Below are 70,477 nucleotides of genomic sequence, written 5' to 3' on the forward strand. Positions count from 1 at the left end.
CAATCACTACCATTTTTTTTTTTAAACAAATACATACCTTTGAGCCTTAGCCTTTCAGAAGGACTTAAGGTGGTCCAATTCTCCTTCCTCTGTGCAAAGAGAAATACTCAGAATAGCACTGGGATTTGCATTCCTTTGCAATTGTGCTGTGTGGAGTGCAGGGTTACCTTTGTTTATTAGTCATCGTGGAGTGGCCATTCAGAACTAATATTTAAAAAAAAACCCAAAAACAACACACAAAAAAATCAGGAATACCTATGTTCTAATACACCGGCAGCACTTATCTCCAAGCATGACAGCCAAGCCACCGTTAGTTTTCTTTAGAGAAACGATGATATAATTTTTAGTTTGACTAATACGTGCTGAAAAAGCTCATTGTGCTTTAAATGTTAATTCCAAAAGCTTTTAAAAATTCCCATAAGCTCTCTTCTTTGTGCTGCTCAGCCATTGTCCACAGCCCCTAGCAAGAGTTCACATTGTGCGTCTGCATTGTGTGCTCTGTGCGGAGTCAGCAGAAAGTGCTCCTGCTCAGGATGGATGGAGATGACTGTTCACCAGTTAATTTTGTTTTAATTACTATACAAAAGTCGAAGTAGATAATTGCTCATCATGGGCTTTGTTTTAGACCCCGTTACTCCAGCTTCTAAAACAAAGCAGTCGCTTAGTTTACAGAATGACTTTACTGAAAGCTGAGGTCTATAAAAGGGTTAACAGCACAAAATACTTTTCTTCATAAATAACAACCAAAGAATATATTTTAAAAATAAAACAAAAGGGGCTGATGCTGTATCATATAAAATTCCTGGAGCTTCACGCTCTGAGCAGCAGAAGTGCTGACTGTGACACGCCGGGGAGGCTTCCTATTGATCAGAAAATCAAAGCCAAGCAGCGCCTGGCGCTGGGTGCGCGGGCAGCTCGGAACTCATCCCGGTGACATGCTGCTGCCGAATTTGTTCGGCCTACCACAAAACACAGTAACCGCTGGGCGAGGCTTGTTCAGCCACTGCGTGTTAATGAAGCTTGCGTTAATTAGCCACTGCGGATTGATTTCCATGATTTGTCTGTCTGGGCCTTTCAAAGGGGTCTGGAGGAATCCGGCGTTGCCCTTCGCTGCTGCTCGGTGCGACGAGGGAGCTCCCAGCTCCGCGGCGCTGGGCATGGCTGGGTGTCAGCTCCTGCGGCCCCGGGCACCTCCCGTGGTCCCCAGGCTGCTGCTGGGCACGCTGCTCGCCCTCGCTGGCTTTCTCAGCAATTTAGAGGCTGGGAGCTACTTCTGTTCTAGTGACTGCTGCTGTGGTGTGGGGAAAACAAAGCGGCTAGGTGAGGCACCAAGGTGAAGGAGAGCAATGGCACGTTAACAAGCCAGAGTATTTTTGCAGTGCACTTTAATGGGAAAAATGGCAGAAAACTGACTTTAAAGAGAATTCTGAGCTGTTTCCGCGAGACCCAGCCTGCTCCTGCACCCCCTTCTGCCCTGCCACCCAGAAAGCTTTTCAAGTGGAACAGCCTGCAGCTATTACAATAAACACCTCAGCCGCAACCTGTCTCTCATTTGCATATTAGCAGCCTTAATTTTGATGAAATATGCAAATGTATGCAAAATGAAATTCATCTCATAATGACACAAGGCGATTAAACAATTTTTATGCTTAAATATTCTGTTTAATGAAATCAAACAGACCCATGCGTGTGACAAATTTGCCTCAGCATGGAGAAATTAGTGGATATCAAAAAACTAACGCAGAATCCCAAACACAGGACGTACTGCACTGGGCATTGAAATCACCTCTTCAGCGTGAAAATAATCAGTGTTTTTGATAACCAAATGAACTGGAAATTATGTTAGTGAGAACTGGTAAAATAAGTTAGTTGCAAGGTACTTTGTTTTCTGCTCTCCAAAGAAATCCCTCTCTCTGGCCATCTTTTATTTATGTTCCAGATGTTAAATTGAGTAAACACGCTTGCAGATTCTTCTTGGATATTTATGTATTTCAAACAAAAAGGTGGTGATATAATCTCGTTCAGCTGCAAGCAAGACATCCTGCGTGGCTCTGGCTGCTCCGACCCTGGCGGTGCTCCTGCTCCGCAGCCCCTTCCCGCTGCCAGCCGCCGTGAGCTGCTGTTTGCTTTAATTACGCTCCCGTTCGCTCGCGCTGCATACATTTCTTTTACAAGATGCAGGAGCAGAGAGCCTGGACACGCATCCCCCCACACTTCAGCACGCTGTTTAAAGCTTATGCCAGACTCATTAAACGTTTCCTCTGCCTCTCTCTGCAGCACGATGATCCTGTCCAGCCCCGCTGCCCACACGCGCCCCCAGCCCCACGCCCACGGGGCTGAGGCTGCCTGGGCAGGCGCTGACAGCCGCCGAGGTGCGGGGCTGCCGGGGCTGTCGCGGGTGTGCTGTGGCCCCAGCAGGCTCAGCACCCGTGCATGGACCTGCTGGGGGTCTCCTTGGGGTAGGTGCGACTCTGCAGGGTCCCCTGGGCACAGTGGGGAGATACGGGAGCGTGGTCCGGTTCTGTGGGGTTCACAGCATCAAGCGGGGGATCAGAGCTGCTGATGAACGCGATGGAGTTGCATGGCTGGGGCATCTTGGGCTGCTCTGGATGTGAGGAATTGGCCCTGGGATCACACCATCACCCCACAGACCCCTTTGTCCTCCTGGGGGTGGGAACACCTGGCTCCTGTGCAGAGAATGGAAAGAGGCTTTTTTTTTCTGAGCAGCTGCTATGGAAAGTGTTTGTTTTCATCAACGTGAATTACAGTTGATTTTCCTCATTCCTTTCCTCATTCTCAAATAAAAGCCTTCCCCCAGGTCCCAGGGCATCCTTTCCCCTCCAGCACTGAGGAGAGCTGAGCAGGGTTTGCTGCAGCGGCGTGGCCTCGTGTGGGTCCCTCCTGTGCCAGCAGCGCTGATGCTGCCGCGTCCCCGAGGCTGCTCCTGGGGCGGTGCAGGGAGCTGCTGGGTCTGCAGGCTTTACAAAGCCACCAGCCCAGGTCCGGGGACAGGGGGAGAAGTGCATGAGGCCATTATCTCCCAGCATTTCATTTCAGTTTTACTCTACATCCATCAGCCTGTGGATTTCTAAGGCACATAAAAGGTGACAGTGAAGTTAGCCATGGGGAAGTAACCTACTTTTCGAGGAGAAGAAACTAGTTAGGAATTATTTCCAGCTTGGTGGCCTGCTCCTCCTCCTCTCCCCATGCAGCATGTTCGGCCAAAAGCATCCCTTCCTCCGGAGGTCAAAACCCCGGCTCTGGGGGAAATGCAATCCCTGTGCTCAGCCCCGCACCGGCTCTGGTTGCTGTGCTGGAAGGACTGCGGTGACCCTCGGCTATAATGCTGAGCCTGTTACTGCTAATGATTTGTCCAGATGTCACTGCATTCCCCTTCCAGTTCAGATATGATAAAACTGAGGTAATATAATATTAGTCCCATGCATACTCCTGCTTTGTTTTTCTGTGGACTATATTTATTACGAATAAGTTCTTTAAAGACATTGCTGCTGATGATTTTCCCATGTTCCAATTAACTTTGTTTTGCTGAATAATAGGTAAATTCACCACTAGTCTCACTGTTTTCTAGAGCCAGAGGTGCTGAAGAACTGTTAAGTCACCTCTTGAGACTGCACTCTAGGATATATTTCCAAATACTCAGTCAATGTTTTTATTTGTTTCTGTTTTGTTTTTCACTCAACAGCATGCACAATGAAAGTTTCTACTGCTTCCCTTGGGTATCTCATACATCATTCTGCCAGGAAAAGAGAAAATCAGGAATACTGTGTCTATGCTCAGGTCCAACTCTTTATACCTCCTTTTGAGAATCTGTGTGGCCGGCTGCCCGTACGCCTGTCCCAGCTCCTCCTGCCGTTGTGTGGTGGAGCTGGAGGGCGGCCGTGAGCCCATCCGATAGCGCGGGGTCCGACGGCTCTTGCGTTCCTCAGGTGCCCTTTGTGCCTTGGAGGAGCCCAGCCTGGCGCTCGGCATCTGGCTCTGCTCCAGTCACCGACAGAATGGCTGTGTGCATGGCCTGAAGTGATACCACTGCTGGAAACAATCTTTGCTTTCATCCTTCATTGCAGACTCATCCCAGTTTTTGTCTGAAATCTTTTTTTGCCTCTTCCATCCTAACTGTCTCCAGATTTTCCTGTTTCCTCCCTCATGTCTCAGCTGTATCAGCTGCACTGGTCCCAGCCGCGTTTCTCTTGGTCATATTCTGCATTTTCCTGATTCTTCCAAGTCCTGCTTCTTGTGCTGGTGGTGGTATTTGTGATTTATCCCAGCTGAGTCTCGTCTGTAAACTTTATTGATAGGGTGTTTATTCTCTCTTTCAAAGTACTAGTGGTACTTATAAGCAATACTTGTCCTAGCGCCTGCCGCCCACCCTCTCCCTCCCCAGGATGCCCGTGCTGCTGCTCCAGGGGCTCCCGGAGCTGCTGCAGGCCCGGGGCTCGGCCCGAGCTGTGCCCTGGTGCTCCTTGGAGCCTGAGGTGCGGCGCAGCTCGGCTGGGCAGCGGGGGAAGCCTCACGGCCCCTCCAGGGCTCCTGCATCTGGAAACGCAATTGCTGCCTCCTGACTCGCAGCCTTGCTTTTGAGCACTGCGCTCTAATTCTGGCCTCATACTCCCCTGAGCAGCGCGTCCCTGACTTCCCCTTCTTCCTTCAGGGCTGTCACGGTGTAATTGATGATTTTAGGGAGTAGTTGACTCCGACTGCTTGGTTTTGCTCTGTAAGTTCATTCCCATGATCTGGACCCATGGCAACTCGCGTCTCGCTGTCAGGGCACTGCAGGAATGTCCCTGACGTGACGTGATGCTTGCCCACGCAGACCAGTGACATCCTGCAGAGCGCCCGGTGCTGTGCCATGCCGTGCCACGCTGCTCCGCATGGCGCTGCCGTGCTGCGCAGGCTGAATCTCCCCAGCCTGCAGCCTGATCAATGACGGGGAGCTGCAGGAGGATCTCTGTCACCTTCCCCCCGGGGGTGCGAGACCCCAGGTGCCGGGCTCTGGGTGAGCCCCCACAGCCCCCAGCAAGGGGAAGGGCACGCACGCGGTGCCTCTGCCCCATCCCCACGCCCCGGCAGCCCCACACAAGTCTCCTTCCCCGCCTGCCAAGAATTACAGAGCGCTCGGGGCCGAGCTGCAGTGCTGAAGCGCGGACCCCTGCCAGGCCTCATAGCACAGCCATGATGTAAGAGCAAGAAGTCAGCAAAACCCCCACCGCTCGCTGCACGGGAACGTTAACCCTTGCGGCAGGGGCGGCCGCGCCAGGCGCGGGTGGCTGGGAGCCGGCGGAGGGGAGAGGGGGGACCTGGGGACCCCCCCAGTGGCTGTCGTGCACCCGGGAGCCCCCCGCAGCCCCCGTGTCCGGCAGCGCTCAGAGCAGAGCCCCAGCCTCGTGCTCTGCCTTTCCTCAGCACGTAAATCATTCATCAGGCAACAGGTTACTGGCTGAAAAGTCTCTAAATTATCCGAGAAAGTTTATGAACTTTCACAGGATGAAATGAATGTGACATTCCCCACTATATTAAGTGTTCATCAGAAATGACTTGGTCCAAACAACCTTGTGCTACAAAGCCATCGGTCCACAAAAAAACTGTGACAAAACATTCGGCTTTAAACATGGCTTTGCTGGAATTAGGGCTGGTTACAATCCTATAGCCTAGTATTTTGACCTTGTTATATTCCCATTATTTTGACAATCCACCGAATATTTGTAATATTTCACTCTGGATGAACATTCTCAGAAAGTGAGGTGCGTACATACAACTGCCACGTCCATTTATCTGTGTGGATCAAGCTGATCAAGGAGAGCTGATGTGCTGTATTCTTTCCTAGCTGCACTTTTAAAATATGCTATTTTGGACTTCTTTTTTTTCAAAAAAAAGGGGTGCAGAAAGATGTTGTTCGTCCAGAGGCTGTCTAGCAGACACGCGCCCCATTGTGTCCCGCTCCGGGCTCGAGGTGTGCTGAGCGGTGCTCGCAGCCACGGCAGCTCTGCGGGCTGGGGGCTGGGGGCAGCGAGAAGCAGTCCTGGCCCTGTCCACGCGCTGCTCCTGCACCAGGAGGCTTTTCTTCAGGGACCAGACAAGCAATGCCTAAATAAATAGGCAAAGTGGATGCAATTCCAAGCTCATATCATGTTACAGTAATCAGAGGATAAAATTGTTTTTCTCTGTGACCTTGTTACAACCATTTGCGAAGTCTGTGGAGAGAACTGCATGTCTAAATCAATCCTCCCCTTAGAAAGCATCACTGTTCCTCTCTGAAGTCAATTAAAAGGGAGCCGTAGATGGGGAAGGGGACGAGGGACTGGGCGGTGCTGCTGGGGTTCGCGGCAAAAGCTGGGCTGGGTGCTGGGGGGGCCCAGCCCCGGGATGGGACAGGACGGGGCTCCCGGCAGCGCTCGTCCGGCGGGGGGGCTGATTGTGCCTGCTAATTGATTTGCTTTTGATAATGTGAGCTCGAGTTTATTGTAAAAACTCGCGGCACGATTGGAAGGCTGCCTGTTATTATCAGTCTAAATAAATATGGGTTAGCAACAAATTTGAAACATCTGCTCGGGATGAAACTGTCTCTCAGTTCAGACTTTCCCAGTAAAGCGCCTTGCCTTAGTGAGATGGTCTGCGAGCCCAGGGCTGAGGAATGCGCTCCGAGGCAGGGTGTCCCGGGTCCCAGCCTCGCGCACAGCAGTGCTGGGAACGGTGCTGGACCCAAGAGGTGATAGAGCCCCCTATGCCTGCGAGGCTGGATTGCCTCAGCCCCACGTGGATATTAAAGCAGAAATCATATCTGCAGTGTCTCACGTTCTAAAATCACAGCCAGGCTCTCTGCACAAAGACCAGTCGTAAACAAGAGCCGAAATCAGAAGGAAAAGCTGCCCAGGAGAGCAGAGGAGCCACCTGAGTGGCGGCTGAGGCACTGGGGAGCAGCCGCCAGGACAGGGATGGGGACGGGGACGGGGATGGTGCTGACGGGTGGCTGGTTGGCCAGGGTGTGGGGACGGGCCCTGGGGCTCCCCGGTGTGCAGGGGTTGAGGCGCTGAGCTCAGCAGGGCTTGGAGATAAGATAACCACGGGCGGAGGGAGGGAGGGCTTTCTCACAGGAACCTTGTGGGAAAAGCAAAACCTCATGTCGTGGTTCACTAACTGCCCGCCTAATGATATCCCCGAGGGAGCCGGTCAGGCATCATAAAATCAGGCAATTTGCCCCGGAAATAGGTGAAGAGATGTAAATGTGCCACCCTGCAGGAGCCAGCATCCCGCCGGGCAGCTGGCGCGGCGCAGGGGCAGGTTTGGTGCTGTGCTTGGGACAGGGGCTGGCTGCCAGGCTGCCGGGGGACCCGGGGGCCGTGCTGCCTGGTCCCCGTCCCCACACATCACGGCAGCACACCAGGGCTGGCACCGTGCCCTCGAGACCCCGGAGGCGTGCACGCTGCAGGGCCCCCAGTGGTTGCCAGCACACGTCCTCCCGCGTCCCGCGTGGGGCATCCCTGCCGTGTGCCGGGACAGCCAGCACCGGCCGCGAGCCTGGGAACTCGGCTCAGACAAGCAGCCGGGCTCGGAGGCGTGTTCAGTGCTTGTTGGACATGAATGAGGCTGGAAATCTGAGTATGTTTCAGTGTCAGTGCAGCTCTGGGTGGGGCCTCAGGCTGCTGATGCAACAAACAGTTTTGTTTATTTTTGGATGCACGGGATGCTTGGTACTGAATAAATAATAACGCCTGCATCAGCGGAGACAGCGTGGTGCACGGGCTGCGAGCGCACGCTCGGGGTGCGCTGTAAATTAAGCGCTGGAGGATGTCGTGGAGACGAACTCCGCGTTAACCTCATGCACCAGGAATTCAAGAAAGCCACCTTGGCCACCCTTATCGTTCCTCCCTCCGCGTCTGAAACAGGCCAGATCCTGTCAGCTGGTCATCTGCGTGGATCCTCCTAAATCAATGCTCTGCTCTTGCTTTTCACTGAGCACAGTCCTATCTCCCCACTGTTGGACAGCGGCCAAACAAAATCAGTTCTTTGAAAGACTTGCTAAATATGTTCAGCAAAAGAATTTAATTAGCCTCTTTCTCTTCCACATGAAGCTTTAAGAAAAGAAGGGGGAAGAAAAGGGAAGGAAGAAAGCTCCCTGTCTTCTAAGTCCATCTTCTCAGCTCCTTGTTGTAGTCTTGGTACTTTATATAAGATTTTAACGCGTCTCTCCTGGGGAAAGCCATGCCCAGATGATCAGAGCAGGTCCTGCCCGTGTAAAGTGATCGTCCTGAGCGTGGCACTGGAAAGAGCTGCGCATCCCTCTGCCTCCTGCTCAAGGAGTTGATTTACTGGATATTTGGAGTTTAAAGGATTGTTTGGTTGGGATTTTTGTTTTTAGCCTGAACTCCTGTGAGGGATGAATCATAGCTGCATGAGTTTGGCTGAGCATGCAGAGTTTTGCTGGAACACATAAATGCTAGGGAACACAGGGACTGGCACGTGTCCCTCGTCAGAAGAGCGCTGACAACGAGTACCGTATATCCCTGCGTAGGGGCTTCCTCTGAGCCGCCGCCGAGCATTGCACCCACGTGGCCCTGGTGCAAAGGGGAAAACCTCCTGGCGCAGGGGCCGCGGCGGGCTGCAGGCTGCAGGCATCGTGGCAGGAGGCAGAGGGGCCGCTGGCAGCACGCGGTGCCCCACGGGAGCCGCCCTCGTGCCGGGCTGCGGTGGAAGCTTTGGGTGCTGGGGAGCGGAGCGCTGCTCGGTGAGCTGGGCACGCGGGAGAGCCGCGGGGTACCTGGCTTCCCAGCTTGCTGGAGGAGCTGGACGTGGACCCTGCTGAGCTGACGCTGAAAGCTGTTTTTGCAGCTGATGTCTAGACCTGGATAAACTGTGCTTGTTTCCACTGTGGTGCCAAAAACCATACCAAGAAATCTGTTCCCCCCACCCCTGCACTGGCAAGGGCAGGCGAGAGCATTAGCCTGGCGGTTGTTGCCAGCCCCCGCGCTGGCCGCGCTTGCTGCAGGCGCGGGTGGGTGCCCGGCACGGCCCTGCGGCTCTGCCCGCCCGGGGCTCGTGGCACGGGCAGCGCCGAGCTGCCGCAGGGCCGGCCGGGGCGGCGGCTGTCGGGCTGACGAGCGGGGAGCCGACCTGTTAGGAAATTTATGAAATGTTATGTAACTGCGAGAAACCAAAAGACAGGCTCTCTTAAAATGATATCCTTGGTAATAATCTCCTCCATCCATCACTGCTGCTCGAGGATCCTCTTGCTTTTATGCAGAGCTCATGCTCTGGGGGCTCCGTGACCGGTGGGGGTTACGAGCAGCCGGCTGACCCAAACTGCACAGCCGGCACCCGCAGCCGGCCGGTGCGTGGGGACCGAGCCTCCCAGGACACACTGAGGCTGACACCACCTATTAGCACCTGAATTTCTTTCCTGCAGATTCCTGGCAAGGCTGTTATGTGTAGCCACAACTGCAGAAGTCCGTGTCCAGTGTGGTGAAGCTTCGGAAGTGTTTGGTTTGTATCACAAGCAGCCCCCGAAGGGACCTGTGTGCACAGGATTCATGTGGCTGCCGTGGCAGCTCAGCCCTGCTGCCTGTGCTTATGAGCACAGCACATTATTTTAGCTCTGCAGATGCAGGATCCGTATCCTTATTGTATCCAGGTCATGCCCTCATCACCCTGTGCTCGCGAGGACGCCAGTGCCAGTGCCCTGGGGTTTAACGCACAGACCCCAAACCTGACTTGGGACGTTCAGAGCCTCAGAGTGTGGTGCCCAGCTCCCCACCCTGAGCTCTGATTCCCAGAGGGACAGACTCAGCGTTTCCAGAGCCCTCCCTGGGTTTCTCGAGTAGTTACCCAGAATCACTCATCACTTCTGCAAATCTTGGCCATTGCTGCTATTTCACAGCATCTGTGCACTGCTGATGTTGGCTTTCATGTGAAGCTAAGGGTTAAGGGGAAGGAATCAAACCGCAGAATATATAGTGAATGCAGCTTTTCTTGTTCATGCTGCATTGTGATATATTTAAACTTTCATTTAGCATAAATACTGTAGGTCAAACACCAGACAGATTCACCAATTATATTTTCCCCTATTAGATGAAATATGTTTCTAATTTGGCTATAGTTTTGTTTTATTAGACCTGTGGCAGCAAGGGTGACCCTGCTTCAAAATAACCTTTTCAGATCATTTAGCCCTAGTCTTTTGCAAATAGAGTTTGATAAAGCAAAAATGTGCCAGTCTATTTTTTAAGTGAGGGTTATGTGAACCCAATTCCTTCCCTTAGTCAAACAGGGGCCCCGCTGGAGCTTCAGAGTCCTTAGGAAAGCATTTTGTTACAGGCAGCCTATCTGCACAGCAGAGTCAATGTTAAACCCGACGCCCATAGTTCAGAACTGAAATGTTGTTTATTTTTTCATAGATTTTTCCACGGATTTTTGTCTCTTTAAAATGTAATAAAATATAATATTAGCATTTCCTGGGTTTAAATGCTTTCAAGTCTGACAGCCTTTGAATACCAGTTAAAAGTACTGCGCAGTCTGATTCACTGGCCCCAGTTACAGATCTCCATGTTTTTCTTAAAAGTAAGAAAGAAACCTCTGAACCAATGAGCACACATCCAGCAGGTATCTTCTCGGATCAGCTCTTGCTTTTTGTATGTGGTAAAAACCAGATAGATTAGTTATTTTTACTTTATGCAATTCCATTTTTTTTCCTGGCTTATCTGATCCGCTTATTTTACCAAGGGCTTTATTTCCTTCAGGCTCTGAGGCTCTGAAGCTCAAAGCTTCTCGGAGACCGGGGCCCTGCTCAGCCCCTGTGCCAGATAGGCATCAGCTCTGATGGCTGCGCGCTATCGCTGCCGTTATCGCGCTTGCTGACAAATCCGCGGAGAAGCTGAGCAGGGAGCGGTGCACGGCGACGGGTGCTCTGCGCAGCAGCGGGCCAGGAGGCAGGGACCGTCCTCAGCGGCACCCAGCACCCTGCCCTTACCTTGCTGTAACTCCCGATAATGGTGACTGCAAAGTTTTTAACTTTGAAATTAAAATCAGATAGAAGACAGGATGGATCTTACGCAGAAAATGATGTTTAATAAACATTTTGAATTGGGGAAGTCATGCCTTAAAATCGTCTGAAATTTGGTATTCTTAGCAAATATTAAATATTTGATGAAACAGAATAATAAAACCCAAATGAATAGTATCAGTAGCTGCAGAACAAAATTCCTGTAAAAATGTTCTCAGAATCAACGTATTCCTGGGAAATGCTCTCATGTCACTGAAATTGCAGTTTCTGATGGAAATGCTCAGTCGGAGAACTGAGCACTCCACTTCAGGCCTGAAAGCCCAGAGCTATACTATTTCAGACACCACTCAAAGCTATTTTGTTAAGTCTTTAAGACCCTTTAAGTCTTTACGGAGAGAAAATCCCCCCCTGCGCTGCCCCGACTTCAGCGGGCGCCATGCACCAGGCCGGGGCGGCTGTCCCTCTGCGGGGCCGGGCACCCCTGCGCCTCCTCCCGCGGCTCCTGGAGGAGGAAGCCTCGGCGCCTGCTAACTGGAAGCAGCACGGCGAGCTTGTTGCTGAGCTTCAGGTTTTAAAGCAGCGAGTTGCTTCACCTCCGAAGCCACCCCCGGCCCGAGCTGAGCATGCCGCCTGCCCTGCCTTGCGCTCTGCTCCCAGCCCTGCTGGCAGAGCCGGGGTGCTGACGAGACCACGCAGGCTCTCGTGTGGCCACGAGAGTTTCCACTTGCTCTTAGGGCCGCTGCCAATGCAGAAGACCTCCTAGACTGGGGCCAAGCTCTTGCACCACCGCAAAAAGGTGGAACTTGTTCTAAGCAAAGCAGAACGCTAGCCGAGGGTTTCAACGGAGAAACCAAAGCTGGGAGGAGCAGCGCGTGCAGAGCCCCTGCCCAGGCGGGCAGCCCGGGCTCGGGTGGCGGGCTGCCGTACCTGTGCCATGCCCTCGCTGCGGGGGAGTGGCGGGAGACTGCCTGGGAATCTGGAACCCTTCAGCACCGTCATGTATGGTCACCCATTGCCATCCTTTTTTTTTTTTTGCTTTTATTTTTGCACATTTTCACCCAGCTGCATTGTCCACTTGTATAAAAGTTGTGTTCTGGATCACAGAACTTGCACGCAGACACACGACTGAGAGAACAAAGGGAATTTGTTTCTAGGTGGAAACCTAACTTGGCCATATTAGCACTGGGAGGTACAGCCTTGGTCCAACACAGCACATACGATGAAAATGGAATATATACTTCTATCCTGTGAAAAGGTTTTTTTTTTTTTTAAACTGAGGATGCAGAACAACAACACATGGTGCAGGAAAGAAAAACAGGTGCAGGTTACTAAAATGCTGCTCATCTTTTCAACTCTGTTCATAGACATTTCCATATCCCAAAAACTGAAAGGGGATAAAGTTTCCCAGATGGTGAAATCGCTAAACAACAACAAAAAATTAAATAAAAAAATGCACAAGCGTTTTAAAAACCATCCTGTGGCCTGAATGCTTTAAGTTACAGCAGCCATAAATTTTCTTTACAGTCCTATTAAAGCACATTCTATTTACAATGTCTGCTAACTGTCCCAGAACCTGACAGAAGATATCAGCGACTGAAAAAAAATAGTCATATATTTTATTCAGATGACTGGGAGGAGAAGTACAATGTTCTTGAAAGAGCTTCAAGCCTCCAAGAGCTGTGTATCTGCTGGTTGCTTCAGCCCTACATTGAGTGCAAGGTCTTTGAGTAGCTTTTATGTGAAAATGTTTCTTATGAAAGTAATACTTCACATACGAGATAGGATGGCTATCTTTTCTGAATAACATTCCTGAACATGCTGGTGTCCCTTACCAGATAGGAGTGGATCATGCAGAAATAAAACAATGAAGATTGGACTCCTTTCATTCATTATTTATAAGCACATCAGAGAGCAAGCATTTGTATGGCTGAAAAACACATAAACAGTGCTTTGAGTAAAACTTCATGTGCCTCTGCCCTTTCCTGGTCTGTTACTGAAAATTGCCGCAGTGTGAGAGGAGGGAGTTGCCAGCAGCAGCACGAAGGCAGTGAGCAGAGTTTGCCGGGGATGCCCCGACCAGCTGGGACAAGAGTCGTGCTTTGTTTTCCTCGTTGGAGAAGCCGGTGTGCTCCTCACCAAGCTGCTCAGGTCTGTCAGTATTATTGATATTAATGAAATGTTGCTAGGTATAAATTCTGGTTTAATCTTCCAGAAATAAAGGACATGGCTTCTCCCGATACTTGGATACTTGCCCATGCTATACATGCTGTGTTGTCCTACCCAGTGCTGTGGTCTACTCTGAGATTTTTAGGTATTTGGTTTGCAATATTTTAATTTTAAGAAGCCGTTCTACATTTCTGAATTAATCTTTTCCTGTGGCATATTGCCTAAGAAACAGCCATATTAAAGGCCAAATTAATGTAAATAGGAGGGCCTGGTGTTTGCCTTTCGCTGTGTGGTTGCGAGCGCTCCAGCAGGGCAATGTGAGCCTGCAGCACAGTGCCACGGCTCCGGACTGTGCCGGGAGAGGAACCCGGCTGCATCGATTGCCAGCCCCAAGCTGCAGCGTGCGCACCCTGCTGCTCACCAGGCCAGAAGCCCGTGTTAAATGAATTGACAGAGGCCAAGAGAGAGGAATTTTCATCTGAATATGACAAATTGTGAAAAAAAAAAACATGGGGACCCCTGTCCTCTCACCACAGATCAGGGAGATGTTTTGGCACTGTCCATGCGAGGCCAGAGCAGCAGAGGGGTTCAGCACCCAGGGGCCCAGCGCTGACTTTATTACTTGTATGTGCTGTCTCAGGCATTTATCAGCAGATCACCAGCTGCATTTGCACGGCACAAGCAAGGACTGTGTAGGAACCCAAAGCCAGGACCAGGCTGGTGGCAAGACGCTGCACGAAAGCCGCAGTGCGGAGATGAAGCTGCCCAGCTTTCTCAGCAGCACCTGGCTTTGGTTGGAGCTAAACCAGGGTTCTGCCAGAGCATGGTAAGAGCAGCCCAATGCCAGGGGTGGCAGCAGAGCCCTGAGCACTGCTTGAAGGCAGCTCAGGCTTTGAGTGAAGGGTGACTGCTGTGGCCGGGCGGGATGCTCCTCGGCTCCCGGGGAGTGTGATGGGCGGAGGCACGGGATGACAGCGGGTGCTCTGTGGGGGCTGCTCGCTGTCCCCGTCCCTGCTCCGGACACCTCTTGGTTCAGAGAGGATGGCACCCATGGGCACTGCCACGGCGCTTAAAAAGGCATGAAGGAATGGTATTTGGTGCGAAGTGCCTCTCCTCTGGAAAGGCTTCTGCTGCATGCGGCGTAACTGAAGACGTTTGTCAGTAATGTAGAAGTTATTTTCCTAAATGGACATTAATGTTTTTCCCATTAATTGGAAGAAATTCTGAGGCTGTGGAAAACCTCAAAGTGATATCACTGTGAAAAGTTTCAAAAAATTCACACTGAAAAGGGCTTATGAAATCCAGACTTCTCCCAACCCAAAGTGACTTTAAAATGACCCCTCTTACTGCCCCCCCAGCAGGTAACCAGCGTAAGGACTGGGGAGCGCAGAGCCCCTGCCCATGGAGGGGCAGCTTCAGCCGGCACCAGGAGGGCACCCTGCTGCTGGCCACCCTGCAGAGCCAGGAGCCACCAAGAAACAAGGGCAAATCCCAGCTCAGCTGCCTGACTGCAGGTGCTGCCAGGAGCTGGGTGCTTCTCCCTTCAGGTCTCGTACCAAGTGCCCGCAGTGGAAAGAAGGCGGCTGAACCAGAGCAGCTGAGCCGTCCCTGATGCCCCTTGGTGCTGAGTGGGCACGAAAAGCCCCCAGTGGAGCAGCTGGTCCTGCAGAGCTCTGCACTCCGGAGCTGGCATGGCCCTGGCAAGGGTCTGTCCTGTCCCCTGGGGTCTGTCCTGACCGCTGGGAGCCCGCTGGCACCTTGTCCTGTGCACCTGGCGAGGCTGGAACCATGGCATTATGTGCTCTGCCCCAGCACCTCTCCCTTGGCTCAGCTTGACCCAAAGGATTGCTGTCAGGGTTGCTGTTGTTGCCTGGCTACCTGTGGGCTTGAAACACAGGGACAACCAGAACAGCAGGTCTGAAAAAATGATGTTTCCCTGTGCCACATCTCCTCTCCTCTCTGGGCGTTGGGGCCAGCTGGGCGTTGGGGCCAGGCCCTAATGCTCCAGGGACGCTGCTCCACTTTCGCTCCATCTGCCCCTGCGGGACGCTGAGCCTGCAGTCGGGGATCTGGCATCGCTGTCATCATTGTACCCCCCCATGTACCCACACCCACCCGTGTCCCTGCTCCCACCCGCGTCCCCACGCCGCTCCGCGCGGTGCAGCCGGGGCAGCAGCGCCGTGAGCAGTGGTGCTGCAGGCAGCTATGGAATGGGCATCCCGCCCGCACGTCAATTAGCCACGTGCTTAATTGTTTGCAGAATGGGAACCTAAATTTGCTTTTAGTGCTTCCCAACTCCCTTAGTCCCCCAATATTTCCCTGCTTGTCAGACATGCTCTGTTCCAACAGAAATAGAGATTTTTCTGGAAATGTGATTTATTTCCCCTAATTTTGATCTCTTGTTGCATTCTTCAGTTTTAGAAGCAGAACCCATGAAGAGTTTGGCTGACATGAGTGTTTGTGGAAAGGTTTCCTTTTTTCCCCTTTTCCATATTTTTCTCAAAAACAGCTACCTAAATCCAAATAAGATTAAGAGAAAAAAACTCTAAAATGAGTTACATTAATTTAGTAAGTAGATCCTTTGTAACGATGAAAGAAGCACAATATTCTTATGTAATAAGTCCTGCTTTATAAATGCATTAATTCTTAAATTATATTGTTTTAATAAACAAGGCTCTAGACATGCCCAAGGGCACTGTTATTCTCAGAAGAGTTTTCCAAGAAGGCTTGTGTTGTTGGATTATTATTCCATGACTTCCAAGTTCACTGACTAGAACTATTTTTTTTATACTCATATTGCAGTAAAAACAACAACTTTCAAATACTTTTTCAAGAAGATTGGGAATCAAAATGGAAACTATTTGTGTAGGATGAGAACTGCTGAAAACCTCTTGTTTCATGCAATTAGATTTGGAATCTGGAGCCTGGCTCACATTTAAAAAAAAAAAAAAAAAGTGTTTTCAGAAGGCTACACTAATAAGGGGTGGAGGTGTAGGAAATTCAGGTCATTGCAGCATTTCGTGGGCTAATCCTGCTCAGGGGGATGTGTTCAGGGCCACGGCTGGGCCCGAGGGAGGCGAGGGCCATCGGCGGGCTGTGGGCAGGAGCAGCCCGGTGGGGATGGCACCACGACGCTTCCCGGCTCCTCCCGGCACCCAGTGCCGCTCCTGCTGCAGAAAACACGAGTCAGAGGCAGCACAAATGGCAGAGGGCTCCGGGGAGGGAAACAGCGGCAGAGCAGTGGGCGCTCGCCCAGCCGCACCGCCCCGAGGTTGCAGCAAGCCCACGGGTCCGTTCTGGGGCCGTGTCTTCGGGAAGCCGGCAGGAAGGGCAGCGCCAGGAGCAGGACAGGTCCCGGGCTGTCCCTCGAGGACAGGATCCGTTGCTCCGTGTGTCCCCTCCACGGGGCTGCTGCCGGCACGGGGTGAATGGGCGCTGCCTGCCTGTGTTGCTCCAGCCAGAGAAAGCCAAAAAGGCCCAGAAAAGCTCATGTGCCAGGGCAGCTTGTGCCATCTTCAAAGCAAGACAACTCAGGATGTATTCATGCCACTTAATCTCTGTCGATGTCCTGTGTATGGCTCCGTGCTCTCCTCCAGCCGTTATACCTACCGGCAGGGAACAGGAGCTCCCACCGAGCCTGTCAACAGGGAGCTGCTCTCCTGTCTCACGTTTCTGGCTTCGCTGGCCATTCTTTCAAAACCGGATACAAATGAAGGGAAATCTCACCAGTTTGTGCCTCTGTCAAGTATCTTCTGCCTTATTTCCTTGAATTATTAGCTCTCTTTTATTGGGTTTGGCTTGCAGGAGGATGACTATTTCATCCATCAAATCAGAATCTTTTTAACACTAATACTGAATTTATAGAAGTGGTTAAACGAAGTGTTGACAATATGGACAATGTGTTTCTGATTAACGCTGCAATTTAAAGTGAAACTGCCAACTGCCTAGAGTTACTAAAACAGCGCAGCATTTTTCCAGACCCAGCGGGCTGGAGCTCCGCGTCGCAGCACTAGCAGATGTCAGACACCGCGCACGCTGCACTTGCGAAGGACGGACTCCGGAGCCAGGGCTCCCCTCCAGAAGCTTTGCTTTTCCCTCCAGCGATCATATTTGTCCTTTGCTCTTCCCTTTTTATTGCCCTGTTTGGGTGCGTTCTCCAGCTCAAGTTATTAACAGTGAGACGTGTTCCTGCCTTTCCCGGGGAAGGGCAGGGCACCGTTCCCAGCCCTTCGGAGCAGCACGCCCTCATCGGTATGTTTGGTGCACCAGGGAGGGCACCCATGGGCTCCACGCTGGCTCCTGGTGCTCAGCATCACCCCGTGGCACGTGCACTCAGCGCAGTGTGCGTGCAGTGGGTGGAGGAGCAGGGATGGGACGGAGCACAACAGCCGGTCCTTTCTCTTTGAAGGACAGGAAAGCAGATTAAAATATCCTTTTTTTTTTTTTTTAAATATGTGACACAGAAAAGGAGGAGTTAAACCAATGAAATGGCAACAGGAACAAAAGGGAGAGGGAGAATGGGGAGTGCAAGCAGAGCCGAGCCATCACTGCAGTATCTAACAGAAGCGGTATGATCACAGCCGACTTAAGAAGTATCACTTCCACCTGAAATCTCCTTTGAGAGCACTCACAGGACCAGGAGCTTTGATTCCCTCCTTTCCTTTGCTCGTTAATCGCCTTCAGTTGCAATACTGAACTTCTGAAATTCAACAGCTACTAAAATCTAAAGTATTTAGGGCTGGGAAAACCTTGTGTAGTTGGAGGTTTTGCAAAATGTTTTGGCTTCCCCAAGTTCAGAGCTGCAGCTTGAGTTCCGGAGTTTTCTTCCTGTAGTTTTAAATCTACTGGGTTTGCTTCTTGTTCAAGGGTGGTTAAGTTTAGGCAAAAATAGCATCTCTCCCTGATGCACGGTGTAGGATTAGCAGAGCACGCACATTTCCAGGGGCGAAGAGGAGCGCCCAGGTGTGCACGGCGTTACCTGCACACTGCCAGACCCATAGCCCTGTACATCTGCACTGCTCAAAGCCCCTCCTTTGTGAGGCATTGCTCAGGGGAATGCACTCCAAATTAATCATGACTGAACTATGCTGGAGTTAGTCCCGCTGTTTATCCCCCTGCTGATGTTTGCAAGGGCATTCAGCTGGTGTCCCTCTCACCGGTATAAATTCCACCTGTGGGGGGGAGCTCTGGTTGCTGCAGCACTGAATCTCTGGTGCTTGGGCTGCTCAGGACTTGTTGAGACCAGGCTCATCTCAAGGTAACAACTGTGGGGGGGATGATTTCCAGGCTGGATATATGTTTGAGATAAAAGAAAATCACTTTTAAACCTTCACTCAAAGCTTGAACTAAAGCCAGGCTGACCCTTTGCTAAGCTCCTCTTTCCTTCCTTCCCCCAGCCTTTTGCAGTCCTCTTCCCCTACCCGTCCCCAAAATGTTTCAGCCCCTATCTGGCCTTGTTTAAGAGTCAGCTTCAATAGTACCTTTGTTAAGGGAGAAATCTCATTAAATGTGAGGTAAGAGGAAATGAAAAAGTGTAAAGCATCCAGATTTATTACCTGTTGTCTTCTGAGTATTTGAAAGTAAGGAGCTGGGGGCAAGAGGGTGAATGGTATCGAAGTTGTAAGCCTCTGAGCCTTAATGTTGCTGCATGTGCTGCCTTCAGCTCTACGGGCGCTGCTTGCTCATAACACTGTTTTATCAGAAGGAAAATATTTGAGTTTTGTGCTTCTTGAGATAAAGAAGTGAATTGGTCCTAACACATAAGCCTACTGTCTCTGAGCCCCATTACCCCATGCGCATGCAGGTAAACATTTTTTGTTGTTGAATTCAGAATTTTTTTTCTCTGTTCAAAGGGAAAGATTTTCCAGGATAGGTACTGTCTACATTTTCCTGTTCTTCAGCTGGAAAAAAAAAAAAAAAGCACAAACCACTGAATTAGTGTTGGGCTTAATAGCACTGCTAATGAGGGAGCAGGCTGCAGCCCGGGGTGAGCGAGCCCCTGTTCTTGGGCATCGTACCTGGGGTGCCCTGAGCCACTCATCCTCTTGCAGGAAGAAGGGTGCAGTGGTAAGGTGTTTCTAGACAAAAGAGCTGGATTAGGAAAACCATAAAACCTGATAAAATAACTCTACTGAACAACCATAGAGAGCTCTGTGTGCTGGGTGCACCAGCACAGCTGCAAGAGCTGAGTTACTGCCTGTTGGCTGAGTCCCGGTGCGGGGGCTCTGCACTTGCCCTCCGCTGGAGAAGCATGTTTTATCAGGGTGGTGAAATGCTCAAATGTCCGATGTGAGGCACATGGGACCTGAGGTCTGCTCGTGTAGCACCTTCTGTGTGTATAGCTGGCCCGCACACATCTGTGAGCGTTCATCTCTGACATGGTGTAAATCCCGGAAACCTCTTGCTGGGTGCTCAGCAGACGGGGATGTGGAGGGAGCAGGCAGCTGCGAGAGCTCTGTGTTGTAAATAACTCTGCCTACCATCACACGAGCGCCAAAACGGAGGCGAGAGCAGCCCGTGCCTGTAGGACAGCACTGTCCATGCACGGCTGTCCCCACCAGCATCCTTTGCTTGCCCCAGGAAGTGGGAGCGAGGCAGGGGCTGCAGGAGGCGCTGCCTCCATCCCTGCCTTCATCCAGCCCCGGGCTGCTGGTGGCCCTGCACCCACAGGAGCACAGCTGGCTGCTGGGTTATCCCCAGTGGGACGCGAGGGACACGAGGTGGCAAAGTGGAGCTGCGTTGGTCACCTCTCTCCCCGCGCGCTCCATTTTGCTTCACGCCCGGTGCTCTTCCAACGTGGCTTCTGGTATGTAATGTGTGCCTGGCTATAGCTCTGCCTCTCACCTTCACTGTACTTGCTGGACTGATGTGCTGCTTGGTTTGGTCCTTTAAATGAATTAGTTGTTGGGGAGTAATGAGATAATTTGTCCTCTCTCCACGTGATGTACGGGAGGGTGGTGTCGCCTGTGACAAACGTGCCTGCCACCCAGCAGGCTGGGAGAGGCAGCGAGGAGGCTGAGCGCCGCCGTGTTTTCCAGCCAAGTTGCTGTTCCCGGGCTTGTTGGGCCGGTTACCATGGAAAATAATGCTCGGCAGCCCGGGGAGCCGCTCGGCAGCGCCGGCTGCCGTCACCCCGGCCTCCCTCTGCGCTTCTCCCCGATCGCTGTTCCTGCCGCAACGCGCCGCGGGGGCGCGGGCACGCCGCGGGTGCTGGCTCGGCCGCGGCCCGGGAGCGGGGGCCGGGTCCCGCCGTGCCGGGGGCTGCGGGGCGGCGGCGGCCGCAGCTCGGTGTGTGCACGCCCTCCAGAGCACGGCCAAGGGCGCAGCAGCGCCTTTGTCCCCGGCCGGCCGAGCCGAGACAAAAGGCTCGCTCCTGCTCCGCGTGGCAGCGGGCGAGGCCGCCGGGAAATGGAGCGGGAAGGGAAGCCCTCGGCGCTGCCCTCCCCGCGGTCTGCGGGGTGCCGGGCGCCTGCTGCCGGTCCCCCCGGGCAGGGAGAGGTTTCTGCTCTCCTTGCCCCAGAGATCGTGGCCTGGGGCACCAGGACAGAGCGGGGAGCAGAGGAAGGTCACACGCTGACCTGCAGGGCCGGCCGCCTCCCTCCTCCTCGGTGGGTGGCATCTGAGGCCCCCGCTCACGGCTCCGGGCTCTGTGCATGCTTGGTGTGCTCCTGGTCAGAAAACAAAAGGGCTTTCTCCAGCACAGGACATCACAACGCTGCTTTCCTTTATCCTGAGCACCCAGGAGATTCATGTTTATTGCAACTTTTTTTTTGTACTTGTGCCTCTCAGATAGCAAGAATCAATAGGTAATAGTTCTCGCTAAGTAAGCGTTGCTGTGGAACAGAAGTGTGGCCCCACAGGGCTTGTGAGCTTCGCAGGCGCATGATGAGCAGTGTTAAGAATCGTAGAATCATCTAGGTTGGAAGAGACCTCAAAGATCAAGTACAACTGTTAACCATTTAACCGAGGATTGACAATTCAGGGCTGAATTGCCCAGCTCTTCATCTTCCAGCTTAACAGTTCCTGAACTTGGCCTGTGGTGCCTCTGAAACATCACAAGTGACCACAGGAGGTGGTTTGCACCTTCTGTGGTCTGAAGCTGAGATAATAAGCAACGCCTTGCTCAAGAGCACGGGGTATCGATATCCTGTGATAGCCCCAAGCAACCATCCAGCCTGATAGATGTGTTGAAGGCAGAGGAATGTGATCTTCTGTTTTAGTTTTTCTAAGAACAGTGATGTAGGATGACCCACCATCGCTAAGAAGGGCTGGTCAGTGCACAGGTTTGGTGGCATCCCCACCAGTCTTGGTAGCAGCCAGAAACCTCAGAAGCCGCATCTCTGTGGTAACACACAGGTAACATGCATCTGCCTTCGTTTGGGAGCACCAGCTGCTGCGGTGCAGCCACCAGCCTTGGTGTCAGCAGGCCAAAGCAGACTGGGTTGGTGAGTTCAGTGTTTTATTTTATTTTTTTGCTGCCTGCAGAATCTGGAGCCAGGTGGTGCTCTGGGCATCAGAGCCAGCCTGGCTGCACACCGTGTCTCTGGGGACTTGCTCCCATTTGTGCTCTTACCCTGGTGCAGAGGAGACCACCAACCCCGACTGCCCTGGGGAGGTGCTGTGCCCCAGCACACAAGGGGCCAGGCCCCTGCTTCATCCACGTGGCTCTAAACCATCATACCTGCATGCTCACAAGCAAATCATCAGTTGGCTACTGCCATGGCAACTGTGTACCCCCAGTCTTTGCTGGGGTGGGGGCCATTTCCTAGAACAATGTCCACCCCACCCGGCCTCCTGTTTGCTGTGCACCCTAAGGCCCATCCTGGTGCATGACACCAAGCGATGCCAAGTGCTGGGGCTCGGTGGCACAATGCAGGGTTTGAGGCAGCAGAAGCAGGGAGCAAATTCACCTTGTCTGCGCTGAGGCAGCTTTAAATCAGGGCATGAGCGAGTGGCAGGGCTCTGGGTGCCTGCTGGTTCTCCCTCCATCCACTCTGTATTCTAACCCTAATTGTCTGCAGCAACCTGTTATTACCGCGCCTTTAACATGATAGACACAAATAGGACGCACTAATCCACTACTCTTTGGTTTAAGAGTCATTACAAAGTGCTTAATTAAGTAAGCCTCACTTAATCACAAAATGTTTGCATGCTAAACGAGTTCTTGTGAAGCACGACACTTGACATATTCTGTACAAAAATAATTACAAGCGGGAGGCCTGGTACATTGAGCCTCCGAACATTTCATTTCAGGCCTTGCCCATTCATCACCAGGCTGGAATTAAAAGGCTTTCAGTGCCGAGCGGTGCCAAACTCCCACATTCCTGCCGGCTGAGTCACTGCGGCCCCGAGCTGCTGCGGGCGGCCATGGCACGGGTGCTGCCGGCATCAGCTGGCGCTGGTGCTGTGGCTCAGGAGCTGTAGGTGCCCTCGGTGGGAGGCTCACGTCTGGCATCGCGAGCGAGGCAGCGGTCTTCTCTGTGCAAAGGACAGGGTCCCCCGAGTGTGTGTTTGCAGCCCTTGCAGCAGAAGCAGCATGATGGCAGGGACTTCGTTAGCATCAGAGTTTCAAAAGACAGACAGCGTTGTGGTCGCTCAGGGTGCAATGGGAAGGGGTGGAGGCGAAATCCTCAGTGCCTCCAGAGCCTTGCAATGATCCCTCCCTTGGGAGGCAACGCCACCCCAGCTACATCCACATCCCCTGCCCGGAGGCACAGCGGCGTTCCCAACCCTGCTCCCTCCCAGCCTCACAAAAGCTGCTGAATGGGATTTTGTCAGGACCAGCATGCAGACCTTTGTTGCAAGTGCTGGTGCCCATTAAAATCTGTATCCCTGTCGGGATAATTGGGAACCTTACCCAAGCCTCCCTTTTGATGGAAACCCTTTAATTAGTGTTCTGTATGTGCTATAATGCCCTCAGCACCCTGGTTGTTTTCTCACACGTAACTGCTCAGGTTGGAGCATTCTGAGCTCCGCAGCACGCTGCACAAAGTGCGTGAGGGCGTCCTTCAGCACCCAGGGTGCGTGGTGCAGCCGGCACGTAGGCGCTCCTCATCCTGCCTGGGGTGCCTGCCTCTTTCTGGCCGCATTTTGTGGCCTCTGCAGCTCAGCACATGGAAGTGAGTAGAGCTGACCCCCTCACAATCAGGACCCCCCACTCAGGAAATTGTCCTGCAGGTGGCTGCACTCCCCTGACATGGTCAGCTTGGTGGGCACGGCCGGTCTCCTCTCCTGATGTCCTCTGCTGCACGGCGCTGTATGACTGCAGTGCACAAAGTGAAGGACACGTTTGCCATGTGTAGGCTGTGCTGAGCATGGGGGCTGCCCTGTGGCTGTGCTGGAGGCTGTTACCCGCGGAGCTGCCCTATCTGGCGCTGGGGGAGCACAGGCTGGTGTCCCCTAAGCCACTGATGCTCCTTGTCCTCAGCTGGACGAGGGGGGCTCTGCAGCCCTGGGGGGCCCAGCTGCAGTCAGTAGGGTGGGAGGTGCTGCCCATGCTCTGCCGAGGGGGGCCGGGTCCCATATTGTGTGGGGTCAGCAGCAGAGTGGCTGGACTGGCCCCGTGCCCTGTGGGCTTGCTGGAGCCAGCATCGGGCACTGCCCGCTGGGCTGGTGGGGAGGGAGCTGCTGGTGTGGGGCCATTGTCCGTCTTTATCAAGACTCATGTCTTCAGTGTTTATCAGGGGAAAACAAACAATTTATGAGTTAGGAGGGTGTTTGCAACTGGACTATTATTACAGTGTCACATAAGGCGTTTATTGCATAGGATAGATCACGGTATGACTTGTTGTGGTGGAAAGACACCTCGTTTCCAAGCAGTGTGAAAGGAACGCAGGCTTTGACATTAGGATCAGTCTTTCTGCAGTGTTAAAGCCACCTATGGCACAGCTGGGGCTCACCATCCGTTGCTGGTAAAGACCTCCAGCTTTCTCCTCTGGACCCCATTTCAGAAAAGGGTCCCTTTGAGTGCTCCTTGGTGTCCCCTTGTTTGATGTCAGTGTCTGGTGAATCCTGGCATCTCATGGTGGGCTCCTGCCCCCGCTGGGCTTCTGCTCCCCCCTTCTCTCTCACCCTCTCCAGGGCTGTTGTGCTGGGCAGGAAGCAGCAGCGACCCGCAGCTGCTGGGCTCGCCTGTGAGGAGCATTTGGCCTTTTCTCGGGGATTACGGAGATGATAAATATGTGGATGACAACCCTGCTAAAATATGCAGCTTTGAGGGGGGAGTTACCAATCCGTGTTTCTTTAGGAGGGGCACGGGATATTTTTTCCTCCTTTCCTGATGGCCCGGTCCCAGTCCTTCTGAGCCGTGGTGTCGTCATCGTCGTCTGAAGGCAGGGACGAGCCCCGGGGGCTCCGCGGGGCGCAGGCCGGTGGCTGAGGGCTGGGCGGCCACGGGGCAGGACGGGACCCCCGCCCAGCGGGGAGGGGGGGGCCGGGCCCGTGCTCCAGCCTGGCCCCCCGCCAGCAGCCCGCAGCGAGGGCCTGCGGTCTGTTGTGTTCCGTAGCCATGGCGATCGCTGCTCCTTCACACGTTCCGCACGGCTGCTTGACATCACCGCGGGAGCAGGGGCCGGAGGGCACAGAGCCCCTCACGGGGCCGAGGGGAGCCCCCACGGCCCCCGGCAGCACGGAGCTGCCGAGGAGCCCCCCAGCACCGCGGTGCTTTGCGGAGCTGGCCGGGCTGCAGCGGAGTTTTGTTTTGGAGGAAAGCTGGAAAAACATTCAAGCACGCTACGGCATCCTGTGTGACATTTTCGTATCAAGTCATTTCAATTTTTAATTCAGAAACAGCTTGTATTTCAATATTTTCATTATTTATCATATTACATTGTGTTTTGCATCGTAACTGTTGTCTCCTATATTAATTTTACATGATAGATTATTTTGCTTGAAGTCAAAATTGAAATAAAATCCAAGCGCTTTTGTCAAAACCGAACCGTTTTAGTTAAGCTGCAGCACTGCTTTCCAGCATATTCCTTCACAGACAATTTAAAAACGTTTGTTTCTGCTCTCATTCCAAAAGAGTTTTTTTTTTTTAAGCTTGAAATTCACGCAGCAGGTCCGCTGAGGCGCTCGGACTTCCAGCTCCTGTGGATGCCTTTTGGCCCACCCGAAGCACGGCGCGGGGCCGTGCAGGAGGAAAGAGGAGGTCTGGAGCGCCGGGCAATGCTCGGGCTGGGGCTGCTGCAGCAGCGGAGCCCCCTCTAACCTGGGGGAGCCGTGTTTTTGGACACAGGCACTGACAAAGGACCAGGAAACACATATGGTAAAAATTAGTTAGCAACATTTCCAAACTTGGTCATCTTCTCTCCTGTACAAGCGCAGGTTGCCAAGCGTTGGGCTGTGCCGTGCCGGGGATGCTGCCCGGCCCCGGCTGGTGCTGAGCGGTGCTGAGCCAGCCGTGGGGCAGGGCGAGGGGCGGCCGTTGGCCGGGGAGGAACCGGGGCTGTTTATAAACCTGAGCTTGAGTTTGACTAATGCTTTGGCCCGAAAAAGGAGGAATGATCTTTTTTTTTCTTTTTCCAAAACCTCAAAGCGTATCAGATTGCCATTTTCAAAATGAGATTTTTCATTTCAATGTGGCATTTAACAGTTAAGGATGGATTTGGGTTTTTGCCTTTGTGTTTGGAGGGAAGGCTCTAGGAAAGGGGTACAACAACTCGAAACAAAATATTTCAGTTCAGCTTCGACAATATGTTCAGTGTTTTAATTATTTGTTGCCCTAAAATTCCAAGCGCTTATTTTTGGGTTCATTTTCCGCCACTGAAGTAAAAGAAAGTCTGTGATTTGTCTGGCTTGCCTCAGGACCTGCTGGGTGCCACTTGGAAAATGGAGCCGGGGGCTGGCTCGCGCCTGCGAGCACTTTCACCAAAGCCCGCTCGGCGCGGGGCCTGGCAGGGGAACAGAGGCAGCGCGCTCGGCTTGGCGCGGGGAGCGCGGCGCGGTTTCGCAAAGAGCATGCGTTTCCAATGTGTTTATTTTGTGCTCTGGGAACAGCTGTTGATATTTTGACACTTGCCAACTCTGCAGGATCTTCAGGGAGTCTCCTTCCCTCCCCTCCGCTCGCCGAGGCTCCCCCTTCTGCTTTTTGCTTTCTTTCCTTTTTTTTCCAGGCGACCTTCTCCTTTTTGCATTTCTTTTGTTCGCGGCCGGGGCGAGCGGGGCCGGCGGCGGGCAGGGAGCCCCTGCGCCGGGCTGCAGGTGGCCGGGCACCACTGGCCCCGCATCGCCTCCTGCCCCGCGCCTCCTCCGGGCTCCAGCCGCGGGGTTTTTGCCCCACCGGGGGGCAGAGGGGCCCCCACCGCCGTGCCCCATCCTGCCCTCGCTCGGCCGGCGCGCGTCAGCCCGTGTCGGCTGCGCGCCAGATTAGCTGGGTTAAACTGCTAATGCTCCTGCTACGTGGAAGGCTGCTTTCAGTAAGTGGCTCCCCGTAGCTTATTTGACTCCAGGCCCAAATCTAATGTCTCAGTGGGCCTGTTACATTAAGCAGGCCCAAGTGGTAGGAGATTTAAAGCATCAAAATGAAGTGCTTTATCACTCCGTACTGTGTTCTTGGCTGCTTTCGTTGGCCTCACTTCACAGGCTTTGCAGCCTGCAAGCAGAGCCCTCTCGGCAGGCCCATTACAAATTCCACTTGTTGACGGTTGCCTTGTTGCAGGATTTAATGGTAGAATAATATTTACACAGTAAACTCCTCTGGAGGTGTTATAAACACCATAAAAAGGATTTTAGAAGCTTAATGAGCGTTAGTGAAGTCGAGACAGGATAATGTGGCAACTGTGCACTGTAATCTGATTTGGCACCTTCTGCACAGCAGGAGTTAGTGGGTGGAAGAGCTTTTTAGTTTTTTTGTTTGTTTGTTTTTAGTGTGTAATATTGCTTGTTTAGCATGGTGCTAAGCATGGGATTTGGGGGGAGCCCTGTGCAGAACGGGCCGACCTGAGCGTGCAGCCGGACGCAGGGCTCAGGTGCTTCTGGGATTTGCGGTCACGATGCTGCGGGGACTTTTTCTCAGGTGTGAGAGGTATCAACACCTGGGCCAATGTCATGCTCAGTGTCACTGCCCCAAATCTCTCGTAGAGGTCACGGCAGTAACTTACACCCCAGCGCTGTGTCCACTGCCATCCCCGTGCCGCAGGGCTGTAGCCTTGGGAGCACTGCCAGGCACCCTGTGCTCCTCCCCAGGGCGAGGAAGTCCTCTTGTAGATTGTATTGTACTTCATATTTTCAAGGGAAAAGGAAAAGCCCAAAACAGAATAACTTCCTGCTGCTGAAGCGCCAGTGAATGGACAGGTTGGGAAGCAACTGGGGAAACCCCTGGGTCTGCTGTGGGAGGAGCATGGCCACGACCCCGAACCGCGGCTCCTGTGCTGTGGGCAGCGGGACCCCCGGTGCGCGTGGGTGCGGGAGGGGTGGGATGGCCCCAGGAAAACCCTGCACCGAGTCCGCGTTAGACCCTGGTGCTCACGACTAGCATGCTGTAGCCACACATTCTCCTGTATCTTTTTAGCATTATAATTCATGTTTCCTCCTTTATCTGAGCTGCAAATGCCTCCTTCTCTATTTGTATGTATGCTTACATGTACACATGCACAGATGCACACACGTATCTGGGCTATTCTGGGATTGCTTTGCAAACCAGCCCAGAGCATTTGGTTATTCATGTGCGGATATTTTAGGTTCCCTCTTGGGAGGGCAAAGAGGGTGCAGAGTTCTCGGCACCTCCTGCACTTCTCAGAGGCACTGGGCACCTCTCCAGGGACGAACCAGAGCTGGTCCTGTGCTCAGGCACCTGCGCGCTGCCCTTCTGTCACCAGTGTCAGCTTCTGCCACTGGAAAGGCCACTTTCTGAAAGGAGAACATTTCTGTTTCAGCAGTGCTGGTTAGCAAAGGGTATCTTGTGTTTTGCTAAAATATTTTTTTCAGAATTTTAGATTCTTTTTCAGTTTGAATTTTGTACAGTTTTGTATATATATTTATTTGGCTGTTATACAAATATATATGACTTCTAAAAAAAATCTATTCCATGCACACTGTTGAAAACCTGTATTTTCTTCCACTTTAGAACAGAAACCCAAGTACACCCGTAGCATTTCAGCAATGAAGCAAATGGCTGCTCTCTGTGCAGCTCCTCTCCCTCAGTCTTGGCTCAGGCTCAGCCCTCTTTGATGGGGTTTTGTGCTGCAGCACAAGACCTTCTGTCCGTTTGCTCAGTGGAAGCACCCGTCCCTTTCTACCATGCAAGTTTGTGGTTTTGTGAACTTTGAGGACTTTGATTTTGACACTCAAGGAGCTACCCTCAGCCTATCCAATTTCTGAGGGACATGAGGAGCTGTGAATCTTGAGGCTGACTTGCCAGGAGCAAAAAGCTACCTTTTGTAAATAAGCCAATATTTTCTTTCTTTCAAGGGGAAGCTGACAAAGATCAATACCAGCCTGCAAAAGACATTGCCCTCTTAAGAATTAGCCCTTTGCAGAATCATTAATCCAGGAAGCTGTTACAGGGTGACAAGAGCATGGAGGCTCTGCCAGGTCTTGGAGGGATCGCAGGAACATTGCCTTATGCACAGAAAAACAAACCGAATGAAATCACCAAGAAAATAGCTGCTATGCTCTGGGCTTGTTCTGCCCGAGGAGGTGATCTGACTTTAATTAGGAAAGGCTGGTTGTACTCCTGATAAGTGTCATTAAAGGAACCTGGTATTTTGCTTCCGTTTCTCTCCAGTTGGTCTGTGCGGGGCTGGGTCCTCGGGCACCGGCTCGTGCCCCCGCAGCAGGCGAAGAGGCAGAACATGCCCCAGAGCAGACTGGGCACAGCTGCAGCTGCCCATCCTGCTGATAAGGATGGGGTGCCAAGAAAATCAGTAAGAGTATATTGTTGGATAAAACAAAAATGCTCGTTTCCTGTTTGGCTGCTTTTACCCATTACCACATCTTTCCCAAGTGCTCCAGGACTTTTTCCCTTCTGACCATGCTGGCACAGGGAGAGTGACAAGGGATGTGCTCGAACCTGCTGGCGAGGCCAAAGCACTGAGCCAGGGTGAAGGGGACCCCGACAGTGCGATTTATTGCACTCACCAGTTTCCTGGAGGAGAAGTGAGATGCCCCATCCCTCGAAATATTTAATGGCTTAATTCTGCACGAAGAACTTACACATATGCTGTGATGATTAGGCACTCAAAAACAAATGGTGAGTGCAGTATAGGAACCTACAGACAAAAGAAGATGTTAAAAGGAAACAAACGAAGAAGGAAAAATGTTATCAGGTGGATGCTTTCCCTGTCCCAGTCCTGTTAGTGATGTTCTGATGTGGCTGGGCTGGGAGGTGCTCCTCTTCCCAGGGAAGAGAGGTGACTGGTCGAGTCTGGTGGGGTTGGAGCTTGCTCAGCTTGAGCCATGTGAAAGTATTTTAATAAAATGTGGAGTACTTCCATTTTTTCTGACCGTTGGTTCACACCATCAATGGATGCATGAAGGGTACCCAGCCCTTGGGGGCTGCAGTGTGTGCCTCAGTTTCCCCTGAGCTGCGGGCCAACGGTGGTCAGGGGTACGCAGCACAGCGAGTGGCACATGCACATAGTAAGCAGTGGGCTTGGGGGTGTGAGATAACACACAATCTTAGTTAACTAAGAAAATCACAGCAGAAAATGCCAAAAGCTGAAGCGGTGACATGTCTGGTTAACAGCTAGAAATGAAAAAATAATTCCAAACAACGTGTTTGTCACAACATTGAAGGGTCACCCGCTAAGCAAAGGAAGCCAAAGAGGGAAACAGTTCTTAGGTGTAATTACAGTTCCTAAGAAGTTTTTCACTTGCTCTGTAATTGTCGGAGGGTGGTGATTGGCGCTGCAGCAGTGGTGGGAAAGCACCACAATAGAGCTGTAATTTACGGGGCTGGAACCGTGAAGTCAGAAATGGTTTGGGAATTATTACTAATCTTCACAGATTCAGCTGCTCGTATGCTGGCCAAGGCAATTCGGATTATAGTCTCAGGAGGAGCCGTTCGCAGCGATCTCATGTGCGCTCCTGTGCTGCCCGGGTGCAGGAGCTCTACCTGAGCATCTCCTGCCTGAGACCAGCGCGGACCCAACGTTGCTGGGTGAACCGCAGCAAATCTTGTCACAGAGGCGGCGGGCAGGCTCAGCGCATCATTTCAAGAATTGTGTAGTTTTTTTCTTCTGTTTCTGGCCCAAATGTGGGAGCTTCAGTATGGGTGTTGGATGTTGCTTTGTTTCTGCCTTGGTGAAGAGCTCTCCACTACCAGAAGGCCCCCATAGGCAACAGTTACAGAGTGGGAAAGTTGTCTATCACTTTTCCTTAATAAACTCAGTTGTTAGAAGTGCTCCGAAGCCAGGAGCAGCAGGCACAAGGCTGTGAGCTGGGGGCCGCCTGCACCACCCTGGAATTGGGAGCACGTGCCCGGGATGCGGCAGGGCGAGCACCCCGGGGGGACGCGGCGTGGGGGCACCGGGGCTGCGCTGAGCAGCTCCTGAGCGTGTCCCCTCTGTCAGGACAGGCCCTCTGCCTGTGGGGCTTGTGGCTAGAGCTCCCCGTGCCTGGCAGTGTGATTTGGGGCAGGATTGCTTATTTTTAACTAGTTATTTTCCCAGCCTTTTCCCTCCCCTTGCCTGTGTACTGCTGAGCTGAGGGCAGCGCAGGTTACGAGATGTGAATTTCTGAGATAAAAGCTGCTCTCTGCAATGCCATCCTCTGCCAGCGTGGAAATGCGCAGCTCTTTCACGTCAGGCAGCTGCCTGTGTTCGGGAGAATTAAAAAAAAAAAAATCACACTTTTTTCATTTGCGCTGATTTGCATATTAATAGTTTGCATATTAAACAACTACTTCAGAGGGTGGGCGGGCTAATGAATGCAGCAGTCTCCTCTATTTTAACTCAATTTGCCTCATCCATATTCCAATGACTTTGGGGATTGGTATTCAGTTTTCATTGAAATTATCCAAGCCAGACCTAATTTGTGCTGCCCTTCCATTAATCCAATTAATTAGCACCATTGATGTGTACTGCCTTTGTAATGCAGCTTTGTTCAGCGCTGCTGCCGCTAATGACAGCCTAGTATCAGAGCAAATAATGAGCAAACCAAAGGAGCATTTGACCCTTGATGTACCCTCAGACAATGCAGCAGTTTTTAGTCTGGAGGCCCTAATTTAGGTTCGATAGCCCAAATTATAGACAATAATTCAATATTCTTTGTGGGGAGCTGAGCAAGTGTCACCCTGCTATTTGTTTAGCTTATCATTTTTTCCTGCCTCTCTATTTATGTATTTTTTTTTTCCCTTTTCATTATTTTCCAACCTGGCCTCACTGCTCCACCTCCAGCATTGATTTCTGACCTTGTTTCCACCGAGGGGTCTGAAGATCTCTTTGCTCTGAAGGAATTCATTAACCTTTCCCCCTTCCCAGAACTAGAGAGAAAATCTTTATATTTTTAAGTAAGGCAAATAAACACTGTTAGTGATTATCGGAGTCCCCTCACTAGCTGCTCCTGGAGAACTCGATTGCTGGCTCAGGAACCACGCAGCGTTTCTATCTTTTGTGCAATCTTCTCCCCTCACACTCTGAAATCATTGTTTAACGCCTCCTGGTTGTAGCAGGGGCCGGGGCTGCCCTCTCTGCGCCCCGTGCTCTGCCCAGGCACCGCTCGCGCTCCCAACCCGGCGCAGAGCTCGCGGCACGAGCCCAGCGCGGAGCCAGCGCTGCTCTGTGGTGCCGCACGTTAAAGGCAGAGTTTGGCTGTGGTTATCCACAGGCAGGCCACTGAACTCATTAAGGTTGTTAATTACATGCAGCACAGCCACCGTGTCTGCGAGGGTGTGAAGTGGAAGCAGGAAGGCGCTGTCAGAGCTGGAGGGGGACAGAAAGCGCACCCTGCAAAGGGATGCGGGGATTTTGGTGCTCAGCTTCCTTTTTAACTGTCGTGAAACCTGGTTATTTAGATTGTCCCTTTAGGAAAATTCTCAGGATGGCAGAAAAAATGTATTTCAGGAAGACTGATAGATAATTGGCACAAGTACTGTTTCAGATACAATAAATCAGTTAAACTTTTTATATATCGCAAAGGACAATTGAAAAAGTTGTTACAGGAGGACAGGTTGAATGTTGTTACCGCTCTTCTTTGTTTCTCCTCCTCAACAAAACTTCATTTTGAGGAAATAGCCGTGGTTTTGTGAGGTGCCTGCACTGCACGAGAGCGATGCTCTCCGGGGGTGCCTGTGAGTGCCTGGCACCGCTCCCCGCGGGTGGTTTGGGTGCTGCACCCTCCTGAGGGGTCTGCAGGGACCATCCTGCTCCTGCTGGGCCCAGGGGTGGCAGGGGTGTCCCCCGCTACCTGCGCGGGGTCGGGGTGGGCAGACAGACAGACAACCCCCGTGGGAGCACAGCTCAGTGAGGGGTGCCTCTGCTGGGTGCTGCAGAGCTGTGCTGGTGCCTGCATGCTTCCGAGTGGGGAGTCAAAGCAAACACCTTCTCTGCCTCTCCACGCCGCTTCCAATCACTTCTCCTCAGTGTTATAAATCATGCTATATGAATAGAAGCTTATACAGTTAGTTGCCTGAAAGATTTTACTGATTAACCTTAAAATATGCTATAAATCTTATTCTCTTACTCGTGGAGCACTGAGAAAGCAAACAGATTCCTGGGCCGCTTGAGTCTGGCACGCGTGGCAGTGCCAGCTCCCTCGGCCCGGGTGAGGAGCTCCAGGGCAGCAGGGACCGGCGGTGTGGGGCTGTTGGGTGCCGCAGGCTGCAGTCAGCATCGTGGAAAAAAAGGTGTTTTTATGCTGTTCTGTCCTCCTGTCGAGGTATACAGCCAAAGCTGCACCACCAAGTGTCTGAGGTCTTCTGCTGGCCTGGTGGTGGTGGAAGAGAACTGCTAGCTGGTGGAGAGGTAATTCCAGTCTCCTTGCCTGTGCTTTGCCTGCAACTCCAGGATGAAGATATAGAAGATTATTTTGAAAACGCATTAAAACCGTAGTCACTGAGGTGTGGCGTGTCTTGCCAGGCAATTGCAGAAGAGCTGCTGTCATCCCCAGACATCTCCGTTACCAGTCCGGGTGAACCAATGTGCTCATACAACAACCCACCAGGCAGCCACCAGCCAGGCCTTCAGAAACACAACGTACACATTGGGCCTGTGATCTTCTTATGCTGGGCTTCAAGGAGAACTTGCACCTGAAGATGAGATGCACAGGTACTAAATATTGTAGCTAGGATTTGGATTGGACAGCACAGCAAGCTATTCCTGCTAAACTGTATTTCCTGTGTGTATGCGGGGTGGCTTCTACTGTGTTGGTGCTATTCTGCTCCTGGTGAAGTGTTAGTGAGGGTGGTTTGACCAGCACTGTGGTGGCTTAGTGCCTCTTCCCTTGTGTTCTGCTGTGTGGCAGAGCCTTGCTGGTTCCTCCTAGTGATACACCTGAATTTCTGAGCTGCGAAGCTAACAAGTTCAAGAAAAATAAGTAGTATGAAACACGTAGCACAAAAATATTTAGCTCGTGTATTCCACACCATGCCAGTGTTTTATGCTGCATCATAATGCACTAAATAACATAGACCACGTGGTTTTAAATATAATACTAAAAACATCCCCCTGTTCAGTGCTGGTGCCCCCCTGAGAACCAGGGACACGCAGGAGTTTTCTCTAGCTGGTTACCTGCTGCATCGCCTACAGCTTCCAGCTCTGCCCGGCTGCATGGTCGTCTCAGGCTCCTGGTAATCCCTCTTAATAACCTTGTTGGTGGCAAGAAAACCAAGTGAGATATCCAAAGCAAGCTGGTATTAAATGAATATTTCTTTGTCTGTTACTGAGACGGGGGCATTGGTACCAACCTGAAAGATATTGTTGTCTGTCTGGCACTGATGCAGCAAGATCCCATTTAGTGGCATCACTCAGGACTTGTCATATTACGGTATGTCACAACATGTCAGCCTGTGACAGGCTGGATACCTGCTATTAGCTTGCAGACTAGCAGCAAACACAAAGTGCAGGTGGTGAGCGAAGGCAGCGGCTGGAGCGGAGCAGAGGGAGCGCCTCCGGGCAGTCAGGGGCTGCTCCTGCACGCCCGGGGCTCGGCTGGCACGCGGGAACGTCCAGGAGCAGGGCAGGATTCTGGAAGTGCATGCGTGACCCAGGAGCCTGTGGCCCTCTGAGATGTGTGAGTACGCTGGTATTTGCTTTTTTTGGTGCTTCAACTGGTAGAAAGCGTGTACATGAGTTGGAGACTACAGTCCCTGTGAGATGTGCATGGGCCAGGAGCACAGAAACTCCTGCAGGTTTAATGGAAATCCCAGCTGTAATCCTTGCTGCGGCTTACCTGAGCTGACAGTTTCCTCCAAAGGCACAAAACATAAACTAAAAACGCCTGCTAATGTGCCACAGCCAAACAAAGGACTCCTGCTACAAAGATGAAAAAACTCTGAGCTGCAACGCAAACTGGGGAGAAAGCAGGAGAGAGCAAGGGACCTTAGGGTCCTGCTGTGGTGTGAGTGCTCAGGTGGCCGAACCAGAGACAAAAGCAGCCTCCAGACGGCCAGATCTGGGAAAAATTCTGTCCTGACACCAAAGCATTGGCTTAATCCTGAAACAGCACCAGACTGCAGTGTTGTCAGTGTTACTTGAAGAAACAGCTCGTGCAGCCAACATCCCCGCCCGCAGCGGTGGCTGATATCTGATGTTTGGGGAAAGGTGGGACAGCAAAACAACACTAGCAGCAAAGTTCTGCATCAGGCGGGTGGGGAATATCTTCCTGCCTCTGGCCTGTGGAGTTCCCTGAGGTGTGAGTTTAATTAAATGGCTGCCTATGAGCGTAGTACAACAAACACAGTAGATCAAGTCTCCTTTTGCCCCTGTTGGTGACCTAACTCAAGCCTCAAATCACAGGTTTAATTAGAGGATCACCCTGTTTTGTCACACAATTCCACCCATCAACTTTACAAGCTCTGTTTTAAGGCTGGCGGTGTGCTCTGCCTCCATGCCCATGCCTGCGGTGCCAGCCCGGGACTCGTGGAGCTGGCTGGGCTGAGCAGGGAGAGCCCTGCTGCAGGAGGCGGTGTCCGCAGGAGAGCACTGAGCCCGACGGCTGGGCACGGGTGCTCCTTCTGGGCCCCTTCTGCCGGGGCTGCTGGCTTGGTGACCGGAGCTGCTCCCTGGCTGGCTCCCAGGCTGTGCCGCAGCCTGGAGCTGGGCCCTTCCTGGGCACCCCGGGCTGGCTGCAGGGGGGCAGCCGAGCCCTGGCTGTGCTGGTGGCCGGAGCAGAGCGTGCGAGCTTTTGTTGCAATCCTGGCACCTCGCTGTGTTGGTGCTGGCTCCTGGTGTGTGCGTTTGGAGCCGTGGCAGCCACGTCTTCCAGCAGGACGTGCCGGGACAGCAGCTCTCCGTCCGCTCCTGCTCCGGGACAGGACCAGGCTGGTGGGCAGCGTGGATGGGCCACAGCCATCTGGCTGAGGCAGGGGCTTCCGAGCAGAGCATCCCCTGCCACCCAGCGGGCTGGTTGTCCCTGCTCGAGCTCCATGTCACAGCCTAAGTCCCTTGTCTTTCACAAAGATCTTTATGCGATAACAAGCCTAGGAGCAGGCTGACTTATATTTGTTTTATTACTAAGCTGATGAGGTTATTTAGCCTGTTATATGCCCCATTAAATTCAGTGTTTGGAATTCTGCGGAGAGCTGGAGCTCTGCAGAGCGGGCATGGCCTGTGCTCATCAGTGACGCTCGTGGTGTTTGTCTTGGAGCACCCAAACCACATGGCCGCTGCTTACTCCCTGGGTTCCCTTTCCTTTCTGAGACTGGTGCGGCTGAGAGAGATGAATGCTCAGTCTGTTATTGTTACCTCTTCTCACTTTTTTTTTCTCCATGCTCTCATCACTAGTTTGAGTGCTTCTTATTTTCCATCCCTCTGAAAGAAGCCATAAAATTCCCCAGACCGTGTGTGGTATGGTGTGCACTTACAAATTACCATTGAAAAATGAATTGCCTTGACAAAATCTAATGTTTTGTGACACAGCACAAATATGCATTTCATTCTTGAAGAGAAGGAAAAGGAGCTCATTGGAAATATTAAATTAAGCAGTGTAACAGCTGAGAATAATTTGGTTTTCTGCTCTGTTGCTTGTGATTTGGTATGGAGTTTGAGGTGGCAGGCCAGTTCCTGTTTAGAGTATAAAGCACACAGATGCCTCTGATTTTATTCCTCGCTCTGGAGTGACTTGTTTTTGCTGGTATTGGAGGCTGGGTGCAGCTCAATGTGATGGGTTTTGGGTAAGGTCTCAGGGGCAGTGAGCTGAGGTGGAAAGCACTGTGGCCAGTGGGTGGAAATGTTTACCACTGTGTTGCAGTGGGGCACAGGAGACCAATGTGCAGTCTGATTTTACTTTATTTTTTGCTGGTTCTTTGGTGGTTTAGAATAAAAATCCATCCCCATTAAGAACAAAGCAGGCAGGACTGGGCTTGGGAATTCCTGCTAACAGCTCTGAATCCCTGCCATAGTGAGGCATAAATAAAGCCTTTATTCTCTCCAGCCGCCCAGCCCTTTAATTACCTGCGGAGGTCCGTGCAGTGCCGCATGGCCCAGAAGGGCCCGGCAGCTCCCTGTGGCACAGCTGTGAGCCCTCTGGGCTGCCACTTGCTGTCTGCAGGGCTGCTGGTCCCCGGGCTGCCAGCCGGGCGCCCCCCAGTTCAGGCTCCCCCGGGGCTTTGTGCTGAGCCAGCCTCAGCCTCACCACCTCTGTCCTCCCTGTGCCGCCCCTGGGGTGTCCCTGACCTTGGGTCCTCCAGGGCCTCGAGGCTCTGGGCCGCTCTCCTGCTGCTGAGGAGCTCAGTGGGACCGTGGGGAGAGGGGTCAGAGCCATGGCTCTGGGTCTCCAAGTTTAGGTTTTGGAAGCAGATGTCTGCTGATGCCATGTGCAGCAACAGAAGGTGAACAGGCCCAGCCGTGCTCTGGGCTTGGTTTTGGGCGGACGGGAGCCTTGTGTGGGCAGACGGGGCTGCGTGGCTGCCGGCACAGATGGGGTCCCCGGGTGCTCGTGTTGCAGGGCACCAGCACCTGCTAGCTGCGGTGGGCTCCATCCGTGGGTCTTGCCCATCCCTGCATCTGCTGCTGGCGGCAGGGCCGGTGCAGGACAGCCGGAGTCCTGGGGCACGTCCCCGCGGCCGCTGCAATGGCAGCCGGAGCTCGGGTGTGGGGCTGGGCGCCAGCGGCCTCCCGTCTCTCCATCAAAAGCCAAGCACAACCTGCTGCTCCCGCCAGGGAGTCTTTGGCACAAGGATGTGGGTAGAAAACCCACAGGCGTGTCAAAGCCATGGACAGTCTCCAAAGTGAGAGTGGTGTTTGACGGGGGAGAATATGCTTTGGAAAGTTTGCTTGATCCTTGTTTGGAAGCAGCGCGGAGAGGCACACTGAGCCCTTTGCAGACGCACACATGCTGCCTGGAGGATATCTGTGCAAAGCAAGGCACTGGAAACATGTTGTCATCCGCCCCCTCCCTCTCATTCCTGGCAATCTAGTAAATAGCCTCAGAGCTGCTCCAATTTGTGTGCAGGATCGCAGTCACCCTGGCCAAGCACCTTCGGCAGGGCTTGGGAACGCTCGGTGCTGGGGCAGCCGGGGGCACAGCCACCACCAGCCCCTGCCCGGCCACGGCCCGGCAGCGCCGTGCGCCCCTGTCCGCAGGAGAATGGTGAGAGGTGCCACGGGCAGGCTCGGGGCTCGTCGGGATCCTTCACCACGTGCCAGCAGCGCTGGCTTCTTCTCTCCCATAGCCAGCAATGAAAGCCAAGGACGAGACATGGCATAACTAGTGTTGGTTTAGCATCCCTCTTTCTTAAAAAAAAAAAAAAAAAAAATTAAAAAAGAGAAAATCTGGACAACTTCCCAGATTGTACATCTGTCCGTATAATTTACACCACGAGGATGAGGAAGTGAGGAGGGCTGTAAACTCTTTCCATCTGTGCTATGTATGTGATGATTTTTCCATTCCTTCCTCTCCTCCCCCACCGATGGGCCCTGGGCCGGCACGGGCTGTGCCCACCAGCGGGCAGTGCCGGGGGTCCGGCTGCCCGGCCTCATCCTTCCCTCTCCCCTCTGCCTTCCTGGGCAGCGCTTCGGTGGCTCCTCCTGCACAGTGTCCCTTGGGATGCGCCCAGCCACCTGCCCAAAGATTGTGGCTGGTTGAAAATCCCCCTTACAACTATTTTCATTGAAAAGGGTATTTTTTTGGACAAATGGATTGTTTTGCAGGATGGACCAGATTTCCTTTGGAAAAAATCTAGCTCTAGTAGGACAGCCCACTCAAGAAGATTGAGTTGGAAATGCTCCTTCAGGGGTGCTGCTCCGGGTGCTTGGTCCCCGGGCATTGGTGTGGCCCTGAGCCTGTGCTCGCCCCTCACCCAGCACACCCCCAGGGCTGCTCCGGAGCAGCCAGCAAAGGAGAGGAGCAGGATGCAGCTGACGTGGTGTCCTGTGGCACGTGGCAGCTGTGTCTCGGCCGGCACGTAACTTGGCGCTAGCGTCTCAGTGTCCTCTCCCTGCAGAGCTCCGGTGGTTCCCTGCCCACATGCCCTGGGGTCTCCTAAAGCGACCCCCCTGCACCTGGGTCCCCTCTGTGCGGCTCAGTGTCCCCGAGGAGAGGAGCTGCTGTGCCGATGGTGGGCCGGAGCTCCTCTCCTGGGCCCTGCAGCGCGTCGTTATTAGACAGGCTTCTGGTCACTGAGGATGGGGAAGCCATTGGGATGACTTCTGAGCATGGGTTTTCAGTGCTGGAAAAGTTTTTGTTCTTCTGTTAATAGGATTTGTGTGGGGAAAAAGCCTGTGGTGGGAGCAGGTTTGTCAGCGCAAGCTGGAGCTGTCGGAGGGTGGCTGGGGTTAGCTCTGAGCTCAGCTCCGCTGGCGAGGCAGGATTTGCTAAACTCAGACTGCTCTTTCGAGCTAGCCAGCTTGTTATAAATGTGAAGGTACCAATATAGGCTGAGTGGGTGGTGAGAGGGGACCTCGTGTTCTGAGTAACTGGGGGGCTTTTGCAGCTCTCTCGGATGAAGAAATGAATGAAGGAGAGGGATGGTGTCACCTTCCAGCGCCCACTCGCTCCCTGGGCATGCCGACAGGGCTGAGCTTCGTTCAGACTCCCCGTGCATCGCCCTCAGATGGGCTCGCACGGCTGCTGCTGGGCCCCGTGCCCAGGCACCGTGGCTGCCCCGCGGCAGCCCCCAGCCCAGCCCGTGCTAGGGACAGCGGGCAGGGGTTCGCAGCCGCCCCCGTGCTGGCCGCATCCTGTGCCCTGTCCCATCTCCCAGTGCCATCTGTGCTTGCCCCGGGCAGCTGCAACAATAAACCCAGCGGTGCCATCTCGGCTTTCTCCTGGGCATTCCTGCTTGCGTGGGGGACCTCCTCCAGGAGCAGAAACACGAGGGCTCTGTTCATGCTTCCAGGAACAGGATGCTGCCTTTGTCTCTGCGGGATGGGCCCTGGCACGGGCTGGCCATGGTGCGCAGCCCTGCGCAGGCAGCGGGCGATGTCTGTGCCTCCAGGTGCTCCTTGGCCAGCCCCATGCACCCGCTCCGTGCCCACGTCCCCGCGCCCTCCTTGCAGGACGAGCTCTGCCTTTGCCTGGCTGCGCGGCTGGGGATGCCCAGCATAATTCCCCTGTCCGCCAGAGCGAGCTGCTAGCGGGCGCAGCACCGACGTGGTTAAGAAATACTGACAAACTTTGTAGGCTAGGCACTCGGGCACGCACTTCCTCCGTCTTGACATTAAATTCCTATTGGTGTGACTCATTAGCTATTTATTTATTTAAAGCCGCTGAGCTATTTGCAATACTTTTAAAAAGCAAACACAGTGTGTGGGCAGGGGAGCTGTTCTGCCTAAATGTTCGTCTCGGTGACACTGATGATAACTTATCAGAATAAATAAGGAATCTTCCAATCATTATTTTTTTTGCTCAGAGACTGTTTAGTGTGTTCTGTAGGAAAAAGTCACAATGTTTCCTTCTCATAAACTTTTTTACCAGCCTGCGTGTTACATCCAGGTTATATTCCTATGTGGGCAGCTGTCTGAATATTCTCTGCAGCCCCAATTAAAAACGGCATACATCATCCCTTCCCTTCCGCTGCTGAAACCCTCCTCAGCTCCGCTGCATCCCTCTGCGAGCAGCGGCTGTGGTGGGGATGGTTCTGAAAGGGGAACCAGAAATTACCGGTGGCGCAGACCTGGGTTTGTGACAGGGCTTTAGGGAGCCTACACCTTCAGACTTTGAGAACAAACTTTTGGCTAATTGTAATTCAGGCATTATATTTCATTTTCATGCCAGCAGCAACCTTCTGAGATGGCCTTCCAAGCTGGGAGGTCTGGAGGTGCGCAGGAATTCAGATCAAGCATGGGTGCTGGAAAAAATCGAACACTTTGTATCTCCTTATGCTTTAAAGTTGTATTATATTTATATAATATAGCTTGGTGCAAATCCAGGAAAAAAATTCTGCTACCATTATTTCCAGGGAAAATGTAGCTTTTGTGCCATTTCGGAGTTTAAAATCTCATTTTGCTAAAATAGGAGTCTCTGAAGAACTTGAAAGATAGTGAACTGATCCACGTGACGGAGATGCAGGAGCGGCTTTGTTCGTGAGACCCTCGCACGTGTTGCTGTGAAACACCGCAGCCAGAAGATGCCCGTCCTGCCCAGAAGCTGCGGCACGTGGGGTGCGGCTCAGCGGGGGCCAGACGGGCCGGGGAGAGTGGGAACCCGCGGGTGCCCATGGCGGGAACGACTCCGTCATTTTCCCTGTGGGCTGCGGGTGTCTGGCACAGGGGCTGCCGCCCGGGGAGCCCGGCACAGCGGGGGCTGCGTGGCTGTGCCTGCCCTGTGCTTGGACCCTGGGAGGCTCTATTTGTCAGCATCCATCTTATTTTTCTCTTTGCTTCTGAGTGTGGCGGGGGGAGATGTGTGTGCGCGCGTGGTGAGCGCGGCCGCGCTCTGCTGCCCGGGCACCCTTCCTACCACGGCGCACGGTACACAAAGCCAACTGCTTTTATCTTCAAGCTCGGATTAAAAAAAAAAGTGGATCTAACGTCTTGCAGAATGCCTCTCTTTGTAAATCCCCTGCCTGATGCACCAGTCACATCATGTTATATTATGCTTTGAAACGTAACGTGATGTGACTGATGCAACATATGACTGATGGTGTATCAGCCAGGAAATGTAAAGGGACCCAATTTTCTAAAGAGCATTGTTACAGAAACAAACAAGATGCCCTTTTAACTTGTATTGATTGATTTCTAAAGAATAAGCTCCTCTCCTACTTTTGCAAGTGCTGTAATTAGTTGGTCGAGCTACCTGGCGGGGATGAGCCACGCCGGTGTCATTTGTGCCATGGGTGGGGGCCGGGGGCAACTGGGCGGTGGGGAGGCCGTGCTGGGGTGACTGGGCGGTGGGGAGGCCGTGCTGGGGCTGCCTGCAGCCGGGTGACCGCGCTGGGGTTGAGGGGCAGCCGGGCTCCAGGGGGTGCTGGCTCTGTCCCACCTCGGCCGAGCGGCAGCATCTCCTCGCTCGGGGGCCGTGGCTCTTTGCATAACAGTTGCTCTCTCTCTCCCCCCGTCCCCCCCTTTTTATTTTGATTAGCAGCTAAAAATCACAGATATGTCTGGCAGGACAATGCCTTTGACAGCAAAGGGAATATTAGGGTCAAGCTTTATTAAGAAAGAAGCTATTGAAATGACATACTCAAACATATTGCTATTAGGGACTTGAAGAGTATTTGCCTCATTAATGTAAAAGGTAGCTAGCAATCTTCTTGATCAACAGTGGCAATTTATTTTAAAGTGTCCATTTTCTGGATGTCAGAGGAAGACTTTTATTTATAATCTTATTTTCAATTTCCACAAAGAACACTTCACTCATGCTCTGTGCAGATTTTTTTTGCAGACAATAACCGATTATAAAACTGTGCTCTCCCCCCCACACACATCCCCCTTGTAGTAGTGTTGACATATGGAAATGAATCAAAATGTAATAGGCATAATTACAAGCATTGTGTGCAGGCTACAATTAGTGTCTCTTCAAAGCAGACTTGTAATCAAAAGACACCAATAGAAGAGGGGAAGAAATGCGAGGACAATTCCCAGAGCCGGGCTGGGTTAGATGCAACTTTGCTGCCCGGCGTGCGTGGGGGCCCCCCCGGTTGTTCCTGGGGGTCTGGGAGGGCCCTGGCGGTGTGGGGGTCCTGCGGCTGCTGGGCTGCCCTCGGCACCCTGGTCCCTCGGGATGCTCCGTGTGCTGCGCCCTGCCCTGCCCGGCGCAGGGCTGCGGGTGGTGGTGTTGCATCCCACCTTGCTGCCAGAGCGAAATTTGGGCTCCCCCGTCACAGGGAGGCATGTCACAATTTTGTACACCAGCTTGCTTGCAGAGGGAAAAGGCAAAAAGAGTGGAAAAAAAAAAAATCTCAACCTGCCACTTTAAATGGAATATTTAAATTTTCAGAGAAGAGAAATTAATTTGAATTATTTCAAAATCCATTCGACTAAGGTCAAAACAAAATCTGAAAGTAGCACTCACAGTGAAATAGTAACTTTTGCAACAACAGTTGCTCTATTCATCTTGAAATTAGTTTTTTGGAACTTTACAATTCTCCAATGGTCAAAAATTATTTGTATTTTTTTATTTTTTTATGTGTTTTGTCAATTGGAGAATATATTATTCACACAGCTCTAAACATAAGAGACAATTTGAGTGTAAGCAAAATCCCATTATTTTGTATTCCTTCAAATTCTAGTTAAGGTGGCTGATCTAAACACAGCTGGTTGACAGTTTTGCAATTCAATTTTTACCTGTCAGAAATTTATCAAATTGATACTATTTTTGCAGGAACATTTCTATGTTAATAAGTTTTTGCTTTGAAATAAACCCTCCGCGTTTTAATAAGGTTAAAGCATTATCTGTTGGCCTTATTGGAATGGACTGCTGGATATTCATTTTCAAATTCATTTTGTTTTCTAATAGTTTTTAAAACCAAAGTCAGGATGAAATATTTTTTTGCCGTTATTCAGTTGACTGTTTTTATTGACCCAAACCGCACATCCTTTTTTCTCCAGGCAGTTGCTTGGAGGAGTTGTTCGGATCCTGAGCACAAGGCAACTTCGGGCGCTGGTGTTTCAGTGCAGTGACAGGGGGGGGTCGGGTGCTCACTGGTGAGCTCCCCGGTGCTGCAGCCGCCGCGGTGCCGGGCAGGAGTCCCGGGGGATCCCCTGGTGAGCCCCAACACCAAGCCATCCTTTTGGGGCAGCTGCAAGCACGCCCAGCGTCACTGCTCCAGCTGGCACCTGGGGCTGGGGATCGTGGTACGGGAACATCTCTCTTACCCTAAAAGTGAAGATTTGCAAAGAAGTTCCAGCTGGTCCGGACACCCCCAGTTAGGAGCAGAGCACGCGGGGCCCTGCAGCCTTTGCCACCCACCTGCACCCTCGGAAGGGGCTGCTTGGGTGACGGGGATGGACCCAGCCCTGCCCGCACCCACCGCTGCCGGGGGTGCTCGGGGGACACGGGATGAATGCTTGGGGCAGGAGCGGCTCCGCCAACGTCAGTGGAAGGAAGCTGGTGTCAGCTGGGGAAGGATCAGTCCCTCAGCAGAGGGTCTGTGTAGGAGGACTTATATTCGTTTGCAGGAGCCAGATGGTTCAGGATGAGAGTGACATAGCTGCCAGAGCAGGAGCCGTGAGAGGAGGGGGAGAGAACGTCACTGGGGGAAGCGCGGCACGAGCAGCACGGGGCGGGATGGCCTCATCCTGCCTCTATCCCAGGGAGCTCTGCCCTGTGTAGGTGCCCCTTCCCTTCTCCCTGGCTTTGGGTCCACACTGGGGGAAACAAAATGCAGAAGATACTAACACTGGAAAAGTTATGAGGACAGAAGTGGCGGGCATGACCTTGTTGTAGTCATGAAGTCCGTGATCTTAAGCAGCTCTCTGCTTATTAATGGAGGAGACATTTATTAACTTGCTAAATTCAGTTATGCTGGCATAAATCTGAAGTAACCCCATTGAGTTTGGATTTATGCTGGCATAGCTGAGGGGAGAGGCTGGGCCAATGCTGTGTCCACCAGCAGGGCAGCAGCAGGCAGGTGCCGCGTGGCTGTTCTGGGGCTGGAATGGGAACTTTGGGTACCGGAGGCAAATTAAATTTAAAACAATAGCTCGGTTTCTGCAGAAATAAATGTCTAGTGACGATAGTGCTTTGCACTCCATGTGCGTTTCCAGCGACTGAAGCTCAGCTTGTGTTTGGCTGGGTGGGAGCACAGGAGGACGAAGCATAGGAACATCCTATGGAGCATCCATAGGAACAGCCTTTTGTTGGTGCGAGGTTCTGGTCAGGGAAGCAGGGATGAAATTCGTCACCAGCTATTCACATCCCTGCATTCACCCCATGGTTTAAGCCTCAGGTCTCCTTCTTCATCTGTCTGTTGCTGTGAAGAAGAGTGTGGATTTTAAACAGGCAAAACATACCTGTTGTGTTTTATTCTCGCATTCCCAGTGTTGAATACAGGCTACCAAGCAAAGGCGATGCCAAAGATGCTGGAGAGAAGAAATTTTCCTCTGAAATATTAACAGTTCCTTTGGGTATTTGAAAGAGCTGAAGAAGAAACATGAATCTGAATTTGGAATTACATTTTAATCCTTCCTGTAGCCTTTTAAAATATCAGAAGGAGCGAAGGTTTGCTATCCTAACCATCAAAACTGGGCACAACCTTCTCTTTAAACGTGTATTAAAAATATCCTGTGGCTGCCCGTTGCCGTCCCTTATCTGTCCCTGCTCTGAGGCTGACTTCATCTCCAGCGTGCAGCCGTTTCCTTCTGCCGCCCTCGAGACCAGCAGTGCTCTCGCTATTCCCATCACGCGCGGCGCAGGGCGCCTGGCCCCGCTCTTATCGGCGGCAGGCACACGGAGCCGCCGCGTGCCCGCGTGGGTGCGCGCCCCCCGCGCTGCCCCCGGGTCCGGCACCGTGCCGCCTCTGCCGCCTTCAGCCCCTGGTTCTGTCCCCTCGCTGAGAAAGCGGGGCCTTAGGCTGGAAACGAACAGAGCTTGGCGAGTCCTGCAGGAAAACTTCTTTGAAATCCTTCTGCAGATGCAGTGAAAGGCTTTGCACAGGGCGTTTTTGTGTGCCAAGTGCTTACGGGTGGCACGAACCCCGCCGGACGCGTGGTTTGGTTTCACCGGCCCTCCTGTGCCCAGGGGTCCCCTCGGGGCCAAAGCCTGCGCTGTCAGGGGCTGTCCCCAGCACCAGTGCCTGGGTTTGGGCCAGTGCTAGGGGAGCTGCCCGCGGATGTGGTGCGCGGAGCCCCCTGCTCTGCAGCGCCCAGCTGGCAACGAGAGCCAGGGCATGCGCCGTGCTGCCCTGCCTGCCGTCCTCGGGGCTGTTGTGCACATACACGGCACACGCAGGGGCTTTAATGGCGAGGTGGGGTGACCCTACAACAGTGCGGTTAGCGGCGCCGTTATTTCAGCATCCTGAAGGCATGCATCTGAAGAGTGAAGCTGGGCCCCGAATAAAACCAGAGGATGAACATGCTTACTGCCTAGGGAACGTCCCCTCCCACACCATGATTTCACGATCTACAGAAATAAATATGTACTTCTGTGGCAGCCAATGAGCGCCGCGACTAGGAAACGTTTTCTTGATGAATTAGTGGGCTTCTGAATAAAGAAACTCTCCTCCCCCAGCACACCTACACACTCCCGCGCCCGCCCGCTCTCCTGCCGCCCGGAGTGGAGCACGCACGTGCACGTGAACGCGCACACACACACACGGGCACCGTGCAGGCACCTGCACGCCCCCACCGCGCCCACCCCCCCGGGTCTTCCTGCACCCCCCCCTCCCACTCGGGTGCTCGGAGGTGCCGAGTGTCCGTGCCCAGGCAGCAGCGGGCACCCGGCACCTCTGATGAGCGCGCCCACGCACTCCCACTGCCCATATGGTTTTTGCACACATACTTTTAGCTGAACTTGCTTAGGAAGCATTTTGTTCTTCAGACCATTGTAGGAGAATTTATTGCTGTCTGTGATTTTTTTTTCGGCATTTTTTTTCCTCCTGTCATTGTCTTCTCCAACTCTGCTGGAAGCCGTAATTTAAAATAGGCTGCAAAGAATTGCTGTGACCCCCTCCCCCAAGAATGAATGGCCGCCGCTCCTTTCTGCCGCCCGTTACAGAGGAAGGCTCCAATAATCTATGCCACCTTTGTCATCTTACACAGCCCTGTGAGTAAAATCCTTGGAGACCAGAAAAATTCCCCTTCCACACTCAGCAGAAACTGAAAAGTGAAGCCCTTACCTCCCTTCCTCGTTGTCTGATGTCGCGTCCTGCAGTTTGGTACCGCCACTTGGGCAAGCAGGCAGGAGGAAACGTGTGCTGCACTGGCCTCCAGACCCCCTGTCTGAGGCAGGCAAAGACTCGCCTGCAGGAGGTCTTGGACCTAAAAGAACTGCCTGTGCAAACCTTGGGCTCTTTCTGTTGCTAGGACTGGGTTCCCTGAAACAGCCTCTGTCCTGCTAAGAAGCTTTCCCTTTCTCCTTCCTTCTCTCACATTTTGCTAAATTAAAGGCATCATTTTCATTCTCTGTTTTTAGAATTTTCGAATCCCCCGAACCAGTGGCAAACCTTACATTTCTAAATTTTCCTCAAGACACTTCCCGTCTGATTTGCATCAGTTGGAAAGCTTTTGTTGTTTGTTGTTGTTGTCGTTTTTCTGTCCGTCGTGTTCCAAGGTCAGAGGGGATTTCGGCTCAGGCAACTTGCCCTGCGCCTCGTACAGAGCCGCTCTTCCCAGGAGTGGGACCGTGGCGCTGCTGCTGCTGGGCCGAGCCCCCCGGGCCAGGAGGAGCCCCGTGGGGCAGCCTCGCACCAGGGGCACGGGGAGAGGGGCGCGGGGCTGGGGCTGGGGCTGGGGGCCGTGCTCAGGGTGCCCAGCGGGCCGGCCGCCCACGCACACGTGGGAGAGATTCCCGCAGAAATCGCGCTCAGTCATATGATTTGGGAAGAAATCTAATCTCCTCCTAATTTTCTTAAATAGTATAAATTTCTAAAGAAAAGACGTTTCAAAGCAAAATATCAAAATGTGACATTTGGAAAATGTTAAAAAGAACACTTGCATTATTGAAATACTTTGTTTCAATTTCCTTTGAAATTAAACTTTATCAAAATCACATGTTGCCATGGAAAGTTTGTGGCGATAAAACAACAGTTTCCAAAGAAATGACTTCGGGTTTTAGAGTGGCAACAGCAAACTGCGCTGGGAGGGGACTGCTGGGGCTGGCGGTACGGCCGGTGGTCTGTGTTGGAGGCCCGGGGCTGCCAGCAGCGCAGCTGGCCCGTGGTGCTGAGCAGCCCTCGAGGTGCCAGCACATCCAACAGCCACAGCAGGCTCAGCAGCGTGGGGGAAATAATCAGCTTTGGGAAAAGCAGCCGCTGCAGAAAGATGGGCCGGGAATGTGGCCTTCAGAATATGGCACAAATTCAGTTGTGTCCGCGTATATTTTCCTTTTTATTAAATGTTCACGAGGGCAGTGTTTTTTTCAGGCTTTGTTTCATTTTATGTAATAAAGCCAATGTAAATCTGTGGTTTTTAACTTCTCCATTCTGGATTAGAACGGTCTTAAAGCAGGCATAAATAAACAGTATGGTTGCAATTGTTCTGGCCTAGTTAACCACAGCTCAGAACAAAATAAATCGGGCTCCATTTATTTGCACAGCATCTCTGTAATTTGCATTTAGTATGCCATTAATATTTAAAACTATAATCATGCCCCGTAGCCTGTTTTAAAAGTTGTGACCGGGGATGGTTTTGCTGAGGCGCTGAGAGGGGGCGCGTGGGGACGCTGCCGTGTCCCCCCCGATGGTGGCCGGCCCCTCCCGGCGGCACGGCCACGTTGTGCCGAGCTCCCGCAAAGCCCGTACGCAGCATATCCAACCAAAACCCAAGTTTCTCTTCTCCCATCCCACCACTGGGTTATTTATGCAAGTTAATTGATTATTTTGTAGTTGCTGTTGCCTCTTTGCAGCAGAAGAGAAGCTGAGCTGGCATGCGAGCAGCTCGGATTCACAGACAGCGCTCTGCAGTCAGCAGAAAGGCAGAAAATGACTGTTCAATTAAATCACATGTTTTGGGTAAATGTTCCCTTCTGAAAAGTTTGTCTCTGCTCTAAAACTGTATGGCACGAAGAGCTGCTATGAAATCATCCCAGGCATTAGACAGAAAAGAGCATTTCTTGTTTAAGTGTTGATTAAGAAGCAGTATGTTACCCAAAGCTCCGCTGCACAAGGGGGACTCCCGCTCCCTGTTGCCTGGTTACTCGCGGGCATTTATCACGACATGCCAGCGCCGATTCCAGCGTGGACTCCTCATGGAACCGTTTCCCAGCCCCGGATCTCTTGCTGAGGTGTTTGCTGCATTTCAGCGAGGCACTTTAGGATGAAATGAATTTAGTTCAGCAGCCAACTGGCTCCGAATCGATCGGTTCCGCAGCCGGGCTGGTTTGTGGCCCAGAAGGACGTTTCTCAGTACACGGCACCATGCTGGTACTTGTGCGGCCACTGAAAGGGAACCTGGTGGAACAGGTATCCACAAAACTACCCCTGTGATATTTGGGAAATAACAGCTTTTTGGCTGCTCAGAAGGCTGCCAAAGGCTCCCAGGAAAGCTCTGATCACAGCTGTGCTGAGACACAGCCCGTGTTCAGAGCTGTAGCTCTGCTGTCCTTTACTGGGAGATGCGCATGAAAGCTTGCTTTTACCTGTCATCCCGTCTGCCCCGCGCTGCACGCAGCCTCATCTTTGTCTTTTTCATGGTAACAACAGCAATTAACGGGACAACAGAGGGAGAAGAGACAAAAGAGGAAAGATGCGGCAGCGTGCACAGGAGGGCTGCCCAGGGGCAGGAGGGCGAGTGGTGCAGTGTGGGCGCAGGGGGACGGGGACCCCCTGCCCTCCCTGCCCATAGTGCTCACCGTGGGCAGCACCGCGTCTGCAGCCGGGGCAGGGCTCAGGCAGGGGCTGTGAGTGCTGCTGCCTCGGGAACATGGGCCCAGGGCTGCCAAACCCAGCCCCGAGCCGCGCACCTTCAGCGTGCACGAGCCAGGCGTCTCTGAGCGCTGGGATGCCTGCTGCAGCCAGACACGCTAACTGCCTGTGATTCACCTGCACTCTGAAGTGCTTTTTGATTATGGCTCTCAGTTCCCCAGTCTGCTTCTCCAATGCTAATGCAGCTTTTGATATACATGTCTTCATTCTTCAGCAAAAGCCGGATCAGTTTTTGGGCAAACACGTCCCTGCTCTGAGTAGTTTTGCAACAGCAGCGCCCATCCTGTTACTTGTCTTGCTACCAGCATTTTGTCATTTTTGAGGAAATAACAAACTTGAAAGTATTCAGCTTTGGTGCAGCAATTGCAGCTTAATTGCATGTCTCCTTCTGCCCACACAAATGCTGAAAAGTGACTTGGCAAACTTTAAAGGCAATCCAGGGACTGAAATGGGAAGACTTGACAAGCCAGCATTCATCAGCTCTGACTAACGCGTCTGTAGTCTCAAACCTGCTGCTGTTCCTGCTTTGGCCTGACATCCTGCTGCCCTCCAACAATTTCTTTTGAGTCTCAATCAGCGGCTGCCGGGTGGCTGCGTCTGAAGGTGCTCCCCGCACCCAGGCTGCCAGGTTGCCCACAACCCACTCTCGAAGCAGGGACCGTGTCGGCAGCAGCTGGGCACGGGGACGGGATGGAGCTTCGGCTGCCCTGGGGAGGCGGAGGGGTACAGGTGCCCTGGCTGGGCAGCGGGAGGGTTGGTGGTCGTGTCACAGCCACGACTGGCTGTGCCATCCCAGGCCACCACGGCTAGGCGGCACAGCACCAACTGCCCCCTGCCAGGATGTGGCTCCGTGCTCCCCAGGAGCAAAGCAGCCGGGGGCAGCACCCGCAGCGTGCCCAGGCGTTGCCCTCGCCCTGGTGCCACCAGCTCCTCCTGGCTGGGAGTTTGGTGCCCACGGGTGAGCCCTGGCCTGGCAGCATGTGTCCTGTGCTGGCGGCATGTGGGGCTTCTCTCCCACACCCCCTCTGCCTGGTGGGCAGCGGGGCTGGTGCCGAGGCGCTGGGCAGGGCTGCGGCAGGGTCAGAGCTCTCCTCTGTGCAGAAGGTGCCCGCTCACCGCCGGGGGGCTGCCTGCAGGGCTGCCGGTCCCTGCGCTTCTCCTCACCTGCCGACTTCTGCTCCTCGAGTGCAGAGAAAAAGACGTGTCTGTAGGAACAGGATTCGCCACATCCTTTCAATCCTTAGAGAGGCTTTAAGTGTTCGGCTCTTAAAAGCTGCAGGCGGATGGAGCGGACGTCAGGCCTGGTCTCAGGGCTGCAGCAGAAGGTCCTGGGCAGAGTCTCCGGACGCTGGCTGGGTCCTGAGGCAGGCTGTGCTCCCAGGGGCTGTGAAGGGGCTGGATTCAGGCGGCAGGAGCAGGGGTGGGGAGCACAGTGTGCAGGTGGCCAGGCAGGGCAGGGGCTGTGGTCTGGGCAGGAGGCACAAGCGAGCCTGGGCAGCAGCCCGTCCCCACGAAGGAATGCAGCAGGCTCAGCGCGAGCTGTTTTCCAAACACAGCCGTGGGCTCCTGAGCAGCCTCCTGAAGGAGCACACCAAGGAGAGCACAGATTAGCGGTTAGCCTGCAAAGCATGCAAATGAGGTCATGAACCCCCAGAGGAAGAGCAGGGAAGGAGTCAGACAACCACAAAAGATCTTGTGGTTATTTGCTCAGGTTCAGATGCATCGCGCGGGGGCTGCTGCTCTGTCTCTGTCCTTCCGAGGGGTGCCTGGACAAGCGAGCTCTGCCGCAGCTCTAAAGGCGGTGAGCCAGAGGCCTGAGCTGGGGAGGAGGCGAGGGGAGCACGGCTGGGGGCTGGGGGGGGGAGGAGGCGCAGAGGCGTGAGCCCCCTGGGTGCACAAGCATGCTCATTGCAGACCTCAGTTCACCTGCTCAGAATGCTTATGGCATTTATTAATATGGCATTAATGCTTGTGGCCAGCACAAAGTTGGGATGTGCTTCTTTCGTTATTTTCCTTGAACTTCCAGCATGGTTGTGCAGGGGTCTTGTGTACGCAGGAAACTGCTTACACTTGGCGTGGGAAGCATTGAGTCTACAGGCTTCTGCAAGACAAAATTTAAGATTTCTAAGCAAATGGTGCATGCAGTTTTTCAGGAAGATGTTTTGCTGTTTTCCCTACAATCAGGCTCATCTGGCATGTTAAAGCGACGGACTCATTTATATACAGCATTGGGGAAGTGATGGGAATGGATGTTCTCTTCTTTCAGAAAAGGCACGATTTACCAAAGGACAGGAATTATGTAAAGCAATGTGCTTTACTCACATCCTGAAGTCTGTAAACAGTGTGAGTTATGCTGCATGGTGTTTTTGAAAAGATAACTGGAAAAGGAGGCCCCTTGCTTCATTTTGTGAATGAGTGGCTCTATTGTATAATGTTGGGGTTTATTCCATTTCATACTGTGTACACAGTACTTACCGCATGTTTGTAAATGAGCAACTTAGGAAATAGATCTTTGCTGGAGGCAATTGCTTTCCCAATAGCAATAGAAAACATCATGCGTGGCAGACTTAGAGGTTATTATTTTAATACCTTTCTTCTCCTTGCAGAGCAATGTGCCCGCACGCTCCAGCACACACGCTGGGTCGCTGCGTCGCTCCCCGCCACGCGCGAGCCATCGCCCGGCACCCCGGCGGTGCCAGCACCGTAGGTCTGCCGTGGGTCCAGGCAGCTCCAGCCTTGCCCCAGCTGCAGCCACGAGCTCAGAACCGTGCTCCCCCCGCGCTGGTGGCTGCAGGCAGCCCCAGCCCTCAGCCGGTGCTGCGGGCGGCTCCTGCCAGCTCCTCCGCAGCAGCACCCTCCTCGCAGAGCGCCTGCCTGCCACGCTCCTACCCAGACCTGGGGAGACGTCAGCGTCATGAAAAACATTGAGGTTTTGCACGTGTTCTGCATGAGAATCGAAATATCATTTTCCAGGAGAAATCTTCTGGGACAGTCTAAATGAGTTTGGGACATGGTAGACGTGGGGGCTACAGGGAGAAGAGCAGCATCTCTAAAGAGCAAATAGGCTCGCAGGAGAGGGCAGGCATGCAGAGCCGGCACTCCGAGACTGCTCTGGCCATGTGCTGCAGGGAGGTTTCTCATGCTCTCCTTTACCCTCAGCAGAAATTCCACACCACAGACATCCCTCTGATGACACTTCATCTAGATCAACACATCGCGTTAGCGCCGCAATCTCATATTTTCTAACCAACAGAGGGCTTGTTGAAAAATTACCGAGCAACTGAAACTCCCCTGCTCCTGCAGCCCTGAGGGCCTGCCTCCCCTAGGGGTTCCCCAGAGGCGGCTCGTCCATCATGGTCGTGCTTGGCAGCGTCCCCGCAGCCCTGCCCGAGCCCCGCTGCGTAGGGCGGCTTTCGCAGAGCCTTCGGGCAGACGCCGCCCGGCGAGGAGGCCTCGGCTGCGCTGCTCACGCCGCTGCCGACACGCAGCGCGCGGCACCGCTCTGCGGCTGCCTCCGCAGGGGCAGAGATGTGCTGCGGTGAAACAAGTGGTGCAGCTGCGCTCAGGCAGGGCTGTGCCTGCTGCAGCTCCGTTACAGGAGGGCTGCAGGAGCCGGAGGAAGAGGCGCCGGGGCACCCTGCGCTGCCCCTGCTGCTTTTAGCGCGCATGCCTAAAGCACGGGGCTCTCGTGTCTGCACAGAGGCTGCAAGGCTCCCTGCACCATGAGAACCACACGCACAGGCGAAAATGATGAAACCCGTACAAAAAAGCTGTGGCTCTAATCACAGGCCTGCCGCTGGCCTCCTTCCCGGGCACGATGCTCTTGGCAGCAGCAGCGGATGGGGCAGGCGGGGGCTGGCAGCTGCCTCGCGCCCGCCGGAGCCGCTGCCTCAGTTTTCCAGGCTCCCTGTTTATTTGTTCTGCAACAGCTTGAAACCAAATAGGGTTAATAGCCCTCCCTGTGTCCTAGTGAGATGAAACTACCATTGGGAGACCCAGGACAATTTTTATATAGGATTAGAAAACAAAAATCAATATTTAATTATCTGTAAGCTTTTTGTGTCACTGCATCCTTAGCTTGCTAACTGTGAGTGCTGGCTGCCATGGAGAAAGTAAGTCATTAAAGGTGCAGTATCTTTTACTGGCCTTTTATGGGCCTGCAGTAAATAGAGTACATTATTACTTCTCACACACCGGTATTGTTATTTATCTTTACAATCTCTATTTACCTATATTTATGGTAGATTTCTCCTGTATATTATATGGCTAGGTTAACTTTAATGGGATTCATTAAAACAGGCACTTAACAAAACTTTGGAACATCCTCACTTGGACAGATGGTGAGAAACCAAAACCGTAAAAGGGAGAGGAGAGGCGCTTTGTTCCAACAAGCCTCCCCGAGCTCGGTGCTGCCGTTTGGGAGGGAAGGGCCGGGGTGGCCCAGCTCCCGCTGCCCGCGCTGGGCTCTCTGTTGCGATGCTTCCTGGCCCGGCAGCCCCATCCCGCAGCGGTGCTGCAGGGTGCACCGCTCGCTCCTGCAGGAGGACGGGGAGCGGGGGGACCCTTTGCTGAGCACCAAGTGCTCGGTCCCAGGATGTCCCCATAGGGCCATGAGCACGTGGCACAGCCGTCTCCCCCTCCTCGTCCCCGCTCCATCTCTTCCCCTGCACGTCCAAGCCGCACAGCTCGGCTCCCGAGGCTCAGCCCCCATGGACAAAGCGCCCTGTGCTGCTCCTGAGCGAGACATCCCCCTGTGCACGTGGCTCGGGCTGAGCACACTGCACGCCCGAAGATTGGTATTGCAGCTCGCACCCGTCTCATCCACCTCTACATGCAATTCCATAAAACGCTCGTAGCAACGTTCAAAAGACAAATACAAATACTCTGGAAAATGAAACCTTCCCCATGGGGAAGGGATCTGACAATTAGCAGATCTTTTTGCTGCAGTAGTTAATTTTTTACAAGCCTCCCTTATTTTCACTGTTTCCCCTGGTTAATAATGACTAGCAGCCGCTTACACCATAAATAAGTTCCACAAATTTCGCAGATGCACCGGGCTGTTTAAGCAGGGAAATTGAGCAGCATATGTCTGAATGGTTAATTGACTTAATTGCTGTTAGTTGGGCTATTAGCACACTTGATCCACCCCAATGACCGCAATACTTTCTTAATGGTGTTCATTTTATTTGGATGCCAAGCTCCAGTTACCATTACAGGGAAATTTCCAATTGCTGATTACCTCATAAATATATAATTGTAGTCATAGGCTAAATAAAGCCAACAGGCATTAATAATGAACAACGTTTGACTAAGAGCCTTTAAAGGATGATGGAAGTTTCTTTAAAGAGCTTAGCTATTCTTGAAATGTAAATAATCTTTCATGCTTCTATTTTTAATGATGCTGCATCCTTTTTCCAGTAGGCATTGAGCATTAGGAGAGGTAAAGTTGCATCCCACTGCCAGGTAACGTCTGGGGTAAGTAATACACAGAGGAGTCCCCCAGGCTCTCACCATCCCACCTGAAGCACCAGCTCCCGAGCGATGCTGTGATTATTTATTTCAGGCAGGCACCGGCACCTGAGTGAGTGACCCATGTGTGTGAATGGGCTCTTTTCAAACAAATTGTCGCACTCCCCATCTGCAAGAAGAAAAGAAGGCGCTGCGCGGGCAGAGCCAGTGCCACCTGCAAGGGCTTGGAGCCACGTTGTGCATCCTGGGGGCCCGCTTGCCGTGGGATCAGAGCGGTGCCACCACCTCCCCGTCCCCATGGACCCCGCAGCTGGGTGTGGGTGCTGGCGTGGGGACGCAGCCGGGTGTCCCGGCCACCCCGTGGTGCAGCTCGGCCCACCGGCCAAGCAGCCAAAGGCGCCTGTGAGCGCAGGCTTGCCCAACGGGGAGCGCTAAGGGCAAACATGAGTTACTGAAAAGATGAACGGCGAGGGAAAAATGGCCTTTTCAGCTCTAACTCCAGCATCGTTACCGGCTCTAGAGACAATTTAATTATTCTAGGCTATTCTTAACTGACCTAGTAAAATGAACCTGCCTAGCTCTGTCCACAATAATTACCTACGATTTGCTAATTCATGTGGAGAAGAAATTACTCCTAGATAGTCTGTTAATCTTTGATTCCTAACCATGAGCTCATTTACCCTGCACTTGTTCCCTACTGGCACCAAACAGAGAGAATTACATCAGTTATTTTCAGCTATTAGGGAACTAGTTATAATTAATGTTGTCTTTGATGATAGTCTGATTTTACGCGGATGTGTGGCGGTGCTGCCCGTTGGTGGCCGGTGCGGTGCCGCCACGCGGCCGTCTGGGGCCAGAAGGGGCGGCTTTAGCCATTTGCTTTGGCCGAGGAGCCTCCTGCATGCACCGGGGCCCCAGCTGTTGTACACGGCCCTGCGGCAGAGGCCGGGAGGCAGGACCGAGGCTGAGCACCGCCGGACGCCCTCGGTGAGTCCGGTCTGAGGGGGACGAGTGGCGGGGCTGCCGCTGCGCCCCCAGGAGCCGTTTCCCATTTCCCAGCGCTCCCGCCCGTTTCTATGGACACTGTGTTGTGTGGTGGAAAGCGAGTGAATCATTCGACGTGAGCGGGGACGAATGTTGGGAAGGAAGGAAAAAACAGCGAGAGAAGGCTTTGAAGCGCCATTCATTACTGCTGCCCCGCCGAGCGTCCCCGCAGCCTCTGGGCAGCCGCCCCCTCCTCTCCGTCTCCTGCCTCCTGCCCCGTGCTCCCCCCGCCCGGCTCCCCGGGGGGCACAGGCTCCTCTTTTTGGAGGCAGGGTGCAGGGAGCCCCCCGCCCTGGCAGCCCGTCCTGCCACGCGGCTGTCCCCCAGTCGAGGACGCGCTGCCGGGACTCATCAGGGCGGTGCTGGCCGCGCGTGGCAGCCGCTGCCTCTCGCCCAGCCGTCGGTACAAACCAATTATTGATGTAAACTGGGGGGTCAGGCAGACTGCTCTTCAAACCGAGGGAAAACGAGAAGCAGATGTTGGTTTCAGCAGAGAAAAGGTCTTGGGATATGAAATAGTTTCACCTGGTGCCTTCATCTTCTGGAAAATCACATGTGCCAATTCCTTTTGAAAATGATCAAAGCCAGGCACGGTGTTTCCTCTCTCATTGCCTATCTGCTTGAGTCTGTTTTATCAGATGGAGTTTAAAGGAAGAGTATGTTTTATTTTAAAACAGACTTAAAAAATATTCCGGCCTTTTGGCTTGACCATTCAAACCATCTGGTTTCATACGCTTCAGATGTTAGCCCAAAGAGAAGCGGTGTTAACAATAAGCAAAAGTAGCTAATAATCAGTTTAATACAAAGCTGTGTAGTACTTATGAAGTCGGCATATCCAAAATTATTACCAGAAGCCCAATCTTAATCCTTTTTAAGTTGGGGGAAAAATGGATCAAAAATTAGAATGATATCAAGCATAAAATAATCTTCTGTCTGTGTTGCACTGATAAAAAAAATAGAATATATAATTACCATGTAAAAACTGCTTATGTTTGTGATTATATGTTGCTGCCATCTCCAGGTCCTCACTGTAAATGACTTAATTGGGTTGTCCTGACGTATGGATGCAGAGGGAAGGAGTGCGTGCCCGGTGTCCTGGGGGTGCCCTGGGCTGCTGCCCCTCGCGGCTCCCCCCGGGGCCGGGACCCTCCTGGGGCCGGGACTCCCAGGACCCGCTGTGGGTTCGGCACAAGTCGGATGCGCTCCAGCCTGTCCGAGCCGCCGCCATAAGCCACACTCTGGGGCTGGGATGCTCTGAATGTGGGTTGAGGACCGTGGCAGCGTGTTGCTGGGGACCCTGGAGACGGGGGTGTCCTCGAGGGGCTGCGCCACATCCCCCCAGGCTGGCCCAGAGCCTGAGCATAGGGGGCAACTCGAGGGCAGGTCCATGGAGCCAGTGTCTGGGTACAGGTCACTGTCTCACCTTCCGTTTTCCTCCCCCATTGTAATTGCCATATCCCACACTGACTATTTTATTTTATTTTATTTTATTTTATTTTATTTTATTTTATTTTATTTTATTTTATTTTATTTTATTTTATTTTATTTTATTTTATTTTATTTTATTTTATTTTATTTTATTTTATTTATTTTATTCCTGGCTATTGATGAGAAGTATAAGCAGAAAGTGCAGCAAACTGATAGCACCGAGGCACCGATGGAAGCTGGGATGCATGTGGCGTGGGGAGGCCTGCCATGCTGACCGGTTTTGAATTTAGGAAGTGCCTGTGCCTGAAGGGCTGCTGAAATCAATAAGGGAACCACGCGGGAAGGACAAAGGATCACAATGCCCTGTCTAGACATTAAATGTACTTGAAAATCAAGTCATGGGATTATCTCCACATAAGAACAAACTGGGCAGACATACAGCAGCCAGTGCTCAGGACTGAAAGGATGTTGAAAAAAAAATAATCAGAAAGCTGGCAAAACTAAAAGGATGTGCTCTCTTTGTTGCTTTGAATAGCGCTGAGATAGATAAGCTACCGCCTGTGAAAGGAAAAGGGGATACAGAAGTTCAGGGTGCTCTGTGCCTGGGGACAGCCGGCACAGAGCCGCGAGCGGCCAGGTCCCCGCCAGGAGAAGCGCAGCGAGCAGCGAGGCTGCTCGGGGCAGGATGGCACAGCACCCTGCAGGGGCAGCTTGTGCAGCCCGCGAGGTGTGCGTGGTGCTGCCCCGGTTGGAGGCTCATTCCCGGGCGCTTCCCCAGGCTGCAGAGCAGAGGGCACAGACCCAGGGCCGGAGTCAGGGCCGAGAGGAGAAGCTGTGCCGCGGGGCAGAGCCCAGCCGCTGCCGCCGCTGTGCCCGGGGCTGAGCGGGGAGCACCGGGCTGTACCCGGGGACTGTTGGGGTCACGTCGGTGACGGCGACTGCAAACAGCTCGGCCAGAGGAAGAACCGTATTTATACAGGGGATAAATAACACCGGGATCCTCTCTGAGCAGAGGACATGCCCAAAGATTCTCCGTGCGAAAGCTCAGATCTGCATCTCCTTGCATAACAGATAGCTGTGTATAATAATAAATATCTGCCTGTGGATAGACCATGAATAAGTATAACGTGTATAATGCACTAGGATTACGTGATTCTTTTTTCTTTATGTATAAAAATGTCTTATTAGCTTTCTGTTTTTTCTCCCACATATCAAATAACAATACCCCACTTACAACTGAAGTATGCTCCTTTTTACTACCCACTATATTTATTACAGCTGAGAAAATAGATTTTTTCTTTTTTGTTTGCTTTTTTTTATTTGCTAAATTTAGCCATTTTTCTGATGATGACGTTCAGCGGAATAGAAAGCAATGTTCTCAAATAAGTTCATCATTCTCAGAAGCCTTTGTGTCATTTAGTGAGGAATTCGTACTCTGGAAAACATTTGAATGCAAATTATGGCCATTACCACAATTAAATATTTATTTTTGCCCCCAAACATGGAGATAATTTCGTAACTAGCTCTGCAGGTTAGGCGGCAGCAGCGTGAGAGCACGGCGTGGGGCACAGTGTGCCTGGGGCAGGTGCCAGCAGTGCGTGGGGGATGCGGGAGCCAGCCCAGGTCGGGCTTCAGCAGGTGAAGCTGCTGCAGCGCCTCCGGGACCCCTCTGCTGCTTTCCTCTCCCGCAGCTCCACGAGCAACAGGGTGCGGACAGCAGGGTCGCTGTGCGTTGCTGTGGTTTCCATTCCTTGCCGGGTCTGGTCAGAAAGGGATTATTTGCTGTGTGTTTTTTTTTTTTTTTCCAATGAACATTTTGAGTTAAATGAAAACTGTCAAAAAGTAAACAAAGCATCGACTGAAGTTAGGTATTTGCAAAAACCTTGCTGTACTGAGTTACTGGCATTTTCAATGAAAACCCGAATATTTTCTTTGAAAAGTAGATAAAGATTCGACAAAACTTCTGAAAAGATTTCTTTTCTATCAAACCCAAGCCGCACTTTCTTCAAAAAGCTAAATTAAAACCAGAAACTGTGAAAACACAACAGCAAGGGTCCTGCTTCTCCCTCCCTTGGCTCCATCTCAGCATCCTCTGGTACCTTTTGGCCAGCTCAGTCACCCGCTGCTGGGGGTTTAGCAGAGTCTGGGGACTTGCTATCCAGGCCGGGAACTGAGTGCTTCCCTTCTCGCTCACACAAAACCAGAATTTGCTCCCGTCCCACCCCGTGCTTGGCTGGCAGCAGGGAGAGGAGGGCAGGGGGTGTGTGACCGTTCTCTGTGCGACTTCCTCCACTGCAGACATCCACAGACGTGTTTCCTCCCTCACCTGGGGCCGCGTCCTTGCACAGCCGCTCACCCCCAACACCTGCCTCCTATCTGCGTGTCACCTTGCTGGGCCGGTTGCCTCCCTGTAAGCTGGCACAATGCAGCTGAGCGTAATCCTTTGGTCCCATCTGCGCTCCAGTTATTTATCACCAACGAATTGATAATTTGGGCAATACCTTTCTGGTGAGTGTTGACTGCTGTGTCACAGACTTGCCTAAAATCCAGAAAAAATCTGTTTGCTACACTACTTCTCTCTGCGTTACTGACTTGGATGTGCAGGGTGGCCAGGTTCAGCTGGCAGATCCTGCTTCGCTACCAGGACGGTGATTTCACAGTCTCTTCTTACATGTCTGGTGCTCTGTGGCACATTCCTGGATGTTTTCAAGCTGGGAGGGAAATCGAGCAAGAAGCTGGTGGCATTCTAGGCCACCCTGCTCCCCTCTGCTATATCCACAGTGTCTTGTGCAATTACCTTACCTCCACCAACATCCCATTTCTCTTGTAGCAGGGATGGGCAAATCACACCTGCCATCTCTCGGTTTGCCTTGATTTTTATTATACTTTCTAAACCCCAGGTTCCTGCTGCAGCCTGATGCCTTCCCTGCCGTGGCTATATCTGGAAATCTCTCATTTCCTCCAATTTCTTTAGCAGGCAGATTAGAAGCAGCATTGCTTTACTTCGTTTTTCCCCACAGTGCCTGATAGACTTGGCAGGGCCACGTGAAGTGGCTGTGTGCTGGACCATAAGGTCCCACTGGTTACAAGAAGATGCTTCGGGGTTCTCCTTGCAGCACGCCCAAGGAGCTGCCTCCTGGGCAAACCCGGGTAGCACTGAGCGGGGCGGTGCTGCTGGCACTGATCAGGGCTCCGGCACGGGAGGGCAGAGCGGGGAGAGGAGGAGCAGGGAGAAGAGCACGGTCTGGGCCTTGCTGCTCAGACCTCACCGGCACGAGTGCCTGGAGGGACTGCGTTTGGCGGCTCGGTGCGTGAGCTCCGGTCAGGCTAGGCTGCACGTGTCCTGTCCTGCATTTTTGGTTTTGCCATAGCACTCCAGATTGCAGCAAACTTCTTAGCAAAACCGTGCCTTACAACTGGCAGAGCAGGGATGTGCTCAATAACGCCGTCTGGTCGCAGAGCATTGTGTGGGAGAAATTCCATACGGTGTAACAGTCTCTTCCATAGTGCTCGGTCAAGGTAAAGCAGAAGAGGACAGGAGTGACTGTTTAATGACGGGGGGACGTCTAAAGAAGTTTGTGAATGGACTGGGAAAGTCAGGGGCTTAGGATCACGTTGCATCTGCTGAAAGAGCTCTGTAAATGGAGTCATTATTGGTGGCAGTAACTGATCCGCCTCCTGGCTGAGACTCATGGAGATTAGACATTAACTGAGCACGGTGCCTAAGAGGGGAGGGCTTCAGGGTTAAAACGGGGAAGCAAAAGAAACATTAGAGTTGTAGAATAGAGAGGGGCTCTTAATAAAGACACAAGGGCAGCTGCGCACCGAAAGCGGTGGGTGATATTGTATTTCAGGAGCCTGGGTCCTCTTTCCACTGAAAGCTGCCTCAGATGGGGCTGTAACCCAAGGATCGCAGCCCAGCAGCCCTGGGCTGGGCCCTCCTGCCCCGGGGGTGACGCAGGGCACCAGCAGCCCTGCCCTGCCCGGCGGTGGCCACGCCGCCTGCTGCCACTGCGGGACACCGCACAGGGGAAGAAAAAGCTGTTCATCGCCTCCCACTGTACACGGGAGCTTTTGTCTGGGTGCCCTGGGACTTTTCTGAAGTCAAGGGACTGACGGAGGTGTAGCCTGACAGGATCTGATGAGCAGAGCGTTTTAGGGAGGTGGGAGCTCACTGCGACGCCGTGTCCTGGAACAGTTGTGGCTGAATTCAGTATCGAAGTCACGAGACGACGAGTTTTCTTCTTCACGGCTTTTCAGTTCATTACTCTCCCTCTTTCTTTTCTGCAAATAAGTAAATGCACTTAACAGGTTGCTGCAGGTCACCTAAGCTAGCTGGCAAGTACACACTGTTATCCAGAAGTAATTGCTAAGTACTGTTACTGATCTTATATGTCAAGAAAACAATTTAAATATAAATTTACATTTGCTGCAAACTAAGAATGCATACACAGATAGTTACTGTAGCTCAGCTAATGCCCCACAACCTGTGAAATGTGGTAATTAGATTGGGATTCTCAACCTGAGTTATGTTTATATGCATAGGAAATCTCAGAGGAAGGCATTGCAACTTAGAAATCAGCTCTCAGCACCAATTGCTGCCGGACAAGGCATCACAGCAAAGCTCCACGTCTACCACAGTCGTCTCAGACTGTTCAACCACCCCTTTCAGCAGGTGCAATGGGAAGACAAAATTTTGCTGGTAGGAGTAGAAGGACTTGCACAAGGCCTTTTAGAAGATGCAGCCTCTCCCTGGCTCTGTGCTGGCAGGAGACGGCTCAGGGTGCAATGAGCTCGGTTTGCACCTTATGTGGGTGACTGTGCAGCGTGTGATGCTGAATTTTCAGCAAATGCCTCTGCTGCATGCATGGCCCAGGTGCTGCCACAGTCGTGTCTGGGTATTCAACAACTAGGAGAACCTCCTGTGAAAAACAAACAAACAAACAAACAAACAAACAAACAAATTTGTTTTCCCTCCCCAAATCTCAGAATCACTCAGAAAATCACGAGTGACGTTCCTGCTTGGGACCAACTCCGGCTCTGGTTGCAATCTGCGTGCACCAGAGAGCCAGGCTGTTTGGACAGCCCTCGTGTCGATGTATCCCAACTTTGGAGACATTGATTTCGCAACTTTCAAGTCTGACAGCCTTTCATTAGCAGCTCTGATGTAACCATGATACAGACGATAATCTGTGTTTCACTAGTTGAGCATATATTTCCTCAGGCGTGCAGATAGCTGGCACCTTTCCCCTTCTTCCTCTCCCACAGCTTCCACATGAATAGTCCCAGTGATACGCACAAATCCATTTAGCAAATGGATTTTTTTCTCGTGAAGTGTTTAAAAATAGTCACCTTTCATTATTAAAAATGGTGACTGGTGTATCATGACTCAACAGTCTGAGGGCAAATCTGCACACTGTATATCAATACTTCAAGTAAGCAACTGAAGTAATCAATAGTTCAAGTATATGTCTGTATTTATTACATATTCAATCGACTAACTCATGCTCTTTCATCAATATATTAACTGATAATAAAACTCTCTTTACTATAGAAAATATTAGACACTGCGTAACAAATAATTGAGCATCAGTATGTGCGAGTACCGAGCTACAAAGGAGCAGCGGGAGGGAGCTGTATAATACCCTCCTGGCTGAGCCCACCTTGTGCGATTAAAGGGAAAACAAAGTGCCACAGATAAGAGATTAAAAACATCTTGTGCTAATATAGATCTGAAGTCATCAAAGTGGGAGAGATTACAATGAGGCGGTTCCCGGTTTCGAGCCGTCTCGCAGTTTGCGAGGCGAGCCCTGCAGCTCGCTGCTCCCAGGCAGTTCCCGCCGGCAGCGGTGGCTCCGCGCGGGCTGAGCTGCGGCACCCAACCTTACGGACAGCAAGGAGCCCCCGGGCACCGGCAGGGCCCTGCTGCCAGCGAGGGCACGCTTCTGTCCAAGGAGCCTTTTGGAAGCGCGCTGCAGGGCTGCCGGTGACCGCGGGGAGCAGAGGGTGGCTCACGGGGACGAGTAGGAGCCCACCACAGGCCACCTGCGGTCCCAGCCAAAGCTCCCTTTCTGCTGCGGTGCTGGGCAGGCAACGCAGACCTCAGGGCCTGTCACTGGGGCACTGACATCCTTCCTCCTCCCCAGGGTCTGCTGGCATAAAGCGTCGGGTTTGGGGGCAGCAGCTGTCCTCCACAGGAGGTGCCTGTGAGGAGCCCTGGTCCCGTGGGAGGAGGCCAAGGAGCAGGGGCAGAGGCTGGGTGTGAGTGACCTCTTCAGCCCCATAAACCTGTCCTCCCAGCACAAGGCCAGGGCTGCGGGCACCTTCCGGGCCCTCCTGTGAGCACGGGCCACCCCCTGAAACACTCAGTGATACTTAGCAGCCAGGAAGCATCTTGTTACAATTTACAGGGTATTAATGAGCAATCTGGTACATATGGGAACAAATGATAGCGCTCCGCGTTAATACTGGGGTCATTAATGCATACTCTAACAGAGGAAATAATTAGGATGAATTACAGCTGTAGGGCTGTGCTGGCTGGTGTGTGTGTGTGGAAAGTTCTCGGCTCTCCCCGAGCGAGGCGGTGCCGGCCCCAGCACACCCCCGTGGCCCGGTGGTGGCCGCTGCGATGGCCCACGGCCGTCAGGGGAACAGCCGGCAGCCTTGGGTCAAGTGTGAGGGAACGGCTTATTTGGTGTCACTTTTAATTAAGCTCGGCTGCAAAGCTCCTGTTACGTCTGAGGAATGTGTCCTACGAATGCAGTGCGCTACCATTAGTAGCATTTTATTTTTATTGTTGTTATTATTTATTAGCCTGGAGACCCAGCGGCCCATCGATTTGTCTCCGAGTAGCCCAAATGAGACTGGGCGGTCATATGTCGCCTCCACCGGAGGCTGACACGGCCATTCTCAGCCGCAAGCCGTCTGCCACCTGCACACAGACCCGGGAGCAGTTTTGGCGTGAGAAGCCTCGGCGAGCGGAGCCGGCGGCACTGGCAGCCCTGTTCCCACCTACGGCTCAGCAGCCCTGGGCAGCACCGTGCCATTGCGCGGGGCAGGGGCAGCGTCCGTCGGGTGGCTCGGGGGAACGAGGAGCCCTTTGCTCGTCTCATCAGGAAGAGCACAAGCACCACCTGTGGTGCAGCAGGCTCAGCACTGGTGAATGTCCCATGCAGATGCGCTCGGACAATCTGGTGGCCGTCCCGGTGCAGCAGGGCAGGGATCTTCCCCTCGCTCGCACTGAAAGCAGAGCGTGGAGGAGGGAAAGGGGTGTGCTCTCCTGCAGCTCTCCGACTGATGACACAGTCCCTTTACGAGAGCAAACTGCGGAAACGAAAGCATGGAAAGTAGGATGCCAAGAAAAGACTCCTGGCAGCTGTGCCACTTGCAGTGCAGGCAGGGTAGCGGTGAGGAGGGACGGAGGGTTTGGGGCAGCTGAACCACGGCACACGGGCACCCCTCGCACCAGCAGCCCGCTGCAGGCGTTCTGCTCTGAGAACTGGCGTGCCCCGAGCAGGATGCGCGCTGTTGGTGCCAGCGCTGCGCTCGGCGGCTTCAGTCAACGAGGTGCTCCAACATGACTACCGTGTTTGTGGAGAGCACGGAAACCAGCGCGCACCACCTTTGGGGCCGGCCCTCTCCCAGCCGGTGCTGAGCGCTGCTTTGCTGCTGCCCCGTCCCCGCAGCAGCCCGCGGGGTGGTGCAGCGGGGCCGGGCGCCGCGGGCAGCCCGTGCCTCCGTCCCTCAGCGCTGGTGCCTTGCGAGGGCGATGTCTGCGGCTTTGTCGCTGCTGATTTCTCTCCGCTCGCTCTTGCATTTTATAGTTTCAGACAAGCAGCCTTCACCTGAGGACATGTCAGAGCGTTGCTAGTTACTTGTCCAAAGGGGAAAACATTCTTTATCTCCTTCGGTAGCTCGTGCTTTATGATGCAGTAATACCCTGTCACTGGTGCTGCAGCCTCCCTGGGCAGCACGAGGTGTGCATTATGCGTGTTTCAGTGATTCCGCACATATTCCGCATTATGTGTTGAGCCGACTACCTCAGATGCTATGCAAACGAAGGAATACAAATCTGCAGTATTTTCAAAGTGAATAAAGGGCTTCATTTCAAGAGAGAGAGATTTTTGTGGCAAAGGCAACAGATGATCATTTCCAACGCGTTGCAGCCTGCAGTTTGGGAGCACGCCCCCCCCGCCAGCCTCACCTCCGCAGGCAGACACGGGTCACCTGTGGGCGCCCTGGGTGCGAGGGCAGAGCCTCCCGCTGGGGCCTCACCTGGGCCTCCCCCTGGAGGCTGCACCCAGGGCCTCCCGCTGGCGGCCACGGGCCCTGGGTGCGGGGACCCGCCGGGGAGCTCGGCTCCCGGTGCTCCCGTGCAGCCCTCAGCACACCAAGCACACTGTGCGTGTGCAGATATATGGGTAGTGCGTGTGTTTAATAAAATACAAACTTACATTTCCCTTTTCAAATGAAATTAACATACTTTATTGCCAGCTATAAGAAATATTCCTTAAGGGTAAGAAGTTTATAAAAAATTCAAAGTAACAAAGGCAAACTTATAAAAAATTCATCTTTTAGTAGTGATTGCTCTATAAAAAAAAAGTGAGTTTAAGTGAGAATGCAAAATTCACAGAATTAATTATGTAAACAGAGAAAAAAAGGAACAAGGGCTGAAAACTAAACTAATTAGCAGCAGAATCGCCCCACCAGTGTCAGCCTTGACCTGCAAGTCCTCTGCTTAGGAGTAACCCACTGTGACAATTGTGTTCTTCCGAACTTTTGTATTAAATAATTCTGCTGAGGCTCAGGGTAGCGTTGACTTGATGGGTAGGATGGTAACTGCAGGGAGACACCAACTTTTCCCACCTGCGCACCACAGCCGACAGCACTTCTGTGAGCCCTGAGTGTGTAAGGCCAGGCTGGATGGGGCTTCGAGAGACCTGATCTGGAGGGGTGTCCCTGCCCGTGGCAGGGGGTTGGAGTTAGGTGATCTTTAGGGTTGTCTTTAAGGCTGTCTGCGGACACCCTGGCTGCGGCTCTGCCAGCACAGCCGCCGTCTGCCCACCCTGGCTGGGGAGCAGAGGGCAGCGCACAGCACTGTGAACCAGGACTGACCCCGTGCTGATGCCCTGCGCCAAGGAACCCCGAGCAATGCGACAAAACAAGGGGCTCCGGGGCCAGGGGGGTTCTCTAACCTAGTTCCCTGCCTCTCCACATTCTCTCCCGAACGTGATGCTCTGCGTCGCGGAGCTGCCTCGCTGGTGGCAGGGCTTCCCCCAGCTGCGCCCCTGCGTCACCCCGCGGGACTGAGCGCCCCGGGGCCGGCTCACCCCGGGCAGGTGCGCGCCTCTCCGCACGAACCTACTCTTGCCTCGCTGTTTGAATGCGCCCGGGCAGGCTCCTTTCTCCAGATTACTCAGGTTTAATGATTGCCCTGCTAAATTCAGAACAGCCAAATGCAAAGGACAGGACCGGAATGAGCAAGAGACTTCCCATTCACAGGCACATTAAACGTGTCATTGAGATGGAAGTCATTTGCTCATTCCAGCCTGTGCCTTGCATTATTTTTCACTGTAGGAAAATTTTCAGAAGGAGAAAAGAAACTTAAGGAACACATTTAAAAGTAAAGTTGAATAGAACAGGACTGTTGAGAATACAAATGCTGCTGGAGTTTCTTTCTAATCCCTTCTCATCACTGTCCTCTGCCTGAGCAGGCTCCGCTGCCCCGTCCCTGGGGGAGTGCTGCCGGCAGGATTTGTGCAGCAAGGAGCCAGCGCTGCCACTGCGGGCAGTGGGGACTGGGCAGGGACAGCGAGAGCCACGGCTCCTGTGGGTGCACCGAGCTGGAGCCAGGCACCTGAATCAGCAGTGCCACGAGTCTTATTAACTCTGGGAACATTACGAATGAATCCCTAATGCTGTCTGGTGACAGCACTTTTGGCAACACTCTTGGGGACAAGGCTGGAGGCCGTGCCGGGGGTAGCAGAAGTGCCTCCGAGCCGAGTCGCCAGCACCAAGCCGTGCATCGCAGCGGGGCCGGGGATGGAGAGCTGGCCTCGCGTGGCCTCGCCGTGCCCCGTCGTGGCCTCCCTGCAGAGCCTCCCACGGCGCTGCCTGCACGGGGCAGGAGCAGCATCTCAGACGGGGAGGCAGCAGCTACATTTAGAAAGTGTGCATGGAGGGAAGCATTTGAATTTCACACGAGCCCCTCGCCCACTCTTTTTTCTCACCCGCTCAGCTTAATGCATTCCTGACAATCTCCTTTCTTCATCCGTGGTTATTTTGGGCTGTGAGCTGTAGCACAAGTCGGTGCGGATCGTTCTGCTGTGCCCAGGTGTGCCGGCCCCGGTTCTGCAGAGCAAAGAGGCGCCGTTACCCCATCGCTGTCCCATGGTGAAATGCCAGGCAGGACTCCCGGCCCTCCTGCAGCCCTTTCCCTTCCTACGTTTGGCTTTCCCCGCCAAAGGGGGAGCGGTGTATGCCTCACGAGGGGAGAGGATCTGTGTGTAGTGAAATGCCTGGAGAAACGCACAGGGCAGGGCCTGGCACCCCCCCGAGGCCTCCTGGAGGCAAAGCGAGCAGCGGGCTCTGCGTGGCGATGGAAAGCCTGGGATGGAAATGGAAAGATGGAAATCTCCCCAGCCTGCTGCCTGCCCTGCGTTTAAACATCTCCCTGTCGCTGCTGGCAGGTGCCAGCATGTGCAAGTAAATGCTCTCCAGTGCCCTCTGCTTGGCATCGCTGCCCCCTTCTTCTGGCCAATCTCTAAAATGACTTTTAATTAGGATTTGAGAGGTTCCTTCCTGCCAGGCCAGTCCGCCAGGAACGAGACCCGTGCCGTAGCAGTTCTAACAAACCTTGCAGGGAGGGGAAGGTCTCCGCGTGTTTCTCAGCACTTCCATTTGCTGGAAGCCTGTGGCACCTGTGGCAGCATCAGCCGGTGGAGTAACGGCAGCGAGGGCGCAGGGAAGGTGCGTAATGAATATTGCATGTAGCAACACCAGACCGTTTCATTAGCGCTGGAGTGGAGGGCTCAGCACTTTTGCTGTTTGTTATCGTACGCAGGGATGTCGCAGCAAGCAAGCCTGGGTGGGCTCTGCTCACAGAAAAAGAAAAGCAGCCAGTATTGTAACTGCTGCCACAGAAACGGCCAGGCAGGAGCTCAGCACCCCCTGCACGGCTGCCTGCTGGGACGGAGGGGGACACGGTGTCGAAGGGGCATTTAATGGGAAGGCGGAGATAACCTTCCGGGAGGTAAATTTCTAGACTGGTGATAGCTCCTTGGATTTCCTCAGAGCTCTGAAAATGCAGGGCAAAACCAAAGCATTTGTTATGAGCTGAGAGCAGGAGAGGTAGGACCGACCTTCCAACACGGCACCCGACACCCTCAGCGAAAGGCCACCAAGGGGGTTTGTGCTGCTCCGTCACCTGCCCGAGGGACCAGAGCCGGGGGCTGAGGCCGGTCCGTGCCCACGGGCAGGCACTGGGGGCGGCACCACCCAGGGGCACTGGGGGCACAGCGCCTGGGGACAGCTCGCGGGCTGCAGGAGAGACGTGCAGCCGGAGCCCGCGCCTCCCCGTGCCGAGTGTGATTTGGGGTAATCGAGCGTTGTACTCCAGTCCCGGTAATATCACGGCAGCACTTCAGAGCTGGAGAGCTCTCAGCTGGGAGGTGCTCCCTGCCACTGGCACTGGTTCAAGCTGCCTGGTGAACTAAATTGATTTTTTATAGTTGCTCTGGAGCAAGTTTAATGAATCAGTTAGTAGCTGCTCCCCGCTTAAACCTTTCCTCGGTGCTGTAACTGCAGCACAGCGTTTCATAAAGCGGAGAAGGCTCCTTAAGCCTTACCCCTCACCTCCAAGCAGCACTGCCATCATTAGCTGCCTGCTGCATGGCTCCACATCATTACCACGCACCTTCGGAGAGCCCGCAGCTGAGTGCGGCGCGGCGCTGCCGGAGGAATCGAGCGCCAGGCGTGAGCAGGCTGCGGGAGAGGCGGCACCGAGCGGGTGCTGCCTGGCACCGACCCCGACCCGAGGCAGCCGACAAACCTGCCGCCGCGCTGTGCCTGCCTCCACCCGCTCCCGGCGAGGGGTGCCGGGCCTGCCGAGCGTCCCTCTGAAAGCCAGGGCTGGGACGGAGGCGTGTGGCGACGCGGGACGGCGCAGTCGTTGGCAGCTCCATCACGGCACACAGCTGCTGCACGAGCTTCCTCCTTCCCAACAGCTGCTGGGATCTGACCCTGTCGATCAGGCGGCACCAGGAAACCCACCGCGCCTGCCTGCAGCCTGCTAGGTGACATGAGTGTTTTCAAACATGCAGGCAGCTATCTGATCGGTGGTTTCCCCAGAGGACGGGGCTCTGGGGCCTCGGTGTGCACACTGCGCGCTGGGTTTTGCCAGTAAATGATGCTGCTTTCGAGCAGAGTGTTTAACTCTTGATGCACAGCAGCCGGGCTCAGCAGGGCGCTCAGCAAGGAGAGCAGGGAGAGCGGCTGGGGAAAGGGAAACATCGGGGCTGGAGGAAGCTGGAGCTGAGAGGGCAACGGCAGGGGGAGGCTCCCCGATGGCCCAGCCGTCGGGGCGGCACGAGGCACACATCCCCTGTGACATCAACATGAGAAGGAAATAAAAAAAATGCTTTTTGTTGATTTGGGACAAAAGATAATTAATATTGATTAAAGCAAAATAAATGCCACCAAGCATTAGCAGGAGAGCCAAGAAATCACTTAACTAGCAAACAAAGGATGTCTGTAGCCCTGTGAGAGCACGGGGCAGAAGGAGCGCGGGGAAGCCGGGGAAGCCGCGCACGGCACACACTGTGAGCTCCCCAGTGCCTGCGCAGCACGGCAGGGTTTGCTGCCAGAGGGTGCCCAGGAGAGCTTCCATGTGCCTTGGCTGCCTCCTGGGGACCCTGCCCAGTGCTGGAGGCAGAGTGTTTCCCCACAAGATGGTTCACACCTTCTTCTCACCTTCACATCACTCAGAGAACCCGTGACCAGTGCAGCACCAGTGCTGCACTGGTATGGGGAGTAGGGTTTCCCCAGGCCTCACCCTAAAATCCAGCAAAAAGTAAAGGTGAAACTGTGCAGCCCCCAGGGCAAAAAGCCCCAGTGCACAACCCAGTGCTTCCTAACCCTGCCCTTGGGGAGGGCTCCAGCCCCCCCAGTGAGCCCCATGGAGCTCCAGCTGTGCCCCACAGCGTTCCAGCTGTGTCCCGTGGTGCTCCGGCTGTGCCCCCACTTCTCCAGCTGTGCCCCACGGAAACCAGCCCTGCTGCCAAGCCCTGCTGACAGTGGCACCAGCG

The 70,477-nt window shown here is 53.2% G+C and overlaps 1 long non-coding RNA gene across 2 annotated transcripts; it reads left to right on the forward strand.

Annotated features, from left to right (window-relative positions):
• The first annotated feature begins 18,351 nt into the window (after positions 1-18,351).
• LOC106031071 (uncharacterized) lies at positions 18,352-41,686 on the forward strand. Of its 2 annotated transcripts, none has more exons than XR_001204100.3 (3): positions 18,352-18,431; positions 33,190-33,378; positions 40,727-41,686. It is a non-coding gene; the product is annotated as an uncharacterized lncRNA (long non-coding RNA). The 2 variants fall into 2 exon arrangements; XR_001204099.3 differs by having other exon boundaries at positions 18,357-18,431; positions 33,118-33,378.
• Positions 41,687-70,477: the final 28,791 nt, after the last annotated feature.

The sequence above is a fragment of the Anser cygnoides genome, chromosome 17, assembly GCF_040182565.1.
Source record: "Anser cygnoides isolate HZ-2024a breed goose chromosome 17, Taihu_goose_T2T_genome, whole genome shotgun sequence".
NCBI lineage: Eukaryota > Metazoa > Chordata > Aves > Anseriformes > Anatidae > Anser > Anser cygnoides.